General features: G+C 36.1%; 1 protein-coding gene across 4 annotated transcripts; it reads right to left on the bottom strand.

Annotated features, from left to right (window-relative positions):
- Positions 1 to 43,820: 43,820 nt before the first annotated feature.
- On the bottom strand, positions 43,821 to 70,114 carry LOC149554538 (uncharacterized). 4 transcript variants are annotated; one of them, XM_089828584.1, is made up of 8 exons: positions 69,813 to 70,114; positions 62,835 to 62,955; positions 62,628 to 62,746; positions 60,436 to 61,786; positions 45,997 to 48,411; positions 45,737 to 45,842; positions 45,448 to 45,624; positions 43,821 to 45,289 (listed from the first exon to the last, which is right to left on the bottom strand). In XM_089828584.1, the coding sequence occupies exons 3-8, from the start codon at positions 62,738 to 62,740 to the stop codon at positions 44,106 to 44,108; spliced, it is 5,346 nt and encodes a 1,781-aa protein (XP_089684710.1). In that variant the 5' UTR covers positions 62,741 to 62,746; positions 62,835 to 62,955; positions 69,813 to 70,114; the 3' UTR covers positions 43,821 to 44,105. The 4 variants fall into 4 exon arrangements, with proteins under 4 accessions (XP_089684710.1, XP_089684711.1, XP_089684708.1 ...); XM_089828585.1 differs by having other exon boundaries at positions 62,835 to 62,940; XM_089828582.1 differs by having other exon boundaries at positions 62,628 to 62,955.
- Positions 70,115 to 72,089: the final 1,975 nt, after the last annotated feature.

Raw genomic sequence — 72,089 nt, 5'->3', positions numbered from 1 at the left:
AGGTAAGAAAATATTTAAAGCCAAGTTAGTTGTAAAAGGATTTGTACAGAAAAAGGGCATTGATTTCGATGAGATATTTTCTCCTGCTATTAAGATGACGTCTATCCATACTATTTTAAGTATTGTGGCTACTAAATATTTTTATTTAGAGAAGCTTGATTTTAAAACAACCTTCCATCATGGTGATTTGGATGAAGAGATATATATGGCTCAGCCACAAGGATTTGTGGTCAAAGGTAACAAGAACTTAGTGTGCAAATTGAAGAAAAGTTTATATGGCTTGAAGCAAGCACCTCGATGATGGTATCTAAAATTTGACAGTTTTATGCATGAGCATGGATACAATAGGTGTCATTTAGATCATTGTGTTTATTTTAAGAGGTTGAATGATGACAGCTACATTATTTTATCTTTGTATGTTGATGATATGCTTGTATTTGGGTCTAACATGGATCATATTAAGGGGTTAAAACACCAGTTAGCACATGCATTTTCTATGAAGGATTTGGGGGCAGAAAACCAAATCCTTGGTATAAAGATTTGCCAAGATAGGAAGAATAGTAAATTGATGCTATCTTAGGTTGATTATGTTGAGAAGGTGTTGCAATGTTTCTCTGTGGAGAATGCTAAAGCTGTCAGAACATCTTTAATTGGTCATTTGAAGTTGACTAAGGAGATGTGTCCCAAGAGACAAAAAGAGGAGGATAAGATGTCCAAGGCACCCTATGCTTCAGCTATAGGAAGCTTGATGTATGCTATGGTATGTACCAAGCCAGATATTGCACATGCAATGGAAGTTGTTAGCAGGTATATGAGTCATCCAGGAATTGAGCATTGGAATATAGTCAAATGGATTCTCAGATATTTGAGAGGAACATCCAATAAGTGTCTACACTTTGGGAGCTCTACTACTGATTTATAGGGCTATGTTGACTCAGATTTGGCTAGATATAGATATTAGGCAGAGTACTATAGGTTATGTCTTTCCTATTGGTGGGGCAGTAGTGACCTGGGTTTCTAGGTTACAGAAGATTAATGCTCTATCCACTATAGAGGTAGAGTATGTTTTTGCTACAGAGGAAGCCAAGGAGATGATATGGCTTCAGTTCTTCTTAGAAGAATTGGGACATCCTCAAAAGGATACTTATTTTTTTATAGATAGTTAGAGTGCCATTCATCTTGCAAATAATTAATCTCTACATTCAAAGACCAAACACATACTATTGTGGTACCATTTCATTCGATCGATTTTGGAGGATGGATAGTTGAAGTTGGACAAGATACATATAGATGAAAATCTAGTAGATATGTTGACAAAGGTAGTAATAAGGGAGAAGCTAAACTCCTCTTCAACTTCGATTGGTCTTCTAGACTAAACATGAATAAAAGAACAGTAGAGTCCAGGGTGGTTTGATCCAGTGGGAGCCTCATGGAGTAGTGGCATAGCTATAGGACCAATCTCCAAGTGGGAGATTGTTAGTTTGTGGTGACTGATCAGGAAAGTATTGTACATACTTCATAAATTCTTTGGGGCTCACAAAAAAAAATTTGGGCCCTATTTTATTGGTATTTTAGGCTGACATGGAATAATTAATTATAACCCTAAAGCGATAAAAATAATTGTATAAAAGGGCTTAGGGTTAGGGATTGTTATATAGTTGTGATGCGATATTGGTTCTTGCGGTGGTGCCTAATTACCTTTTGGATGAGTGGGCTGCTACTTATCATTTTAATCTAATGCAAGAGTGTGTAGAGATGGGCCTTGGAACATACTACATGTTTGAAGACAATGCTCATATGCCCAATCTCATGAAAATAGAGGAAGCTACAAATGGATTATGGAGTATGTTCTTCAATGGCTCAAGAAACAAAAATGGTTCAGGTATTGGTGTAATGTTAGTTTCACCCAATTTGGAGAAATACTACTTTTCATATAGACTCCAATTCAGTTGTACTAATAATGTGGTGGAGTATGAAGCTTTGATCCAAGGTCTCCAACTGGCACAAAGGAGAGGTATCAAGCTCTTAAAGGTATTTGGAGACAGTGAGTTGGTTGTGAATCAAATCAGAAATCATAATGTCACAAAGAATAACCTTCTAAAATGATACAAACATAGAGTTTGGGATCTACTTGAAGGCTTTTAGGCTGCCAATATTTAGAGTGTCCCAAGAAACAAAAACAAACATGCTAACAAGCTTGCAGTCATTGTTAATCATTATGATATACCAAAGCATGTTGCTAATGAAAATAAGTAACAAATCATAACTGTTGTAAGGCCTATTGTCCCAAACAATTGTACAAATTGGCAAGTGTTTGATTCTGGTTTACAAATTATTAATTTCTTGCAAAATGAAGCAAAGTTCTCTACTAGAAATTAGTGCAAGCTACAAAATTAGTATGGGGATGAAATTATGAACCTAAACTCCAATAAATTGCCTAAAGGTCTAGTCACCTTAGAGGGCATTTTCAACTCTGATGATCAAGCAAAAGAAAAAGGTTTAAACTTGACCACAAAGAGGGATGACTACATAGCTTTCACTATTGTTGATGGGAAGACTCTTAACTTGGAAAAGGTATGCATTGATGTTGAATGAGAATTTTTCATTAACTTAATTCAGGAATTCAACGATGTTATTGCTTGGACATATGAAGACTTAAAGGGTTTTGACCCAAGTCTATTTTAGTATACCATAGATTTAAACCATGATGCTAAACCCATTAGACAAAAGTAAAGGCCAGTCAACCTAAAGATTGAACCTTTAATGAGAAAGAAGCTATCCAAACTTATAGAAGCCAACATAATCTTTCCTATTAAGAACTCTTCATTGATAGCCAATCTTGTTCCCATTAGAAAAAAGAATAGAGAAATTAGATTGTGTAGATTTTAGGCACCTTAATAAGGCTTCTCTTAAAGATCGCCATCCCCTTCCTTCTATGGAAAAAATTTTGTCCAAAGTTAGTGGCTCAGAAAAGTTTTCTTTCTTAGATGGTTGTTTAGGCTATAATTAGGTGTTAGTCCAAGAGTTAGACAGATATAAGACAACATTCACTACCAAATGAGGTACTTATGCTTATTGTAAGATGCCATTTAGACTAACCAATGCAAGTGCCATATTTTAGAAAGCAATGGAGATGGCCTTCAAGGGTGTGCTGGAAAATTTTGTGCTAATCTATCTTGATGGTATAATTGTCTTCTCAAGACATGCAATAGATCAGTTTGATCACTTGAGATAGGTATTTGAAAGATGTAGAGAGTATGGTGTGTCCTTGAATCCCAAGAAGTGTGTGTTTGCTACTGACCAAGGAAATCTCCTAGGAGATATTGTGTCAAGAAATGGGCTGAAAAATTGATCTAGAGAGAGTAGAAGAAATTTTATCTCTTCCACGTCCTAGTCATAAGAAAGGATTCCAGAGCTTTCTTGGTAGGATCAACTTCGTAAGGAGGTTCATCCTTGATCTTGCATCCATGATGAAGCCTCTCATAGCTATGTTGAAAAAGAACTTGGTTTTCAATTGGACCAGAGAAGGGAAGGATATTTTTGAAGAGATCAAGAAATTGATTACATAAGTTCCCACTCTTTTCAACCCCAAGTTTGACAGAGACTTCATCATTTATTCCCTTGGAGGAGAGTCAAGTATATCTATTGTTCTAACATAGCTAAATGATGATAATTTGGAACAACCCATTTATTTCTTTAGTGAGGGGCTTAAGAATTATAAAGGAAGATATATCTATGTAGAGAAGCAGGTCCTTGTTGTGGCAAGGGCTCTCCAAAAATTTAGACATCTTTTATCTCATAACAAGGTTCAGCTCTTGGTTCCACATGCAAGTGTGAAGGAGTTCCTGCTAAACAAGGATATCAATGAAAAAAGAGTTGGATGGATCACAAAAGTCATGGAATATGAAATTGATATTAAAATCACAAAGCTCATAAGAGGAAAAGGATTGTATGAAAAAATGGTCTCCTATTTTGAGACACCCAAGGAGGTTGCCCTCTTAGTATAGAGTGAACAATCGACAGAGAATGAAAAACAAAGTGATTGGTTGCATGACATGACTAAATTTTTGGTAGAAGGAAGGTATCCACAAGGCCTAAATAGAGCTAAGAGAAGATAATTTAGATTATAGTCTATTCATTATGTCTTAGTGGATGGAATACTATTTAGGAAGGATTCTAATGGAGTCCTATTGAGCTATATTAAAAATGGATCAGATCAACAGGCTATAAGAAGAATTCCATGATGACCTACTAGTGGTCATTTCTTAGCTAGGGTTACAACAATGAAGATAATGAGAACTAGTTATTATTGGCCAAATATTTTCAATGATTGCCACAAACATGTGAGGAAATGTGAGAAATGTGCCTTCTTCTCAAGAAAGCAAAGATTGACTACCCTTCCTCTCCATCCCATCCAAGTAGACCAACCCTTTGCTCAATGGGGTTTGGATTTTATTGGTCCAATAAACCCACCCTCTAGTGTTGGTCACAAATGGATCTTGGTAGCCACAGATTATTTCAAAAGATGGATAGAGGCAGTAGCTCTAAAAGATGCAACAAAAGCTTCATTAGTTGAGTTCCTTGATGGGATAGTAACCAAATTTGGTATTCCTTCAACTTTCATATCAAATAATGTCAAATCTTTTATCGAAAATCATATATACTCTTGGGATTTAGAATATGGAATATATTTGAGCACTTCCTCAAATTATTATCCCCAAGAGAATGGCTTGGTAGAATCCTCTAATAAGAACCTCATTCGAATAATGAAGAGGAAAATTGATGACAATCAGAAGTGTTGGCATGCTAAGTTGAAGACTTCCCTTTGGGCTGATAGAATCACACCCAAGAGAGCAATTGGGAACTCACCCTTTATGCTAGTATATAGAAGGGAAGCAAGGCTTCCTATTTCACTTGAGTTTTCTCTCTTGAAATAGCTCATCAATTCAAGCTAGTTGAAGATGATGCTATGACAGTTAGGCTAGCTGAAATAATGGAACTAGAGGAAAAAAGACAGCAAGCTATGCATACACTTGAGGTACATCAGCAGCAGGTCAAAAGAAGCTTTGACAAGAAGGCTACAGCTAGAATCTTTAAGGAAGGAGACCTTGTCCTCAAGTGGGATGCTAATAGAGCCAAGCCAGGTAGGCACTCCAAATTTGATACTATGTGGAGTAGTCCATATGTTATCACCAACTATAAAGAGGCCAATGCTTTTTAGCTATCTAGGCCTAATAGTGAAGTTCTTCCAATCCCAGTTAATGGGATTCACCTTAAACCTTGCTTTTAAAGGAGGATAAAGGTTTTATGTATATATTAGAGTAGTTTTTAGCTTTGAAAGAAGTGCACGAGCACATTTGCTCCTTTTTTTGGAGTTTTTCTAAGCTTTTTGAAGTACACCAAAGTTTTGTTTTACTAGTTATAGTTTTGTGAAGTTGTAGGTGGGATAACGTGTTATTTCTTGCTGGTGACTCTATGCCCAATGGATTTCTTAAGGCCACTAATCTATGCTTAGCAAGAAAGCATCTCATTGAGTCACCAAAAATGTTGGCCATTTATACCCTTATTTAGCCCATCATTGATAACCAATCTAAGAAATCTTCAATGGGCTAGATTCTTCAATATGGGTTAACAAGCTTTTCGATCAGATTAACATCGTGTGTTAACTTGGGTTCTTCATATGCTGAGCTAGTTCATTTCCTTCATGTGTCAAGCTAGTTCATTTCCTTCATGTGCTAGGTTGGTTCTTTTTCCTTCATGTGTTGAGTTAGTTCATTTTTCCTTCATGTGTCGAGTAGTGAGTTAATGTGTTTTTTCTATCGGGGTTAACATTGCACATTAACCATTTCTGCTATATTGAGAAGTGACTTTTCTTGCTTTTGCAAAATCACAAAAATGAATGCTACCTCTTTAACCACAGATTGGGGAATGTGCTGACAAATAGATTAGTGCCAAGTGGTGGGCCAGTTCCTTTAGTACATTTTACTCACCATCAAATTGAGGATCACCTATGCTTGTTGCTATGTCACTATGTAAAGTTGCAAGATAGTTATTTCATGCAACATAGTGAGCACTTGTCATGTGGTAGGTGGGTCCTTCTCTTTTATGGGTCGCGATGTAATGGATCTTTTTCTTGTTGGGCCCATTTTGATCTAATGGTTCTCATGTTTTCACACCCTTCTTTGTGCCTTTTACAAAAATGTGATGACCATAAGATTTAGATGCATTAGTTGGAGATTCCTTGCTTCATCCCAACCATCCATTTGAAATAAAGAAATCTTGATCGAGGGCTATGTTTTAATCAAGCATTAGAGGTTTTCTTGCAGCATCTGAGCCATCCAATTCAAATAAGGAGATCTACATCAATGGTTCATACATTTTCTGGGTAGATCAAATTCATTCCACGTGGGTCAACTCTATATTTTTGTGGTGGTTAACTTGCATGTTATCCCATCTTGTGTTTTCTTTGATAGTGGCATAAATGTATTTGTTGCAACAATAGCACATTACCAGGACTATTCATTTAATGTAAAAGAAACTCTTTGGGCCTTGTAATGTCAATGATGATCCCCTTCCTTGCCTATTTAATGGTTTTACCATAATGATGATCTTTTAGTGGCCAAATTCTTTATTTGGCCCTTCCTTGCACTTCACTACAAGTTGATTTCAAGATCGGATTTTACTCTAATATTCATTTAATGCTCTTTGCAACTTGACTCCACCTTTGGTTGGGGTTCAAAATTCATACTCAAATCTAAGTTATGCATGATCTATAAAGGTAAGTTTTAAATACTTTTTTTGGGTTCTTCTACATTTGTATTTTTGCAGCACCATTATGCTCTACAATTTTTGTCTTTCATGAACAGAAAACTTAGCTTCTACCTCATCTTGCTAGTCTAATATATTGTGCATTTTATGCCGTGTGGATTATTTCCTTGTTTATTCTTTCATGTTTTCATATCATGTGTATTATGCTATTGAATGTTGTTATGTGAATTTTTTTCCTTGCAACATTTTATTAGTTTTACCTTCATGTAAATTTTAAAAGAGTAGATTTGAGCGAAGATTTTTGTATTTAGGTGATTTATTCATGTTTTGTGAAGTTATAGGTAGAGTTATAACCAATATTTCATTCTTGGTGCGTCACCCCCCTTTTCCCTTTCAACAATCTAATTTTTGCATTCCTTCTCCCTTTTCCTCTCAAGATGTAGTTTATGTGCACCCTGATAGCAAAGGAAGCCAACCTTCTTTGGAGATTTGACCTCAAAGCACAAGTCCCACACTTGGAGGTTGTTTTCATGTTACACAAGGCTACCTAAGATGCATTCCATCAGGAAAGGGTGCAAGCTTTTGTGTCAACACTCATCAAGGATACTGCTCATAAAGAAAATTATGAGAATAAGAAAGAAGATCCAATTGTTGAGAAATTCAAGAACAGTAAGACCAAGAAGTGGGAGCCAAAGAAAAGAATGTATTTTCAAGGAGTTGAAATAGCCAAAGCCAATGTGCAAGAAAATAAGTCAAGCTCTCATGTCATCAAGCAAGTGAAGGAACCGGGTGCTCAAAAGAAAAAAATTAGAGGTAATTGTCCCAAAACTCCTACATATGATCCTATTGATATGATTTCTATGCCATCTCATAATACTGTTAAGGTCCCCTTATGTAAAATTTTTAGAATAGAAGAACACAAGAGTAAGGCCCTATCTTAGTTGAGTAGCATAGGAAGTAGTAGTGATATTTCTGATCTAGAATCATTAATGGTACAAAAAATACCAATAGTAATGAAAGATAAAAAGGACAAAGGAGTTTTGTCTCAAATACTTCAAATGTACTTAGATAACTCCTCTATATCCTACTTGCAAGATATTGATCCTTTCTTCCTCAGTTTAGTTATAAATGGTCAAACCTTAAAGAATTGTATGATTGACTTAGGGGCATGAAACACTATCATGCCTTTTAAAGTTATGGAATCCCTTGGCCTAGAAGTAGATACCAAATAGGGGAGATGTAGAGCAATAGATGCAAGAGAGGTGCCTGTCATAGGTACAATTAATTCCCTACCTTTCAAGCTAGTTTCTTACCTTGATATTGAAATGGCCATGACATTCCTTTTAGTTGATATTCCTCCCTATTATGGGATGTTACTTTCTAGAAAATGAAGTGCCACAATGGGAGGTAGCCTGCAATGTGACTTGTCATATGCCACTTTTCACATAGGAGACAAGTCTATCAAAATTGATAGAGAGAAAAGAGTCACTTACATATTTGAAGATAGTATTGATAAGGATGCTACTTGTTTTCTAGATACTAAGGTGGATGCATTTAGAGAAGAACTTATTCTCCAATAAATTGAGCAACCCCCTCCCTACCATGATTTCACAAGAGGTGACCAATTATTTGGATTCACAGAAAATATGGACCATGTTCTTTGGTTGGGAAAGTTCTAGGGAAGGATCAAGAGATAGGGTAGTATTTATGTCTCCAAAGAAAAACACTTTTAGGTATTCAGTTACCTTGAAATTTACATGTACCAATAATGTTGCAGAGTATGAAGCAATTTTGCTAGGATTAAAAGTTGCAGCTAGTCATGGGATTAAGAAGTTGTATATTATTGGTGATTCTGAATTAGTTGTGTCTCAAGTTAAGGAGACATATTCCTCCAAGAAAAAAAGATTTAAATAGTATAGGAATGATGTTTGGGATTAGATAGAAGCATTTGATGCCTTTGGCATTTCTTGGATGGATAGGAGTAACAAGAAGATGGCTGATTTTCTAGCTAATGTGGCAACCAATCCTGATGATATGCCATTTTCTAGTGTATCTACAATTGAAGTGTAGAATAGGCCTTCGATCCATGATAATGTAGATAATTGGTAAGTTTTTGAAGATGATAAAGATATGTTGAATTTTCTTCCTAATGAGGACAAATATCATGGTCAAGAATTGGATTGCAGTACTCTTATAGAAACAATAGATGGAAAACAAAGCATCTTTGATCAAGAAATCTTGCAGCTAAAATCAAACAAGTTCACTAAGGGTTTAGTGGTTCTTGAGAGTGCTTTTGATAATTAGGATAGAGCGCATATAGATATCAAATATAAGAAGCCACAAGAACTTGAAGAAATCAATTTGGGTACTATTGAATCTCCAAAAAAGGTATACGTTTGTAAAACCTTATCTCCTGCAATTAAGAAATCTATGATAGATTTGCTAAGAAGATTCAGACATGTTTTTCCATGGTCATATGATTACCTTAAAGCTTATAGAAAAGATCTTTTCTAGAATAGAATACCTCTAAAATAAAATGTCAAACCATTTAGGCAAAAATAGAGGCCTGTTAATCCCACTCTAGCCCCTAAAATGTAAGAAGAACTTATGAAGCTTAGCGATAGGGGGTTATCAAACCAATTAGATATTCCTCATGGGTATCTAATTTAGTACTAGTCAGGAAAAAGAATGGGGATATCATGTTTTGATTTTAGAAACCTAAATATTGCATCTTTAAAGGATAACTATGGGTTGCCTAATATGGAGGCCATGTTGCAACAAGTTATTGGTTTAAAATTAATGTCCATGATTGATGGATTCTCAGGATATAACTAGGTCTTGGTAGATGAAAAGGAACAATTCAAGACAATTTTCACTACACCCTAGGGAACTTATGTATATGTAAGAATGCCCTTTGGCCTAATCAATGCAAGGGAAAATTTCAAAAGAGCTATGGATGTAGCTTTTAAAGAATATATTGAAAATTTTATGGTTGTATATCAGGATGACCTGACTGCATATTCAAAGAAGGTTGAAGAAAATTTCAAGCATTTAGAAAATATTTTTATCAAAGCTTTAGAGTATGATGTCTCCTTGAAACAAAAGAAATATACCTTCAGAGTGATGGAGGGAAAGTTGCTTGGTCATATAGTATCAAAGGAAGGGGTTAAGATTGACTCTAAAAGAGTAGCAGAAATTGATAAAGTACCAAAGACCAAGAATATTAAAGGTATATAGTCTTTCTTTGGGAAAGTTAAATTTTTAAGGAGACTTGTAACCAAATTTGTTGAAATCAGCTGACCAATCTCAAAAATGCCCAAGAAGGGAGCTACTATCAATTGGGAAGATGAACCTACTATGTACTTTCAAGAAATTAAAAATACCATTAAGGATGCACCAATACTTAGGTCACATGATTATGGAAAGCCTATGCATATCTTTTCTTTTGCATCCTTTCATACCATAGCAACCGTTTTACTACAAAAAAATGAGTATGGTCATGAACAACCAATTGCATTCTTTAGAAAATCTCTTCAACCTATAGAACTTAAGTATGAAATCAATGAGAAGTAGGCATATGCACTTGTCAAAGTTCGTGAGACCTTTAGGTGCTACCTAGTTGGTGCTGATGTTATTGCATTTGTGCCTAGTGTAGCAATTAAGGATATTTTCTCTTAGCAAGAGGTGTCTGGTAGGAGGTGACAATGGATAAATAGAAATCTAAGAATTCAATATTGACATCTAGATCACTAAGCTAGTAAGTGGTCAAGGATTAGCAAATCTTATGAATCAATAAAATCTAGATGCTAATCAAATAAATGTTGTAAATGAGGACCTTAGCTTTGATACATGTGATATGGAACAATTTGATTGGTATAAAGATGTAATATAGTACATAAAGCATATAAAAGTTCCACCTCATCTGATAGAAAATAAAAAGAGGACTATAAAATTGCATTTAGTAAGATACATTATTGTCAATAGAGGTCTATGGTGGAGAAATTTTGAAGGAGTACTTTTGAAATGCATTGATCAAGATGAATCAGTAAAGGTATTGAATTAGCTGCATGTAGGGGTATGTAGTGGCCATTACATGGTGAAGAATACTACCCATAAAGTCATGAGGGTAGGATTTTGGTGGCATAGCCTATTCAAAGATGCCCACATCCTGGTTAGAAAATTGTGACTCTTGCCAAAGATTTTCTGGAAAATTAATTTTTTCTAAAAATTTTCCCTTGAAATCTGTTGGAGTCCAAGAACCTTTTCAGCAATGGGGGATGGTTTTCATAGGCAAAATATCAACTAAGTTCCCCAGTGACTACTTGTGGATACTAGTTGAACTTGATTCATTTATAAAGTGGGTTGAGATCATCCCTACAAGAAAGGCTACCAATAAGGTGGTAAATAATTTCCTATTGAATAATATCACTACAAGGTTTGTTTTCCCTGAAAAGATAGTGACTAACAATGCTACGTGCTTTAGATATGATGAATTCATAAATTTTTGTGATAAATATGGTATTACTAGGTCAATTTCATCCCCCTATCATCCATAAGAAAATGGATAGGCTGAATCCACTAACAAAAGCTTGTTGAAAATCATAAAGAGGACATTGGATGACAAAAAGAAAGCATGAGACTCTAAGTTGTAGTTAGTAGTCTAGGACGATAGACTGGTAGTAAAGAAGGCAATAGGTATTGTAACTTTTGACCTTGTATATGAAATCCAAGATATAATGCCTCAGAGAAACCTAATAGGTTTGTATACTTACATCTAGATGTATGATGAAGATATCATTGATGATATGCAAGAAAGGATGGATGCATTGGTTGGGTTGACTGAGACAAGGAAGGAGGCCTCTGCTAAAAATATAAAACTATAGTTATAGACAAAGCATATGTACGATAGGAGGGAAATGTCAAGAAAGTTTGAACTAGATGATCTTGTCCTAATGTGGAATGCAAGGATGGAGGATAAGGAAAAGCATGAAAAATTTGATCCGATCTGGCTTGGTCCCTATTTGGTTGATTCTACTTGGGGTGAGGATTCATATTCTATCAAAGAATTATTAGGAAGCTTTCTTGAATTTCTAGTTCATGGACAATTCTTGAAGAAATACTTATGTTAGAGGTATTTATCTTCCATGAATAGTAGTTAGGTTTGTATCCTTATATATTTGTGAATTCTTGTACATGTGTTTATAGCCTCTATATATGTATATATTGTTGTATAGTCTTAGAAATTTGTCTCAAGGTTGTCATGTTTGTGATCCGCTTTAACTAGATATTGTGATTTTTGTATGGACACAAGTATCCATCATCCCCAGACATAGCCACTGTTGACCTAATTTTTCACCCATCAAAAATTGTAAAATCTTGTGAAAATCAAGAAGAATCTATGTCTAGATTTCTTAGGGTTTTTTAAAATTATGTTAACACTTGAACAAACCTTAGGTCTATAGTCATGTCATATATTTTGTTGAAAATATTCATAAGTTTACATGTAATGGGGGTACATCAAAAAATCATGCTTATAGTTTATATCCCCAAGTTTTGAGCCCATTATCTTTTCATTTTTTATGCTTTTCTATATGTCTTAAGTTACAACCTTGTGAAAAGCTCTCTGATGCAACTTTTTTGCTTTTTAACTGCTAACCATGTTGATGGGTATGAAGGAGAGAAATTGTCATCTTTAGGTCTATGCATCTTCATAGTAGTTATAGAAAACTATGCAGTTTATGTTACGAAGTAGTGAACAAAGAAATTAAGGAGATCGGATGGTCACAAAGCTGATTGGATAGTTAGAATATTAAGTTGTGAAGCAGAAAAGGTAGAGAAGATGGTCAAAATGACATTTGATTGCAAAATTGCAAGTATAAGATCATGGTTAAAGCTAATAGCTGCAATGGTGCTAAAATGTTAGATTTAACTGCATCGCTCGGGCGCAACATATAATGTGTAGTCAGAAAATGAGTTGTAACCGAGCGAAAAGGCTTATAACACTTGGTTGCAGCAATTAACTAATGATCAATGAAATGAGTTTTGATGGAGTGAAACAGAGTTAGTTGCAGGGTTGCTTCAGTTAGAGTGTGGTCATGAGTTAGATCTATGAAGATGTGAGAGGCTGCCATGTGGATGAACCTAATGATGTTGCAGTTCAGTTTCAGAGTAAGTTGTTATAAGGGAAGTATCTAATTGGTCAAAGATACTAACATGGACTGAAAAGATGAAGTGTTTACTCAACTATGAAATCTTGTAGTTCTAGGGTTGCCACTCTCTTGGATTTTGAAGATGCTTGGAGTTTAATGAAAGTGGGGAAGTGAGGTAAGGACACGTATCCTGGTGGGTCCAAGTGGTGAAGGCAAAGTTGAGGTGGACCAATTAAAAGCTAACATGTGGCACACTCCAAGAGAGATGAAAAGTCAATAAAAAATGGTGGGGTCACATTTTGAAGGAGTTATAATATATGATTTAAAAAGGAACACTATATGCATTCGATATCTCTCAATCAAAGATGCAGTCAATGTTAAATTGTGAGCTTGCGGAGTGGTCAGGGTAGTTAGCATTCAAATATTTTGCATCTTTGTAGGTCAATTATGGTGGTTAAGGTTTTGAGTTGTAAGTTTGCAAGATAATGAAAATGGCAAGGAAATAGTTGGTACAACATCGCATGTCAAGTGTTGTAGTTAAGTGAATTGGCTGCAAGGTTGTAAAATAGTGTGTTTGCCCATTGTGCATGATAGTAGCAATTAGAAAGATGAAATGAAACTTGTCTGCAAAGCTACAAAGTAAAGATAAAAGAGGCGATTCATAACATTGTAGGAAAATAGTCAAACAAAGGATGTGTGAGGTGTCGAAACATTAAGGATAGCTTTGTCCACATGATCTCAACCAAGGATAGAGAGAAAGCATAAACTATAGAAAAGGTGCGAAATAGTTTGTTGGATGGGCATCTCCAGATTGCAAAAAATACTAGGTTAAGTGAAGTAGGTGCAATGGTGTGAAGTAAGAAATTGCTTGGTCGCAAGGCTTAACCCATGGTTAAGAAATGGAGTCACAAAGTTGTGAAAGATGGTTTGTCACAAGGTCACTAGAGTTAAAGTATGGTCATGAGTTAAGACTATGAAGGCACGATTGTGGTCAGTTTGCAGTGTTTCACAAGATCGTAGGTCAACATGGTCAAAAGGGAAGGAAGGCTATGATTGTATGATAAGAAGAAAGGTGGCAGATCCAACAAATTAGATGTCAACACATGGCTCTTGCTAATTAGTTAGTTGAGCTTGACCCTGACGTGGTAGAAATATTTGATTTAAAATGTAGATTTGTGAACTAGACATGAATGAAATGAAGCCAAAAGATGAACATTGAGTTAACAGCCTTAATGGAGATTGGATTTTCAGGTGGAGTAAAGCTATAGGGAAAATCAGATTTTTAGAATGGTCCATCAAAAGGAAAATAAATGTGTTGGAGGTTGATTGGAGAAATGAGGATCTTGATGGCAAAAGTAGTTGAAGATTGTGACTGCCAAGGCAACAGAGGAAGAGAAAAATTCAATGAAAGACTCCTGTAACAAATATCACCATGCGAATTTCATAGTCATTGTCCTGGTTTCATTTTAATACAAAGAATGTTAAATGCAATATCATTTATATATTTGTATATTTTTTCTTTCACTCAAAATTTTGTCAAGTGTCCTCCCATCTGTAGCTTGTTGCAATCCTTTATAAGGATTTCCAAGATGTAGAGCAGAGGTCGAAAGTTTGTAGAATTTTTCAATTTTTTGTCATTTAGAGTTTGTCTAGTTTTGTTTATTGTATGAATGCATTCAATCTTGTAAACTTGAAGATATAGTGAATATGAATGATCTAGTTGTCAATTTATGAGTTATATTTTGAGTCAATATTAGTATTGTATTCATTTTCAGAAGAAATTATTGCAAAAGGCAATTCTGCATATCTATGTATCTAATTTTGTTCTCCTTTCTTGTATATCTGTGATTTTGGGATTGAAGTGAACAATGTTCTTTTAGTTTAATGCAATTTAGATTAATTGCATGTCTCTTATTGATTGGTTTTGGTTTAAAGAATTAAGGAATTTCTTTCAATAAGTTACCATAACTAGCTATTGTAATCAGAATGTTTGTTACAAATGTAAGAAGAAATTGTGACCATTATTTGATATAAGGGACAAGCTTGAAAAAAGAAGTATAAGTGAGTGAGTTTCTAAAGAGAGAATCAAATAAACTATCACATTCATATCCCTGAGGTGCACACACCTTGGCCCTACAGAGCCTAAAGTGCAAAAAGTCTAGTGTACTCTGTTGAAGTTGGTCCAGAGATGTGACAAATCTTGCCAAGTATGGGATCTAGCTAGTCCTTAGGCTTGTTTTCATCTCTAGCATCTTGATATTGGGTTTAGAGTGCATGGTAGTCCAAAAATAACCAAAATGAGCTAGAGTAAGTGACCAGAAAATCTAGTGTTGACCAAGCATTAGTATCGACCAAGCAAGATAGTTGATGTCGATCCAAAAATATTTATAGTGACTGAGTGTTAAGTGATGATCGAGTGTCAAAACTTAGTACTTGTTGAGAAATACTATTGAAGATGAATTCGAGGAAATCATGATTCCTAGTAGACTCAATTGATTTCTTGGGAGATGTAAACCATTTTGAAGATAATATTGATGAATTGAATCATTAAATTTGAAGGAAATCGTTTGGTAAAGACCTAACATACAAATTCTAGAGAAGTTTCTAGAGGAAGATCAAGAAGATGCATAGATACAATGAATCATGTTGATCCTAATCATAAACCCTAAGATCTACTATGATTGTGGAAAATGGTAAAGCAAGAATTACCTATATAAAGAGGTACATAGCCAAATGAATGAGTGCTAGTGCTAGTGATTACACAAGTGTGTGTGAGGTCAGTATAGAAGAAGGTTGATTAGAGATGCACACGTGTGAGAGTGAATGCGAAGCTAAAGAATATTTCTTATGTAGATGTTGTTGATATTGATAAGTGAAATTTGAGCAAGAAGGCTTAAGTGTTGTTGAAGGGGAAATATTGATTGCTTGAAGGGTTTCCAAGCAAATCAAGAATGAATATGACAATGGAAAGCTTATCATTGATTCAACACCTGAAAGAAACAGAGATCTAAACTTTCAAAGTGAGTTGTCATCATACAGATCAAGACCCTACTATTTTCTTTCTAACCATTGTAAATAGTTTGTATTGAAATCCTTTCAACAGAGGTTAACCTAACAGTCATTTGAAGGACTTAATAGTCTATGTAAATCCTCTAACAGGGTGACATTCTAAATGGAATGATCAAAGTCCTCTGACAAGGCCACTCCAAAAAGGGTGATGAAAGCCTCTAACTAGGTCACATTTAATAGTGTGTATTATAACCTTTAATAGAGCTCCTAATAGAGCTCACTTTGAAAGAGTGAAAAGTGGTGACATGTTGCTAGTAGCTTTTCCCAAATTGTGTTTCCATGTAAAATCCTAGTGTCAAACTTGTGTTGAATGCTTTATATGTTTTACATTTTATATTAAAAAAAGTATGTTATATTTGGAATAATAATTTTGGTTTATCAATATAGTAGCAATCAAGAAACAATAGGATAAGTAGAACAGTAAGAGTTTTATGTGTATTGTTCAAATGGTACTTATTATAGAATTTGATGAACAAATTTCTAGATCCCTAGATATCCTGCATGCAAATAACCTAATACAAGGAAGAGAGAGAGAGAGAGAGAGAGAGAGATGCAGGAGCATCTAGAAGTATAAGGGCAATCCTGTGTCACCCAAAAAAAAATGTACTTAGACTTAGTTTCTGTTTCATGTGTTTTCATTTTTGGACACCCATTTGGGTCAAATAAAGGTTCCAACTCTCACAGTTCCACTATCAATGTGTTAGAAAATTTTTAAAAAATAGGAGCATGTAATTGGTCCATCATTTTGGTGAACTAGAAGGTTGAATTGGCTAGATGAATGTAATTGTAATTTAGAGAATTCCAGAAAAAGAATCAGGTCAAAAGGCCCCACGGTTTGAAAGTTATTGCAATTTTTCAAGTTTTGGAGACCTCCTAAGCATGCTTCAAAGTCAGGTTAGGGGCATTAAATGACCTCAAAAAGGGCCAAAAAATGAGGGACAAGCGAAGCTGGTTCATAGGGCTATAGAGAACTTCAAGAGCTTTTCAAAAATGTAAATGGTTCGTCAATCGAAGCTACGGTTCAATAGTTATGCCTCCCGAAAGTTCGGTTACCATTTCTGGATTCTTCTAGATTTGCACCGACTTCTAACGCAACTTCTGGAACCTTCTATTTGGTCGGTGGATGCCTACTAGCACTTTCTAAAATGTACTCCTAGTCCTTAACCCTCTAGGGTCTATTTAAGGAGATTTTTGGCATTGTAAAAGGCAGTTCGGAGTAGAGTTTGAGAGGAGGTACTGAAAGGAGAAATTATCTCCACATTTATGCTATTGTAAGCCCTTAGCGAATGTTTTGAAGTTTATTTTCCCTGTACTGAATGTACTAGCTTATTTTTTCAGTTAATACAATTTTCTCTTTTTTCTGTTGTGTCCATTCTGTTCTTGGGTTGTGTCCCCATGAGAGAGAGAGAGAGAGAGAGAGAGAGAGAGAGAGAGAGAGAGAGAGAGAGAGAGAGAGAAGGGTTTTCTCAATGAACAACAAGATTGTATTTACTTGTGCAAAATAGAATGAATCAATTTACAACCAATCAATCCTTATGAAGGAGATCAAAACCCTAAAAGGGAAACCCTAAGAGGTAGATATCACTTAAGAATTACTAATTAATTATTGAATAGAAATTTAAGGAGCATAAAGTGAAATCTTAAGAAGGGGGTAAAGGTAATTTAATAAATGAAATGAAATGAACCTTTTACTCTAAAACCCTTCCTTAAGATGACAAATGATGCAATTACAAATAATTCAACGAAACTAAAAAGGTAAAAGAAACAAGGGTCTCGATAATAAGGCCTAATGAGGTACGTAATCACAATCAAATATCTATGAATCAGAGAAATAGAGAAAACCCAGTGGGAAAAAACTTACTCCAACAAGAAATAGAAAAGGATGCATAAATGAAACATCTCAAGAGACTCTCTCAAGACCATAAGTACAATGAAAGCCCCCATCATAGAAGCTTGAGACTCCATGCCCCTATAGAATGGATGAACTCCCATGTCGATGAACATACCAATGTGGCTTCAATCTGAAGGAAACAAAGGTAGTGAATAAGGATGATAAAACCCATGTATGTAAGGTGTTGCTAGAAGTCCTAGTTGATGCTCAAAGGAGAAAGAATGAGAATCCTAAAATAGAATCTCCAATGGAGGTGGGATAATAGGTGTGTTGAATATGTCATCTATGAGGAGATGTGTGTCCTCTGATATATCCTCAACAACTGTAGTAGGTGCTTCGATGACTGGAGCTACAATAGTAGGAAATGTTGAAGAATAATCTAATGTGATAGATAGAATTCGAACAGGAGGTGGAGGCATAGAAGGCACACCACTAGTCTTAAGAACAATACATAAGTTCAAGAAAATTGACTTCACCTTAGTAGTCTCTCATGAAGGAGAGCGAGTCTCTGATAGTGGAGATGGTCGACCAAAATGAGAGGAGTATAGGCTAGAATAATGATCAACAATCCTTGTAGCAATAATATTGTATGTCTCACTATCTTTATTGTTTTAGAAATAGATAATATTGAGAGAGGAGAGGTGAATCAATATTCTACAAACTTTTTCCCACAATTGAATATTGTTAATTACTTTATAACTTGCATATGAAAGTAAACCAACAATATTGAATAGTAAATATAACCATACATGAAGAGAACTCATAACACCATTATTAAATGGGAAAACCCTAGCCAAGGGAAAAACCCAATGGGGATGATACCCACTGGATGATTCACTAAAAAAAAGAATCTTGTTAAGGATATTGACCCTGTTAGGAGTTTATGAAGTACATATAGTGTCTCAAGTCCTTGTTAGAGGACTACACCCTATTAAAAGCCTCAACCCTCTTGGGTGCGTCAACCTTATTAGGAGTTGGCAGATCAAATACAATGCATGCAAGAAGAGCCCACTTCCCTAACATGCAATAATCAATAAAGTTCTTCACAAGTATAGGTATACATACAATAATTTCTCACTACTGAAACTCACACTTGATATGATCATACATCAGATTTTGTGTCACATAAGGCTCGCATATCTTTCAAGATATCTTCACAATAGTTCATATGTCACACATCTTACTCTTCATTTGTGCAAGATCTTTACTTATATCTTGCAAATTAATAAATCTTTTCTTAGTTGGCCTTCATATCTTCACACACTTAACTTATTATAAAATCACTTAGGGATTAATATCTATAATGTCGGCCCATCATGACTTAGTAATTATTTTGTCACAAAAATAACTCCTTAAGTCATATAACTCATATTTCTAATATGCTCTTCTCTGTTATGTTAAGTACCCAAATTGGTAAATCAACTGTAACTTGTGTTATACACATCTGTGCACTAACCTATGTCATCACGACATTGTCATATAGCTATCATCAACTGTGCAAGAGCTAACTCAAAGTGTGTTGTCTGTACACATGACATATGTCTCTACACTTTTGCAAATTGTTTAACACTTAGAAAATTTTCTAACTCTAAATATATAAATGAAATATTGAGTACGTGTTCCCAATAAATGATAACACTAGGCATCTAACTGACCATATTGCCAACATGTTGTGCACTAAATCTTGTTCAAACTTAATTATCTTCCTTGTCCCACTATGTGTAATCTGATAAATAGAGAGAAGGTTATAGGACAAAGATGGAACACAAAGTACTTCATGAAATGTATCATCATTGATTCCAATAGAACCTTTTTTACATACATTCATAATAATGTTGTTCCCCATCAAAATGTGTGGAGTACGAGAAGCCTCAAAAAAAGAGAACAAATCCTAAGAAGATGCCATATGATGTGAAGCCCCTAAATACAAAAATCATCTAGAAGAGGGTAGAGTATCATTTGTACATAATGCATGACCTTTTCCTATATATTTACCATCTGACTGAAATGGTGATGAAGAAAAAGATCTATGAGGAGAAAAAGGAATATCAATGTTTCTCTTCTTAAGGAGAGCTATCAAATCTGAAACCTATTTGGCATAGCCATCTAACTTTTTCTCATAGTAATGTGACTCATCATGATTAGGATTATTACAATAATAACACTTAGTTCTTTATGGATTTGGTTTACCCCCCTTAGGATAGCCTTGATGAACTATGAGGGCTAGAATCAATATGAGACTCTATAAAATATAATTTTTGTGTCTTCTCCTTCATCCCAGAAGATGGTCTAGCTACCAATGCATAAGTCTGTGAGCCTGTGAGAGAATCCAACTGAGATAGCTTAGCCTTCTCTTGAGTTAAACGATAAAACAAAACCTCAAAGGATGGCATGGTAAATCTATTACCCAAAGCACTTTTGATGGAATATATGGTAGAAGAAAAAATGTGAAATTTTCCATGAAGCTTAGAAAGAATCAGGTAGATGCACTTAGTGTAATCTTAGTTTTCCCACAACCTTAAAACAGAGATCTCTATTGTTTGAACTTCATCAATAAGTCCTCAATGGATGGAAAATAATTTGGTACAAGAGAGGTAAGGTCTATCTCGATTTGAAGTGCCCTGAATGCATTCACTATACCAAACAAGCCATCAAGCTTGGCCCACATATCTAGAGGGGTATTGCACCCATCAAGATGAAATTATAGATTTTTAGATACCTATAAAGAAATCAACCCCATTGCCTCATCTATCCTATTCTTGTAAAATTTTAATATGTTGAGGTATTCTTATTGGTGTAAATCTCAATTTCAATATATCTTGATAATGCAAAATTTGAATTACATTGTGATATTGTTTATACTCTAATTTCTTGATGTTGATTGTAGAATGGGATAATCTATTTGAAGGAAGAAAAATAAAATATAATTGAAACTGATATATATAATAGTCTACGATGAGAGAGTATGATTTTCGTATTGATTGATCTACTTCCCATCGCAGAGCATGATATATATAGGTAGATAGCGAAGTGAACTATCACGATGGACAGTTATGATGAATAGTTCCAAATGCACTAATAGCCGATAGTCACAGCCGATGGGATTAAGTCATGATGGTTGGTAAATAACATCACAATCTAAGTGATTTATTATCTACTCATAACAAACCCTTACATAATTATAAGGTGTTTTCAGCTGTTGAAGTTTATATAATATAATATTACTTTATTAGATTCTCAATATAATCTTATGTATGTATGTATGTATGTATGTATGTATGTATGTATGTATGTATGTATGTATATATATATATATATATATATATAATTAATGAATCAAATATGTAATATAAAACTTGAGTATAGATCTATAGGCACAAAAAATATAGATATAATTTCACACAAGCTAACATTCTTAATAGTTCTTGTGTTGTAAGGCCTAATATTGACTTTGAAATAATGGCTTCATTGTATCTAAACAAGACCACAACCCTTTTGACTAGAGAAGTCATGTCATCAAGGTCTTCCATGTGTGATAGTTATGAGGGCTCAAAAGTTCTAGACAAGAAGAGGTCTCGATCATTGTTTTAGAAGGTGTTGCACTATTTTCTTGAAAAGGTTTTGGTTTACTAATCTAAATAATAGAAACAATAATATAAAACACCCCTCACAATACAAAAAATTGAACCCCAGCTGCTAAAAGGAATGCATAAGCAAGAAGAGAGAAAAAAATTACTTTGAAAATCATGTGTAACTTTGAGATAGAATAATGAAGATAGCATTGAGTGTAGATAGGTCTTGAGAAGATCTTTTTGAAACTTTTTTTGGTTCGAAAAATGGAGCTATAATGAATAAGTTACACCCCTTGGAAGATGGAGGACATCATCGAACTTCAAGCACAAAAAAGGTATCAAATTGATAAAAATACCAACACCATTATCTCTTTTTCCAAATCAGCTTTCTAGTGCTTCTTTTAGATTGAAAAAAGACCCTCGTATGCTCAAGTTATGGCAAAAAAAGTGACAGGGCCCCCCATATGGAAAAAAATTTGGAAATTTTCAAAAAAAATTTGAAGCAGCCTTAATATAAGCACCCGCGGCCCCCACATGACTATGGGTTGGGCTAGGAGGAGAAAAGGTGGCCCAGTGGCAGTGCTTAGGTGGAGGAGAGGCGATGATAGCCTGGGAGATGAGTAGAGGTGGCAATTAGGCGGAGCCACGACAGACAATAGTCTGAAGGCCACAATGGTCAGGCTAACCATTTGTTGTCACTGCAGTGGTTTATCAGGACTGCTAGCGATTTTGGTAACCACTGCAAATTTTTAAAAATTGTCGACAACCAAAAAAGCTGAATTTTTTTTTTTTTTTGTTATTTCCTTTTGTCTTAGAGTGCGTGCAGAGGTCATATGACAATCTTTATATGAAAATAGGGGTTTTTATACTTTATGAATCCAACTGTAAGGTTTAGTTTGGCCTTAAAGTGCTCTATTAATTAGAGACCCCATTATTTTCATAGAAAATAGCCGAAAGTAATGTTAGATATATTTTGTCAAACCCTCATTCTTCCTTTTTCTTCAAACAATAATAGACAACCGCTAGCAAGGCTTTGATACCATATAGAATTTGATGATGAACACATTTGTAGGTCCCTAGATATTGTTGATGTAAATAACCTATTACAAGGAAGTAAGAAAGGCAGAGAGAGAAGGGTTTTCTCAATAAACAAGAGGATTGTATTTTACGTGTGCAAAACTTAATGAATGAATTTACAATTGATCAATTCTTATGAATGATATCAAAACCCTAAGAGGTAAACATTTAATAATTACTAATTAATTATTAAATAGAAATGCAAGGAGCATAAAGTGAAATCTTAAAAAGGGAGTAAAGGTAATTTAATAAATTAAATTAAATTAACCTTTTACTCTAACACTTATGACCTTGAGTAACTTATTCACCCTCCCCCCCAAGTTATTCTAAACATTTCTAACATGGGCGTGTTGAATATAAATTTGATGATTCCAATCAAAGAATTGGTGTTATTTTGGATCTAAATCTTTGTGTTATTATTTATATTTTGTTGTGTGGTTAACTGTTGGGGCTAGGACATCTCCTTTGGGGATTCTCCTACCTTGCATTGCGTCAATAGGTTAATAATATTTTAGGTTCCCTAATAGGGCATTAAAATTACTAACACCTTTGACAATGTCCTTATCATATGTCAATCATACTTCTTCTCGAGAATCTCACAACTTCACACATTGAATCCACTTTGTAAGCCATCATGTGTTAGTTACTGTATGAGATTCCTTTAGATCCCAAGTGATGGTGAGCTACAAAAGTGTAAAATATTTTGGAAAGATTTGGAGAAATTAATTTTGGTTCTTGGGGCTATGGAATCTCGATACACTAGGTTGTCAAAATATTGATGAAAATCTACCCACTAGTATGATGAGGATGTTATACCTAAGACACAAACTTTTGTCGCAAGCACACAATTTTTTTAGAATTCCATTGTGGGCTTCTCTAAGCTTCTGATGACAATTTTGTGTTTGTGATACAATTTTTTGTCACTATCAATGCATATTTGTTGGAGGTTACCAATGCTATTCATTTCTTATTGAGTGGTATCTTTGTCACAACATCAACCAAAACCCAAACTTCTCCAATGAATATTCGCACCTATTTGCTAGTCAAAATTTGATGAAAAGGCCATTAACCTTTAGATGCACCTCATGTCAATAATATGACATGTGGTTGCCCCTTCAAAGCATCTAACAAAATTTGAGTGATCCTTTAATTCTCAAAGTTTCTTTGATTTACTGTTGTGATGTGGAACCTAATCAAACTCAGAGGTTAATTTTTCCCACTTTATTTAGCATGTTTTCCCCCTAGATTACTTCTATGGGGATTTGGGGGCAACACTCCCAAGATAGGGTTCAGGGGCAATGCCCTCATGAGGGTTTTCATGGGAAACACCCCTGAAAGATCAATTGACTTTATTATTGTGAAAGGTGTCTGCTGCTATTTTTCTATTAGATGACTTACTCTAGCCTTAATTTTGTAAGTGGTAAAAAGATTGTATGAAATGGCTTAGGTTGAGGTATCTCATAATGTATGATGAGATTGTAGTTTCTTACGATGGTATGATAAGAATATTGGACTTGTTGTTGGTTGATGTAGCCTAGGGTTTGGATGAACCACATTAAATATTTGTCTTGTATTCTCCTCTATGCAATTTTTTAAATTTTTTTTATATTGGTTATATTTTCATGTAATTCTTTATTTATATCTCTTTAATCCTAATAATTACCAACAATCTGGTGTTGCATGTGCGATGAACTTTCATCAAAAAATGGCTTCAATTGTGTTAGTGTAAGATTATCACTATCCCAATGCAAATTCTTTCGTGTTTATTAATCAAAATACATTGTCAATTCATTTTCCTAAGACTTATGTTAGGCTTCTAGTCACATGTGACATCTCCTTATTCCTTTACCTTGGTCAAAATGAAAATACTAATGTTTTTATTATAAAGTATTTTATTGTCTCCTTAATGATATTCATTATATCTTTTGTTCATATATATATATATATATATATATATATATATATATATATATATATATATATATATATATATATATATATATATATATATATATATATATAAACTAAGCATCTTACAAGTGTCTACAACATGGCTGAGCTATTATGCTTAGTAGCCTTTGATAATCTTAGTTTTGATAACTTTCAAACCTATCATAAATAATTTCCATATATAACTTTATTAAATCCTTGATCATGAGATTAGAGATTTCAATTATCTAGGTGGAAAAATGGTCCATATGATAAAACTTGGATTCTTATAAAGCTGTGGCACTTTGGTTTAATGGTTCAATTCTTTAATTAAAAGTTCAATATATACAATCAAATGTTGATGTGCATTAATTGGAAATCAAATCATAATAAGTATAAATTGTCATGACTACTTTACAACAATAAATATTTAGGATTTTACATTGGCAAATTTAGTATTCTGAGAATATCTTTGGCACTTGGAAAAATTCCTCACACCCTACTAAAGGTCGAGACACACATAATGAGTTTTTTTGAAAATAAAGTCTTGGAACTTTTGACAAAGATGTAATATTGGAACAAGTTATGGGCATCCATTGAGAACATAAATTGACACTATTTTTATTAACAATAGTAATTCCAAGCAAATGCATTTGACAACTGTAATGCCAAATCCTATATATAAACATATATGCATTAGATGTTGGAGTTGTCATTGCTTTGACAAACAAATTTCAAAATCTTTCCACTCACATGGTCTATTCAACATAAATCCTCTAGAAAATTTTATCTCATTATAAATCCTTCTCATTCAAAATTCTATGAAATTACAAAATTCAATTGTGTCATAATAACAACATTGAAGAATCTTCTATAATTAGTTACCATTACTTGTTATATGCTAGGAAAGTGGGATTGGGCAATTATTGATGCTCTATGTTCATGACTAGGGGTATTACTCCACCTAATCTGGTATTACAGGTTATAGAATTGATATTTCAAATGTTTTTGATATAAAAAGTGACCAAAAAAAAGGGGGTCGACCCTTACAAACAAAAAGCTCATAATCAACACATTACCAACAGTGCCCAACAGCAAATAAATAACTAATTAAAGCTTCACAAAACCATAGAACCTTATGTAAGTAATTAACCAGAAAAAAATAAGAACAACTAAACTAAAATAAAAGTCTAGAGGATCTAACAACTACAAAAGTTTAACAAAATAACTATTGGTGTATCAAGCCAACCCAAGTCATAGATACAGCTAGATACTAGCAAAACCAGAAACAACAAAATAACATAAAAGTCTTGGATCCAAGGATCCCATTAAACTACAAAACTCAATTTTCTTTTTTCTCCTTCCCCTTCGCAGCCAGCAAAATCTGCGACCAATCATCAACAAGGAATTCAAAGAGGAGCTTATGGTCCTCCATATACATCCCAGTATCTTCCTTTTCCTATGCCAGCAGCTGGAGGGTGGTGGCTGTAATGTGGGTGACTTTGAGGAAAAATTTAGAGAAGGTCAAGAAACCTTCCTCTAAAATTTTAACCTTCTTATCCAAATTGGCATACACCTCCACTTGCTCCTCGGTCTATTCCTTACTATTTGTTTCCACCTTTTTTGCTTCCTCCTTTGCTTTTTGAACTTGGATATCATCCTGCAAAACCCTTGGATTAGTAGAAATCTTAGATTTTTCCTTAGTCGGGGATGAGATAGTTATGGGGGAGGTGTCCACTTTGCTGCTCTCTTCACAGAAGGTTATGGGTTGGAGGGTGAAGCTAGCGAAAACATGGGTGATCTTTGTGGTAGCAACATTGTCAGTTGACACCTGAGTTTGAGCATTTTCAACAGAATTATCCTCTAAATTAATGCTTTTTTGCACCTCCTCCTTTCCTTCTTCTCTTTTAGAATTAGATTTGTCTTCCTCCTCCCTTTCTTCTTTATTATTTTCTAAGATTTCCTTGTCAATCTCCTCCACTCTAAATCTGTTGGATTTCTGTTTGCACCTTGCCTAGGATTGGGCGAGTCTTCTAGATCTCCTCCTAGCCTTACCCCTGGCCTCCTCCTTTAAATCCTCCTCTTCCACCTCTACAGGTTTTTCCACTTTTATCTTTTTGTTTCCCTTTTGTTTAGCAATCGTATCAGGTTTTTCCTTTTTCTTGTTTTCTTGGCTAGGGGAGGGATGGGGGGTATGAATTTTAGTGCTAGTACTGGTGCTCGGAGGTGAATTCTGGCAGTGGTGCTGGTTGTCAACCACCACCAACCTAGGGGATCACAGGACAAGGTGGAATCGGTAGAGCCAAAAATTTTGTCCTTGATGGATTATGGTAAAGTTATACCCTTTATTCCTCTTTTCCCTAACATCAACAACCATATCCTCAAGAGAATGCAGAAGAAAAAATGGGATAGAAATGAAATCCCTATTTCTAAAATGATTTAACAAAGGGAAATGGTAGTAGTAGAAAATACTGAACCTTCCCTCCAGCATTAGATATCTCATGTGAACCAGTCACACATCCTCCCATGGGGCTGGTAGCTTGTCCCTTTTAAACCCTCTATATTGAATCGGTTCCTCATCTTCCACAAAGAAATTGTTCATATTGGCCTCATCAGCAGTTTTAGTGACCTTTCTCCATTTTTCCCCTTTCATTGAAAGGCCAGTCACCATGGAAATCACTTCCTCATTCCCTTGGAAGGTGATTCCACTAATGGTGACCTTGTGATCATTCCACCCGTTAACAAACTGGAGGGCACAATTCTTGTCGTACCCCACCATCAACTGCATGTAAGGCAAAAAACCCCCTTCCTTCAACAAAAATCAGGTGGCCATCCTATCCTTGAAGTTCTCCATTTCCGTGGGCTCCAACCTGTTCAAGTCCCCATCCATATCTATTCTGCCAATATCTTGTTCCTCTTTTTCAGTGGTGCACATTTGAACTTCCTTCTTTATGAAATCTCTGCAACTACTTTCCACTTTGAGACCTTTAACAATAAGAAAAATAGTTTTATAGTCCCATGCTTGATAATTTCCAAATCCCATGCAATTTCATTATGGGAATCATGATTGTATAGAATCATAATTTTCACACCCCAAAAAATCTCTAACAGTCTAATAAATGATATCATCTGTACTTTTAATTGGGAAGTAATTTGAATTCCATGGGTAACCATAGTGGTGAAAAGACATCTCTCTTAATTTGCGTTCACTCATTTTTCTGTTTGTACAGCCACGTCTTCTATTTATTTCCAAAAAGCCTTTGTTATATTTAGCAAACTTTGAAACAAAATTGCCGAAATTGGCCCTGACTTAAAAATTTATAGTCATAATTAAATGATATTACCACCTCTTTCTTTGGTTATCAATGACTTAATGTCTTCGTTAAGATCTATCATATCCCTCCAGCACATGATTGTCGTTGATTTAAACCCCATGGTAGCTGCTGCATCGACCACCTGATTTCTTTCCCTGTAAATGTGTTGTAGGTGGACACTTTCCATTCCTTCCAAAATTTGTCTAATATCCATAATGATTGTTCGAATATTCCATCTTGGTTGGGACATTCCGTTATTAAGATCAATGATTAATTTGGAGTCCCCCTCTATTGTTATTTTCCTAATTTACATTTCACTAATCAGCTGGAGACCCCAAAACAATGCCATTTCCTTAGCTAGATTATTTATTCCATTTCCCACCTTCCTAGCATAAACTAGTAGCACATCACCATTCCTATTCCATAGCACTCTTCCTACCGCTCCTATACCTCCTCTTGCAACACCATCAAAATTCAATTTATATTGTGTAAGGGTAGGTGGTTTCCATTTCATTTTCTATCTCCTCAGCATTTTTGAGTTATCAAAGAGGAAAAAATCCTCATGACAACTCCACTTTTCAGCAATTAGTCCTTCTTGTCTATCTGGTTCTTCCTTTGGCATTTTACATTTAGCCACCCTTAGATTCTCCTTCAATAATTTCTCCATTATTCCAAAAACCACCTCCACTAGTTTATTTTCGTCTCTAAATACTCTATTATTTCTTTCTTTCCATATATGCCAGCAAACATATGGTGGAACAATTTTCCATAGAATAATCAATCTAGGGTGATAAAAGGGATAGCTCTAGTTCTCCACAATTTGACCCAGATTGTCCTTCATAACCCAATCCAACCCAAATCTCTCCCAAACCCTAGTCCATATTTCTAAGGCATACTAGCATTCTAGGAATAGGTGAGAAATACTCTCCTCCTTTTCCTTGTAGAGATAACAACAGTTTGTTATATAAAGGCCCCTTCTTTTCAAGTTGTCTAAGGTTAGAATTTTGCCATGTTGAACCGTCCACCAAAAGAAGGTAACTAATCCAAACCTTACTCCATAATGGCGGGTAGGGGTCCTTGCTAAAAAGGTGTAAGTAAGCCAATTTTATAGTGAAGCTACCACTTGGAGTTAAGTCCCAAGTTGTAATGTCCTCCTGGAATAGAACTCGGGGTCTCTATTCTCCTATTAGCTCTTCCAACTCCTTCAGAAGCTAAATATCCTCTTGGGAGTAAGTTACCGTACAAAGTTTCTTCCACTTCCTCCCCTAATCAATATAGTCTCCAACTTTTCTTCCCACATCTTCTTTAAGAAACTCCATTAATCTTCCAAATTTGCTGAAAACTAGCAGTTTTCCTCCCATCCACTTATCTTCCCAAAATCTGATACTATGAAAATTCCCCACAATCCACCTTGTCCCTTCCCCTAATAGTCCTCTACTCCTGACAATATTCATCTAGATTTTAGACCCTCCTAGGAGGTCATTATTAAATAGATTCCGATTGAAAGGGGAATTTGACAAATATTTAGTGTTCATAATATTGCCCCAATCTGTATTGTCTTCTCCCAACCTCCAGCCAATCTTCATAAGGAGAGCCTTGTTAAGGTCTTGAACTCTTCTAACTCCCAACCCCCCCTTAACCTTTGGCTTACACACCTCCTCCCAATTGACTAAACTCAATTTGTTTCTCTCTTCTGTTCCTGACTAGAGGAAATTCTTTTGTATTCTTTCAATCCTCTCTGCCATGTTTTGGTTAATTTTGAAGAGGGAAAGGAGGTAAATGGGAATACCCTGGAGAGCAACAGAGAGCAATTGCAGTTTTCCAGCATTTCTTAACATCTTCCCTTTCCATCCTGCAAGTTTCCTTTGAATTCTCTCCACTATCATATTCCAGAAGTCATTACTCACTTCTTTAGTGGTTAGTGGTAGTCCAAGATAAGTATCTAGGAGGTTAATAGATTGACATTCTAGGATATTCCTTACCCTCCTTTGTAATGAGGCATCAGTATTAAAGAAATAAATCTTACTCTTATGATAATTAACTTGTTGTCCTAAACATTCTTCATAATTGTGTAGTATAGTCTTCTAAGCTTCCGCCTCTATAACTGAAGATTCTCCAAATAGGAATGTGTCATCAACAAATTATTGCAATACTTTAGTATGAGCGGTCATAGCAGGCTTTACCCCTTTGACATAACTAGTATTCACAAGTTTATAGAAAGACCTCCCTAAGGCTTCATCAACCATAATGAAGAGGTAGGGAGAAAGTGGGTCACCCTGTCTTAAGCCTTTCTCCACTCCAAAATTGCCCAAGGGAGAACCATTCAAGAGAAAATAATATTGAATTGAGCCAATCATCATCCTGATCAGATTTATAACCTTGTTATTAAATCCCACTCTTTCAAGCACCTCATAGAGGAAATCCCACTTAACCTTATCATAAGCCTTGGAGATATCCAATTTGAATGCCATCCTCAATTTTTTGCATTTTTCCATTGGGCGAATAACCTCATGTGTGGTTATGGCCACATCTAAAATTTGTCTTCCTGGAACAAATCCTTTTTGAAAGATGCCAATTATTCTACCCAGAAAAGGCTTTATTCTGTTCACCAAGACTTTAGCAAATATCTTGTAAATAGTATTACATAAACCTATAGGTTTGAAATCAAGTAGGCTCAATGGTGTGGGGATTTTAGGAACTAAAGCAATAAAGGTCTTATTGATCGTCTTTAGCATCTTCCCAGTTCTTAAAAAATCCCTAGTAGCCCAAACCAATTTAGATTTAATAACCTCCCATAAATGCTGGAAGAACGTGGGAAGGAACCCATCTAGAACCGGAGCTTTACAAGCTTTCATAGAGAACACCACACATTTCACCTCCTCCTCCATAATATTGCCAAGAATGTGATTGTTTTCCTCCATACCTAGTATTTGTGTGATCGTATTAATCAAGCTTCTTCTAATCACCGGATTCCCAGCTTTATTGTCCTTTACATAAGCCTTGCTAAAGTATTCCACCGCATGTCTTCCCATCTCCTCTTGATCCGTAAAGATCCTCCCCCCTTCACCATCCAGCCTATTGATAGTGTTTCTTCTTTTATGGTTAGAGGTTGACTTGTGAAAGAGAGTAGTGTTCCTATCCCCTTCCTTAAGCCATTGAACTCTTGATCTTTGTTTCCAAAAAGTTTCCTCCCTCAAGAGAATATCCTTGCACTTTTTTCTGTACTCCTCTTCCTGAGTTGCACTGTCTAGGTTAATCCCTTCAGCAATTTCCCCTTGGAGTTTTTTAAGCTTTTCCTCCACATCACCTTTGATTTTGAACAAGTTTCCAAAAGAACTCTTAGCCCAACCCTTTACATTCCTCCTTATGTTATCCCATTTTTGGGTTAGTCTATACATAGTAGTACCATCTATCCTTATATTCCACCAATCTTGAACTCTCTCTTTGAATTTTGGGTGAGACTGCCACATTATTTCATATCTGAAGGGTTTCAGCCCACTTTTGAAACCATTCTCCCACTGCAAAATAATAGGGGAATGATCTAAAGTAGTTCTAGTGAGGTTCTCTAGATGGGAATTCCCAAGACTATTCTAGCTCCTTGTTACCAATAACTTGTCCAGTCTAACCTGGATAAGGTCCTTCCCCTTTCTATTGTTAGTCCAAGTATATAGGTTCCCTCTTAGTTCCACATCAATAAAGTCCATTCTGCTCATAAAGTCATTAAGGTCTTGCAAACTTTTTGGGTAGTTCCTGTTGCCTCCCAATTTCTCCGAATGGTATAGGGGGGTATTAAAATCTCCCATACACATCAGTTTCTTAGCCTTCATTGTTTCAGTAATCCTGGCTAGTTTATCATATGTATCCTTCCTCCCCAATTTGTTATTAGAAGCATAGATATTGATCAACCCCCAACAATGAATACTAGAATGGAAATAAGCAATTATAAAAAAATTATCCTTCCAAACCTCAGCTCCCATCATAGAGTTCAGATTCCACACAGTAGCAATACCCCCTGAGGCACCATCAGCATCCATATGTAAATACTTAGCACCTGGCCAAATATGACTAACTATTTTGTCAAAACTAGCACTAGACATTTTAGTTTCTTGTATTAAAACACAGTCTACTTTTTCCTGAAATATGCATTGCTTCAGAGCATAGTGCTTCTGAGGGCTGTTTTCCCCCCTCAAATTCCAAGAAAGGAATTTCATTTCTTACCTCTAGTAACTATCTCCAGTGTAAGTTGCTTACCATTGGCCACATCCCTTGCTACTTGTTTTGTCCTGGTTGCTCTACTTGATAGTCTTCCAGTTGTCCCACTAGCACCAACATCTAGTCCCCCCCCCCCCTCCCCTCGCCCCCCTCTTCTTCTTTTTTTGAACCTCCCATTCCACATTATCCCCATCTTGTGGTGAGGTAGGGCCAAGCTCCTTTTCAGCCTTATCAATGCTTGCCATTACTTTTGCTGCAATCTTCGCTAAGGAGGCATTAACCATCTTTAATGGGGTATAAACTCTCTCCTGAGTATCACATCCTATGGCCATAATTTCCTGTTGGTAGTCACCACCCAGATTTGTTGGGGAGCCAGAAAGAGGGTGGCACACCTCTATTTCACCTTCCTCCACCAACTCACCATCCTTAGCCCCCCCCCCCCCCAGGTGGACTCAATAGTTCCCTTAAATCTCTTCTAAAGGGGTATTCATCCATTTTCATCTTATCCTCCATAGCTTCCCCATCCCCAGGGACCTTATTTTTGTCTAGCATGGAAAGCACTGAGGGAATCTCCATAGTTTGAATAACAACAGACTCCACCACCTTTTTCGAGGCTTCTAAAGATTATCCCAATGTTTCCATAACAATCCCTAGAGAACCCTCCTTTTGTTTGTCCTTTCACATTTGGGCCTTGTAGTCCACAATAAGGTGTTCAAATCGACTACATTTTTGGCAGAACAGGCCTGCATTTTCATATTCTATAGGCTAGACTTTCTCTCCCCATTTGGTCTTTAGTGTAACTATTGTCACTTAGGTTTGCACTCTTGTCCAAAGCCTATGCATGAGGACAACCTAGTGAAACATGGAAACAACCTCCAAGCTGTGGGACTTGAACTGTGAGGTTGAGTCTTCGGAGAAGGCCGGCTTTCTCTTACTATCAGGATGCACCTAACTACTCTTGGAGAGGAAAAGGGAAAAGGAGAGCATAAAAGAAAATCTACCTATTCTAATCTAAAAAGGTGATGCACCAAAATAGAGTGTTCGGACCAAACTCTGCCCATATATGCACTATTGAACCAGAATGAAACTAAGGATATACACATTCAGACTTGCTTTAATCTAATAACCACATGCAGATCAGAAGACCAAGATGAATGACACAAGGAAAGAGAGATTCACTTATATTACCATTCATAGGCCAAGGAGATACAGTCATGCAGATCATAGATCTCTACAAAACACCAGTAAGAGGCAAAGAGTTCTTGCACTTTCATACCAATGGCTGAAAGAGATAAGATAGAAAATCATGTAGTTCAGAGGCACATGGGAATTTACACTGAGAATCTATAGAGCAGTAACAGAGAAAATAGAGAAAGGTCGACGACCCTTACAAAATTCACAAAAATTGCCTTTATAGTTCAAGCATAACTAAGAATTTCCCTTCAAAACTATCCTGCAACCACCGCCATCAAGGCTCTGCCAAGAACAATCATGGGGATCTGAAGAAATCTGATCTAAGTATAGCTTTAGGTACCACGAAATCTGACTGTTAACTAAAATAAGGCCTTGAGAAGACAGAGGCGACGCTATAATTGTGCTTTGACCAAGTAGATAGATTAGATCGGGGTGGTAGAGTGTCTCTACATGCTTCCAATTCACTTCTGGTGGTTGGAATTGATCATGAAGATCAGATTCATGTAAAACCTCGATTTCTTATCATTTTTGGTGCATGAATCAATAGAGTCAGAGAATCAACCGAACACTGTAAGCAAAACAGGCCACGTGGACCAATCGATTCATTTCTCTTTGCCACCCACAAGGTCTTCCCAAGGTTGACCAATCTTTCTTTACTAACTGCGCCACCTTGCAACCCTGACTGCGACAGTCACATTAACTGTCGGCCGCTAACCGTTACTGCCTCCACCGGACCCACTGGGACACGTGTCACCGAGGCGCTATGTCGCTATGCATATCCTCCGAGCAATTTCCCATAGCGAGATAGTGCCCACCGTGGATTTAGATTGATTTGACGATCGTGAAGACTCGCCATATTACTTCATTTTGCCCTTAAAACTTTTGGGCCCACGTACCAACTCAACCCACTTGGCATCCAAATCGGCTCGAACTGGTACCATCCCTGCGGTTTCATAACACTCGACCCCACCCTACCACGCGTCACCGAGACATTATGTCGCTATGGGTAATATCCTCACAGCTTTCTATAGCGAGATAGCGCCCACCGTTGACTTTTCGAGATCTGGTGGCAAGCAAGATGGATCCGACCTATCAGTATACCAACCAATAAGAAATTGGCCATGTGCCAACCTATCTGACAAGTCCTCGTAGTTTCATCTCACAGGAAAGCACTGATAGTTGATCTCCACGAGATCAACGATCGTGGAAGATCCTCATAATATTGTGCTTGCCTCCTCAAAATTTTGAGCCCATGAAACACTTGGCAACCACCTGGCACAACCTGGCATCTTCATCTTGGCGTGACCTGGCCCCACCGATCCACGTGGCACAATGGCGCTATGTCACCATGGGTAACATCCTCACAGCTTTCCATAGTGAGATAGCGCCCACCGTTGATCCAGATTGATCCAAGGGTGAAGAAATCTTTGTGCATTTGAAAGGTGCGTGGGTCTAGGCTACTGCTAACATCAAAAGATCTACATAGCTGGCGACGAATCAAAATCTCGTTCCAAGCACAGTCATCCTTCCACGTTGCCTGAGGTCCCATCGTGTGTGCCACATTTCATCACTGATATCCGACGGGGCATCCTTGGGACCCACCTTCCTTCTGATGTCACCACAATATCACTTTTCGTTTGGGCACTATGTCGCTAACAGTGAGGAACACAAATTTTTTGATAGCACCATAGCGCCCTCCGAGGATCCATCAAAACTCAGCGTCCGAGAAACAACAAGGAAAGGGAGCACCCACCTGACATGCAGCCAAAAAGTGCTATGTCGCTATGGGTAAATAACGTGCAACTTCCCATAGCGAGATAACGCCAACCGTAGATATCTCTTGATCTGATGATGGGGACTTGCGGGCCCGCAAAAACATTAAAATATGTAGGGAAAGAAATATTATAAGGTTAAGCGTAAAGTCTTTTTATGCCCCTTTTGAATATTTGAATATTTAAAACTTGTGAATGTTACTACGTCAAATTCAAATGTGGTGATTCTGGCGGGAAGGCAAAAATGACCAGCAGTAACCACTGTTGGGAGTGCACGATTCAAGGCGGCATTCACACAGAACCTTGCGTAGACCAGCCGTATTTTTTGCATAGTCACCTTGTCCGCTGTGATAGAATGACCAAAAGAATTCTCCACCCACCTTAGAATCTTATCATCCCAAAATTCAAAGGGCAATCTAGGTAATCTAAACCAGACTAGGGCAAGTTTATTCAACTCTACACTAGCATCAAAGCTCAGATGCCATTTTGTTAAGGCAAGACAGTGCTTCCCATAATGCCAAGTACCAAAGAGAATGAGGTTAATATCCTCCTCTGTGGTGAACTTAAAATAAAAGAGGTCACTAGGCATTGCAGAAACACCAACGCTACCCCTGACCTTCCATTTTTGACTCACCCATTTGCGCACCATCTCGATAGTGGGTCTAAATGCCACAAATCTGCCCACAACACAAAGTTTGAGGCTAGGTGTCACATTTTCCACCAAACTATCAGGGAGGGAGATCACCGAACCATCTTGGCCATGGACAATCTTGGGATCCACCGTAGGGACCATTGAGGAGCCCACAAGTGCATTGTTCCAACCCGTCAGGGTTCCATCTGCTCACAATTTGACTACTCTCCAAAGGACAACCAACAAGGCCTCCATTATCCAATGCAACTGTGTCAACAATCTTCCCATTAGCCCTTATGGACCCACAACCATCCAACTTGACCTCCAAGTCCCTACGCACCACAAGCACGAGTTGCAAGTCTGTGCAAGGTGGTGGATCTGGAGGCTTAGGGCCCTCCATCCTTCAAAATCAAAATTCAAATTCAAAAATGGGCGATAAGTTGTAGAGCATTTTCAAATGTTAAGAAAATCCAATGAGAACATATTTCAACTTTTGGTTTTGATTGTGTATTCTTTATTCTCATCAAAATCTCAAACGCATACTCTATGAACCATATTGTATGATTCATCATTAGGATGGATAAAATATGGAGAAGAAAAATGACAAATTACTGACCAAGTGCTTTATAAATAGAAAATCAATTTATCACTTCCCTTTTTTAGTATTGCAAAGAGACATGCACCAATTTACATATTTATCAATTTGCAGAAGTTTGTGCGATAAGTCAAATAATGGTAAGAAGACTTTGAAGCTTTCTAAAGAAGCATGTCACTATATTCTTTAATGCTAGAAAACTAGTAGATATTTGATTAGTTTTAAATTAGTTGAACAAACCAGTTATGCACATATGCAATGAGCATTACTACTAGTGTAATTACCTTAATCAATTTAAGGATATTTGTTTCTAATAAAATTCCTAATAGAAATAATGATATTTTTTGTGAAATACTATATGCCTTGGTTGTTGAACTATACATATGTTTGGATAGGCACAATGAACATCATCCCCTTTCAAACCGTTGTAATGGATATTGTAATGGAATGCATGCCAATTATGAAAAGCCTCACTTATTATCATTTATCTATATTTCTATACAATTTAAGTGCTCAAGAATCTACTTAGATTTTGATGAAATTATAAATGTATTGTTGAGTTCTGTGTCATTGTGCTCTTAATTTATTGTATTATATTGTTATGTTTAATGTGTGTATTTTAACCTCCCAAACGTTTTCCCCTTGGGCTAGGAACATCTCATGCATAAGATCAAAGGACTTCGCATCTGCAATAGTTAGAGCACATTTGTTTTTTATTCCACTTTATTCTTTGACATAGAGGAATTCTATGTGGTGCCTAGGATGAACTTATCCAGAGGTTCCCCACGTTTGTTCTTTTATCTTTCTTTTTTGTACTTTCGAAGTACACGATGCCCACAAAATGTCAATCACGTGGTGTTAATCCTCTAAATCACAAGGAAATTACTAACCCAATAGCAAATATCATGTAATTATAAATTTTACAATAGTTTCATTCACGTTCAAAGTATTTCAGAGTATCGTAAACATAATGGCCACTCACATTGAGAAAATTACTTGTATTTGTCCAAGTTTTGGGAAAGGGGAAGATAGGGGCATAAAAGGTAGGGGAAGAGAAACAATATATAGATAGATAGATAAAAATTTAACGTCCACGAGGCCAAAAATAGCCAATGGGACAGCAAGACAACTCAAGCAGACTTAAGTAGCGATGTTCGCCTCTTGTGTAGACTAATGATGAGCCCCCCCCAATTGCTCAATGTACTCTTCGTTGAACAGGTTATGCCAAGAACTGTCACATATAGTATCCGCAAACTTATCCCTGCTATCCTTGTAGGCCTCACATTCTAGAATAAAGTGTTGTTCAGTTTCCACTTTCCCAGAATTGCAAAATCTGCAAATTCTCTCTTCCCAAGCCTCCTTTGGCCTCTTCCAACGCTCGGTCTCACAACGAAGTTGGTGAGAGTTGGTTCTCAGCTGAGCAATAAGAATTTTAGCTCTCCAAGAAATGTTGGCTCCTATGTACACTTTTTCGAGTTGATCACAAGTGGGGTTGAACTCATTTATATAATATAGTTTCTTCCTCCCAATCTCGCTTCCCCAATTTCTCTTGTAGAATTTCTCCATAACAAAGACCTTTATTTCTTTATTATTTGTGGGGCACATATTGAAATGAATATTCCATTTACTCATCCACTTGATGTTTTGTTGCATCCATGTCCTTTTTCGCTTACATAGTGTGTCCCTAAAGACAACTTTAGACCATCTATCCTCTTCCATTTTTTCGATTCTTTTTAGATAGCTTAAAAGGCGAACCATAGCAAGTGCCTCGATAGGCGCAGCCCCCATTTCACTTAGCATGATGTTATATGGAACAGTGCTTTTAATTTTAAACTTGCTTGTAATCAAGCGCTTTTGGATTCCTTCGATTTGTTTCCATTGTGCTATAGTAGTGCTGCTGGCCCATAATTCACACCCATAAAGAACAACTGGTAGCACAAGAAGACCGAACAAGGTTTGAATAGTTTTCCAATCCCACAACTCCGCTTCACGGCACCTATTCTAAAGAGCGTAGAAAGCCTTCCATCCACCTAATGTCCTTTTATACCTGCAGCTAGACCAGCTTAGTTTTTTGTTGAAATCGATGCCAAGGTATTTATATTCCGCAACTTCTTCGAGAACACTTCCATTGTAATAAAGTTCATGTTGATGCTGTTTTTTATTATTAGAGAAAATCATAACCTTGGTTTTGCTGATATTGACCTGCATCCCCACCATTCTACAAAAGCGCTCAAGAGAAGATAGATGGTCTTGCAAACCACAAGCAGATTTGGCAATTAAAATGAGGTCGTCCGCATATAGGAGTAGCTTTATAACAAATTCCCCTAGCTGAATGCCTTCACGCTCTTGCGTGTTTAACCACTCTTCCAGTTTGTCAATATATAAACCAAATAAAGTAGGGGATAAAGGGCAGCCCTGTTTGACCCCGATATCGCTACTAAAACATTCTGAAATGCCATTTGAAGTTCTGATTTTGACTTTCACCTCTTCGTACATCCTATGAGCAGCATCTCTGAGATGCCTAGGAATCCCCAATTCTTCCATCCTCAACCAAAGCTTGTCTCTCGGAACGGTATCAAAAGCCTTTTTGAAGTCAACAAAGCAACAAAAAACATCTTCCTTTTTCTCCCACTCTTTTTCAATAATGTGTCTTAGAGTGACACAGTGATCCACTGTCGAGTGCTTTGGCCTAAAACCAGCTTGCCCTTTAGCACGTTTATGATTTTCTTCTGCCCATTTGCTGATCCTAGTTTCTATCATACTGCCAAAAAGTTTAGCAAAGAGGGGATTGATCATTATAGTCCTGTAGTTGGAGGGATTGTTAACATCACCACTCTTAAAAAGTGGTATTGCAAGGCTGATTGTCCAATCTTTCGGAAACCCTTCCTGGCAGATTTTGTTGAAAATTTCAGTGATGTGCGGTGCAAGAGTTTTCATACCCCACTTCAAATATTCAGCTTGAAGCGCAACAAGGTCTTTTACTTTGCCTCCACCCAACTTCTTAATCCCTGTCTCTATCTCTTGCACAGTAAAAATATTTGTGGTATCATTGACCAAAGGTGGCTATCCCACTCCACCCTCTTGTTCATAAAGTTTCTTAGCATAATCAAACCATTGGGTGACAGTAATATTATTTTCAGTTTGCTTCCTCCTTGGTTGGAGTTCTTTCCAAAAACGTTTGGGGTTATTTCTGCCCAAGAAAATTAGCTCCTCTCTCCTTGTGGACATAAAATCGATTTTTTTCTTCTTTAGGATCTGTTTGTAGGTCTTAATGTCAAGGTTAGTTTTATTTGACTCCCTTAGATTTCTCCTAGCCCTCTTGCATTCCTTATCAAACCATGCATTGGCTGGAAAACAATTAGTTTCAGATTTTCTATTTTTTGCTCTCTTGCATTTTGAAAGAGCCTTGTGAATCAGATTTGATAAATCATTACTATTAACACCATGCTTATACATAGGGTGTCCCATACAAAGTTCCTCAAGAGTAGCCCTGAAAGTATTACTATTTTCTGAAGTTAACAAAATTCTGCCCTGAGAAGGTGGGTGTTGAGGGCCTTGGATTTTTGCCCCAATCCGTCTATCCTTTGCCCAATACAAATTTACGTACAGTGGTCTATGATCTGATTTGAGATCCCAAATGTGCTCTCCAATTTCAACTTCTTCAATATTGTTATACAAATGCTGCGAACAAATTACATAATCTACCACACTTGCCCCGTTGTATGTGTTGCAAGTGAAATTGCCCGACTTAGCCCATCTAGCCAAACCATTACAGATTATTAGATCAAATGTGCCACACAAAGTGATCAATTCTTCCCCAAAATGATTGCAGCCTTTAGCATCTTCGGATATTCTATCCCATGGATGATTTCTCTCTTCTGTGAGCCAAATAGGGTTATCATTTACTTCGGAGCTGAAAATACTTGCTTGCCAATTTGCTGTCCTAGCATTGAAATCTCCAACGAGAAGGACATCCCCACGTTGTGAAAAAACAACAACATCTTTCTTTAACGTAGCATAAGGGTCATTGTGATCTAAACCACACTTTTCATAAATTTTAGATACTTGTGGAGCAAAGTAACAAGCTGCAATCCTAAGAAGAGTGTTATTTTCCACGATTTTGAGCCATATAAATTGTTTATTAGAATCAGTCTTTTCCAGCTGAATGACACGACCTTCTTTTTCTTTTACTAGAACCATTATACCTCCATAACCTTTACCATTTCCCGCTGCCTCATTCCACACTGCCATCTTCCAGTAGCCTTCAAACAATGGGGTCTTACATCCCTCATGCTCATGTGTCTCTATGAGACAAATAATGTCTTTGCCTTCCGCAATAGGCCCTAACCCAGGCCCACGTCTCCACGGATAACCTCTGCAATTCCAACAAACTAAACTTAAGGACGCCTGGGTTAAGCTTGATTGCTATTTATTTTGATGCGAAAGACTCAAAGTTGAGTTATTATCGCTAGGTGTGATTATGGATCTTGTTGTATCGCTGCCTGTTAAGGTGTTTGTTGTTGCACCTTTGTTGCCTTCTTGCTGCCCTTCATTGTAGCGGTGGCCAAAATGAGCAATAACTGCTTTTCCCTTGAACATCCAAGCTCTTTTGCCTTCATTTCTAACTGTTCTGATTTTTCCCATTTCCATCCTTCTTTCTACTTGCTGTCTCATAGTTAAATCCTCCTCTAAAACGAAGCGAGAACCCCACAAGAGCTGTTTTTTGTTAAGTAGATTTTGTTTGTCGCTAATGCTGAGCATGACTACCTTGATTGGCCTATTTCTCTCAGCGTGTGGTTTGCCAACCCTCTAAGCTTGGCAGATTTGTCCTTGCCACAACAGCACATCTTGTAGGAAATCCCTCGTTAGGTCAAAGGTATGTTCGCCTTCCCCATAGTCTTTTATCCCCTTGATAATTATATTGGATGCCCTAAGCTACCTTTCCTTGACCTCTTTGTCTTGCGTGTTCACACGAATCTTTGCCTCTTCTCTTGCCATATCAGGGTGTTTGCTGTTTTTGTCCCAAGTTTTGGTGACTTCTGCAAAACTCCTTCTCTTCTCTTCACCATCTGCCTTTCCTGGCAAACTAGTGTGGAGAATCGTTTTCTCCTTATTATGAGATGACTCGGTATTTGCTGTGACCTTGTTTGTTTCCAATGTCACATTCAGGTTTTTCCATTCATCCTTCATATTCTGCCATTCAAGCTTCCCGGCTAAAAGTGTTTCTTGCAGCATTGAGATTTGAGCTTTTAAAGTGTTGCTATCATCTGCAAGAGTTTTATTTGCTGCAATTAGCACCTGTATATTGCGGTAACTTTCTTGCTCCTTAGCCTCTAGGAGCTCCAACCTCCTCTTGGCCCTCAAAAGTTCTTGCACATAAAGATCTGGGCACCAAGCGAGAGGTGTGGAGGTAGGGCTGTAACTGACAGACTCACCGAAGTTATTGCTACCATAGAGATGACTGTCACCACTTAAGTGTGGAGGAGGGCACATTTTGACTTGTTTATGCAATCTCTGCCCGTGTTTCTGCTTTTCATGTGACCCTTTCATACGAGCAAGTCTACGTTTTAAAATGCCCTTGAACTGTTTAACACTGACCCAGATATATTTTCCTGTCTTGCCAAGTGAAGCCATTTTGACTTGCCCTAAATGGTTAGTTTCAAAGTGTACCATAATTTCTTGACCGTTTTTTACCAATGAGATGGTTTGTTTTTCCATGGTTTGCATATCCACCGTTTGTTTTCTCATTTGTGTATCCTCAATTTGTTTTTCCATTGATCAAAAGAAAGAAGGGCGAAACAAAAGCTAACAAAAGCAAATATATAAAACAAAACTGGAAAGTGCACCTTGAAACCCCTGGCTTAAGGCCTGCCACTATCTTGCAGTGGGCTGGGCCCTAGTCTTCGTTTTACCCTTGGAAACGGGCCTACCTAGGATCTGAACCCTGTCTGGTATTGTGTCTGCTGCCCTGGTCCCACTGTTTCTTACAGAAGCGTCCACGCAGTTTCTTGTTATTTCCTTTTAAACTTTTCTCATTCAACCTCGAAGCTCCAGTTGCAGCAATTGCTTATCCGTAGTTTCAAAAACACCTACGCCCCAGATCTTCCGCGGCATCTACAGCAAATGGGGGTTTTCCCGCACCAAGGAACTTCAATGCGAAGATGAAGTCTGTAACAAAGAACTGTGATTTTTACCCGCTGACTATTTGGTGCGAGAATCAAAAGCTGAGCACCATCTGACTGTGTGTCCTACTACTAATTGTGAAAATCATGCCCATATTTTTCCAAATCGCGCCCATTTTCCTGTAGCGCATGCAGCCCAAATGTAGGGATGGAAACTCCAAGAAACTAGCAAGAAACTCCATAAGCATATATTGGGCTCGCCATAGTTAACAGTTAAACTCCCACTCATATTCGGCATTCACTTTTCACTAATGAAGATTTCATTTTGAAATCTCCTAATCAAATCCTAAGCCCACTATTTATCGATCCAAACTATAGTGGATCCAAACTTTTATATAAGATTTAAAAGTACCATAAAAGGAACAATCCATACGAGGTTTAAAAGTAATTTTGTGATTTTTGGGGAAAAAACCTTAAAAGTGCATTGTTGATAGCTTTAGTCGTATAAATAATCATTATTAAGTATTATATTAAAATTAAACTAGAGTTATTCGATTCCTCCAGTTAGCACTAGGGTCTTGATAATCCAAGTGACAGATATGAATATCTTATTATCACATATCTGATTAACATTTTTATAAATTAAAATTAGATAAAGTAAAACAGTAAAAATAAATGTCATATAATAGATAAAATCAAATAATCAGGGTTCGTAACAGAATCTTCAGTATGTCAGTGAAGTTATATGTTTCTAAATGTGTTGGGATTGTGTGATTTTGGCAGAATATATACCTCTCGATCTTGTGTTGGGATTGTGGGATTTTGGCAGAATGTATGCTTCTTGATCTTGTGTTGCTAAGCCAAAAGAGGTTGATCATTAGTACACCTGTGAATTGCTAAATGATTCAATATATTTATCATCTCAACAAACCAAAAGAAAAAAGCAAAATTCCACTTCTAGCTATGTGTGTAGAGCATCATGCTCAATTATCCAAGTCATCAGAAAATGTATGTCCATCTGGAATGAGATTCAGTACCTGTTCATCACTGCCAAACTCCAAATCAGCTAGTTCTGAACCAAAGGCCAACCAAACTTTGCTGAATGCTCTCATCATTTTTTCCGTCTCATTATTTCTGAGTTTTTCTTTTTAAAATGTTCTTTTTACATTTTTTAAAACAGATATATGTTGAGAACACTTCAATATTCCCAAAAAGGAAAGAAGCATGCAACATCCCATGCGTTGTTCTCAGAGGGGCTGAAACACCCCAAGGTACATCAGCGAAGTAGAAAAATAGATGATGCATGGTGCAAGATAGCATGGACACTTCCTCGTGGGGTCGTGTGGATAGATTTGATGATTTTCAAGTCATATAAGCAATTCCAAGACATTTTTCTTCAGATAAATCCAAGTGCCTCCAGGCAATGTGAGCTTAGTGATTCCCAACCTTTCTGCAACAAATAAGGGGCTATGTCGTCATTCTAGGGACAAAAGTAAAATGTTAGATCCCTGCAGGATTGTTGCAGTTGCTCAAGCAATAGCTTTATACTTTATTATCTTTTGGGCTAATACAAGCTATGTAATTAATTAAAAAATAAAATCTTCAACTGTATCATCATACAGAGCCCATTTGTATGAATCATTAGTTTTGATGTTAGTTTAGCATTTTACAAAGTAATAAAATACATAAAAATGAAGGAGGGATTCTATCCATCTCCCTGCAATCATTCAGAAATTGATCTACTCGTACAGAAAAATATTATACAAGTGATCAAACTGCAACATCTTTCCCCTGTGGATTTTGGTATAAATCACAACTGTTTCACCCGATCACTTCCGTGTTGAATGGACAAAGTGAGCTCTAGTGAACTATCCTTGCATACACTTGTAAGAATAGAACCTTCTTTATCACTAGCTCTAGCTGAAACTTCCTTGCCCCCAATTGTGGGTCTTAAAAAACAGTTTATACCTGCTCTGCCATAAAGACTTTTTGAAACATCTGTTTTCGCATTTTCTTGAGTTGAAGAAACAAATGCAGTTTCTGAAGCATTAGAAATATTGCAGTGTGTTCTTGTTTCCATCTGAAATGACTTATCTGATGTCCTTATTAATCCACCATACTGATCTGAATACGATTTTAGCCCATTTTGGAAGTATTTTCCCCCTGCAGACTCTGAAATTGAAGGAAAAGTGGAATAGATTGGTATATGTTGCTTTGTCCTCTGCACTGGTATATTCAAGCAATTCATATGACCTGGAGCCAATTTCAAACGCTTCTGTGGTGTTGGCATAGGAGATGTATGAGTTTGCGAAGTTAGAACTCCCTTGGCATTGTCATGCATCGAATTAATTAAATGTTTTGAAATATCTGCCTCCCATGTTCTTGTTTCCATCAAATCTGTCACATTGCCAGTCACTATTGGTCGTTTTCTCCTAAACTTTTGATCCTTAACCATGTTTGGAGCCAAACATAACGTAAGGTCATTCACATCTACTGAACTCTCTAGTTCCACATACTCACTTTGCATGGTTTGCTTAGATGCAAAATCCTTGATTTTGGCAACAGAACCAGTTTTAGTAAGAGGAATACTCGTAGTTTGCACATTCTGGTTAGCTTGAGGGACCTGTCTGGCATTTGTTAATATGTTTATATAAGATATCTTCTCAATCCTCTGATTGGTTTCAACTTTTCCATGGCTAGTCATTGTCCCCACCAAGCTATGTTTTACCGGATCTGAATCTAATGCCTCAAATCCTGTTATTGTCCTTGCAGAACTAGACCCAAGCATGTTCTTGGTAATTGTTTGATGATGTCCTGAATGCTTCCTAGGAGTAGTATCCATTGTAACTGATGCATTTTGTTTACAAACCTCATATCCAGAGCCCCAATTGGTTGTGTGTGCATTGATCCTGTCCTGAATATGTAAGTTGGGATTGTAGTTACTATGCCAACAGGTTTCTTGAGACAATTTAGTAGGGATATTAACCTGGTTTCCTACAAAACAAACGTGTCATGTAAAACAAACATTTAGATTCATTACTACCACTTGTCTACTAAAAGTTAGAATGCTACAAATCTATGCATGAAGATTGAGGATTTTGAAAATCCTCTATTCTTGCTCAAATGATTATTTGCTTGTATATGAATTTTACCTCGGGCAAAGCCAAACACAGCAGAGTGATTTGAGGATGAGCACTTGTTGAATTCAGGTGCAGATTCGGTGGAAGAAGTAACCAACTCCAAGTTAACATGTCGGAGAAGAGAACCTAAGGAATTGCAAGAGCCACTGCTGTTTGGCATATCTCGAGATATTCTTGACCCTAAGAAACCTGTCAAATTGTCTTAATTAATTTCAAATGTTAAGAACTTACGAGCAGTGCTCTTGTTTTGATCTTTATTTAAGCAGCCTACCTTTCTCAAAATGTGCAATAAACAGCATACCTTTTGCAGGAAGGCATGTTGCATTTGATGATGACTGCTTTTCAAAACCATTTGAGAATGCGTTGCCATGAGATTGCACCAAACTGTTGTCATGTTCAGGAGCATTCTGAAAATGAATCGCATCATGTGTTAAACTACATTTATTTTAATGTCTACCACTAAGAAAAACTTATCCATATATTCTAAAAATATCTCATTAGTTAATAGTCATGAAGCATCTTTGCATGTTCAAACAAATCTAAGCCTCCTTATTTTCTTACGTGACTTTTAAAGACCAGTCTTGCATCTGCATTTTGAATCAAGGACTTTTGGCCTATGGGTTGCACAGGGCTATCCACACTTGCATGCCATGGTTCTCTTTCCAGTTCATTAATGCTCACTAGTTTTAATCCAGGAGTTCTTGTATTCACATTTTCGTCCTTCTTTTTAAAGCTTTCTGCCTCAAAGGTCCTACAACTCATCTTACTTGAATCAGCTACAATTCCTTCTGAGCTCACTGTCAGCTGTACAGAATCATCAATTATAATCACCTCTTCTGTATTTTTGGATGGGGGATTAACAGTAGGTTGTATTAATGTTTGTTGTGGAGTAAAACCTTTACAGTTAACTGCTTTTGCAGCTTCTGGAGGTATATATTTGCAAGTTCCCGAATTAAGATTTCTGTGAGAGCGAGGACCATTGTCTCTGATAACAGTACCTGCAAAATGGGGCTTTCTGGCATTCCCATTGGAAAATGCAGCATTCAAAGCAGCATTAGTTTCCTCAATTATTGACATCTGACGACCTTCAGGTTTTGCAAGATCCTTACGCTCTTTTATAGAAATTTTTCCAGTTGACTTTTTTCTTTGAGACTTAGAAGATCCTTCATCATTTCGTTTACTCATTGAAACACGGCAAGCAGCTTTGGATTTCCGAACTGTTTTATTCTCTCCCATCTGTATAGGAATATCCGAAGAATCTCCTGAATGAAAAATAATCCCATCTCCTATCTTAGAACATGTCACATCATCTCCTCTAGCCATAACAGTATTCTCTTGCATTAAACAAACTTCATTTGAATTCATCTCTTGACTTTCCTCTGCTATTGGATCTTTTTGACCATCCCCTGAGCCAAATCCAGCAAGATTGTGGTTAAGGGTAACCTGTGTTCTTGTGGCTTGGTTTGGGGACAAATTTCTTCCATTAATGTGCTTCTTGGTTCCTGGATTTTTCCTTTTAAAGATAGATGATCCTTTGCCTTTTTTCATTGCAATTGAGCTGGCAGGCTGACATCTAAGAACAATGCTTTCTTTGTCAGTTGTGGGAATTGTATCTAAACCTGAAGCAGAAACTGGTTTACACTGAGAAGCAGATGATCCTTTTTTCTTTGTTCCCGTCGTTGAAAGAAAGTTCACATTCTTTCTTCTGTGACTTGAATTTTTTACAGGGGGCCATTTCCTATCACCAGAACTATCATTTGATTCAGAAAAAGCCTCATTCCCTGTAGAATTATCACTTACTTCTGTAGCTTGTCCGGACACAATCAAACCCTGTGACACAAGAAAACTTCCAACTTGGTCTTGTTGATGGCATGCTCCTTCTGATTTCAAATGCATATGATCTTCACTAGGAGCTTCTGCAGCTATAATATGTGTAGAAGTGTTCTGTTGTCCTGTTAAGTCATGGTTTGAATTTAATTTCAATTTCCTTAAGGACTTCTGAGTAGCTGATCCTACTCTCTTAGAAGCACAATACCTTTTGTTGTTTCCCCCCTTCCTTGTTACAAAGCTTGCACACTTGACTCTATGGCCTGTCATCATTCCCTTAGTCTGTTTTGACACTATTGACTTCTCTTGCATGTAAGAGTCCAGTAACTGATTCTGTTGACATTTGCTTTCTGCTGATGAATACAGATGACTATACTCTGGAATAGCCTGAGAAGGAACGCTTCCATTGCCATGCTTTGGAGACATACTTGGTTTCTTCAATTCACAAGCCACTGAATTTTTCCTTTGTGAGGTAGAGTATCCTTCACAACTTTCTTTTGCTAACATAATAGAAGCATCAGATTTTCCTTCTTGGTGCAGTTTCTTTTCACAGACCTTTCCTGTACAGTTGGAATTATTTTTCGAAACTAACACTTTTCTATCCCTTTTAGCAATTTTTATACTTTCTTTTTTACCTTGACTTGAAATAATCAGTTCTTCCGGCACAACAGAATCATTGACTTGAACAAGTTGTTCATTTTCTTGTTCCACTACTATACATGGTTGAGCCTTCTCTGATGCAGCTTGATCAGGACTGTTTCTAAGAGCATCTTGTCCTATAAATAAACCTTCTGTAAAAGGCAAATTTGGTTCAAGTTGAACTTTTTCACTCAACTCTTCCTCCTTATGTCCCAGAACATGATTGTGTTTGTTCTGAGCTGGAATTTTCTGGAAATATCTTAAGTGCTTATGGTTTGGAAGACCAGAGCTTGGAAAAGATGAGATTCGTTCCAGTTGTTTTTGGGCCAAGAATCCTGCCAGATCCATCAGGTCATCATCACTTTCTACAGCTGCTTTTGTTTCTTGCATTTCATCTGAGATAGGTTTTTGAACCAGGTATCCTTCTTTCAAACCCATTGCTAGGTCATCCATCTGAAGTCTCTGTAAAGAATTTGTCACAAGTCCCTCTTCATCTGAACTGCTTGTTTCCTGATAGAAAAACAGAAATGTTAAAAAAGATGTACTTATTTGTCTATCTAATATTTTAGAATTACTAAAAGACTTACTGATATCACACTCAAAATGTTTCATTCTTTTAGCAGAAAAAAAATCTTACATAAGATAATATCTTGTATTGAACATTGAACACCTAAAATTCTATTCAAATAAATCTTGATGAAAACTTATATTCTAGTGGCATATTATGTGAAATATCGACTTATATCATTTTGTTGACAAGGAATAAACTAATAATTAGTGACTCTTGAAAAGGAATTTAAAACTCTAGTTTAAAATGCGGCTCTAAAACCCATAGTACAATTGAACAAATGTAACAAACTCTGCAATTAATAAGATTTTGACTCAGCACAAGACTCAGCTTCAGGTAAGTGCACGACTTTCTTCATATCAATGTAAACATTCTTACAGTTAATCTCCTGATAAAAAAGGTCCGTTTATATTTTAATATTATATATAATGGTAAAAATCTGACACTTTGGTGTGCTATTCCACCTACAATGCATCTGAATTTATATTTCACTTAAGCATTAGAAAAACATCAATATCATTACTTAAACTATCCATTAAGTATATCAGGAAATCAACTGGACAGGTTGTACAGAAAAATGGTAATATGAGGAGCACTTGAAAGAATATTATCTTGTAAACCGCATATAACATGCACATTGTTACCACACAGATTCAAAAGCAGAAACATACTACAAGCCGTTGACAAATTCAATAAACATGCCAATTCTTGTACAATCTAAAGCTCATTGAAGAAAGTATGGTTGCTGTGTGACTCGGCTGCCACATTCCATTCATTATGACCAATGGTTTAAGGAAATATTTGTTACTGCAAATTTATGCTCTAATAAAAATAGTGCTCGTAATGGTGATCGTCGAGTATTTCACTACATGTCTCTTTAGCTGTCAAAAGATTACAATGAATCACACATCATTATGTATGTAGTGTGGTGCCTTTTCTTGTGCGCCGGACTTAGTATTGAAAAACGGAGACATACATGTTCGTAGTAATTTTTTGAATTGGTTCTGGTTTTCAGAATTAACACAATCTCTCAGTATGCAGTTTAGATTTATCATTTTTATTGGAAAATGTATTCAGTGGCTTACCATCTTCTCTAACATGCTTTGACCTCTTGTTGTGGCTTTGGCGTATTATGCAAATGAAAGAGATTTAATATTTACTGGCATGGTATTTTGTGGGGTTTGACTTGTGTTATTGCTAGTAGCTGCAGTATAGGGGTGAAGTCTAAATTTCTAATTGTCATTCCAATTTTTTTGTCTCATTCTTGATGGTTGTAATTTTCAGTAAAAGTATGAATGTGATTTAGGTACAGCTGTTATCAAGTCGTTTGGCCTCTGCAATTCTGAGCACAACATTATCATTGCCGATTCATGGTTATGAAGTATAACAGCTGGTCAATATTACAATAATAGATAGTTTCTATTATCTCTGTTTAGTATCTAATGGTTATCTATTGTAAGCTTTTGTAAATATTAGAATGATTCTAATATTTAGTTTTATGTTTCTACTATAAAATGTTTCTATTGTTTATGATTGTTTCTTAAGAAAACATCATTCAGTCTCTTGTATAAATTGATCTCTTGATCACTGTTAATAATAAGCAAATATTTTCCAATTGCTTCGAAATATGGTATCAGCACCAATGCTCTAAAAAATTTCAAAAATAATTATAATTTCTTGGTTGAAAATTGAAATTATCTGCCTTTTATTTCAAAATTATTTACATGCATATTAGCTTCCAACTCTCTCTATAATCCGACTTGGGTTTTCATTTTAAGAGATCTGAATCTGCCGACTTCTAGTTCGGTTCTGCAACCCAGTTTCTGTCCAGATCCATCTGTTTTGGCTGCACATTTCTGCCATTTTCTGCAGCAAGCTGTTTTGGTCAAAACCCTAATTTTCGAGTTCGGAAAAATTTTCTGATTCCAAATTCTTAGTGGGATTTTCAAGAGCTCAATTAAATTGTCATCAGATTTTTTCTAGGTGCCTCGATTTTCGACCCAGCCAATCTAGAAACCGACAACATAATCTATTGAGTTTTTTAAGCTCTCTTCTAGGTCACCCTTCAAATTTTTTGGGTTTCTACTTTTCGAGGGTTGCATGTACTTGCATATTTGTTTGATGTACTTGCATGTTGCCTACATGTGCTGCTTTACCATGCAAAGTCTCGTGTTTCACCTCCCTTAAATTTTTGGTGGGTTTTCATAATTTTTTTCCTCTAATTTGTTTTTCTTAGTTTCTATAAATTTTCTGTTAAAAATTCCTGATTATATAATTTGCAAAGTTGGGTGGGATTCTTTTCTAGGTTTATTATTTTTTCCTCAAAAATCATGTTAAGTTTTGATTGATTTTTCACCTCAAAAATCATGCCAGATTTTGATTTATTTTTCACCACAAAAATCATGTTGCATTTTGATTGATTTTTCACCTCAAAAATCATGGCTTTTTGCAGTTTGTTTGGAGCATTATGCTCATCTACAAAGTTTTGGAACATTATCCAAAGTACCATCAGCAGACATCCTCGATGTTTGCTCTAGATTTAGAAGGCTCCTGGAAGAAGAACATTCAATGAAACTATTGCCACAAGTTTGGTCACATGAAGGTTGAATGTCAAAAGCACTTAGCTGCCCAATCTAAGCAATCAGGTTCGCAGGCCAAAGCAAACAGTGAGGAGCCCCTTGAGCAGGCAAAATCTGCCTTTTATGCTTTTTGATAGCTCGTGCCCTAGATGGATTAACCATTAAGGGAGGGTATTACGATAATAGATAGTTTCTATTATCTCTGTTTAGTATCTAATGGTTATCTATTGTAATCTTTTGTAAATATTAGAATATTTCTAATATTTAGTTTTATGTTTCTATAATAGAATGCTTCTATTCTTCACTATTGTTTCTTAAGGAAACGTCGTTCAGTCTATTGTATAAATTGATCTCTTGATCACTGTTAATAATAAGCAAATATTTTCTACTTACTTCGCAATAGTCAATGCTCCTAAATATCATATATTCTTCTACAGTTCAGTTTATGCATTAAAAATAAAGTATTACAAAGTTACAGAAGAATGGATGTTATAAAATCCATCTAAATGCTTATTTAGATAACTATGATGATTCTTTGAGTGCCGTGGTAGAAATTCAGATTGGAAAAGTATCTATGACAAGATGTAGCTATTGGCAATGAATTGCATGGGAAAACTAGACTACAAAGAGGATGCAATGGGATGAAGAGAGGTTATGCTGATTGTACAAGGATGTTGCTTACTGAAGTGATGATACATATTTACATTTGGATATGAGACTCAGGTTCACAAGGAGATTTTCAGCCTCAAAGGGAGGTTATGTCAACTATCTTATTGTGGTGATATTCTAGTAATTATGAGTTCTTATTCATGTAAAAATTAATAAAGTTGCAAGGACAGCTGTGATAACTCATTCACTTATAGTGAACATCATGGAGAGAGAGTCCATGATGGCATCACATTGAGAGATTCTGTGGTGAGAGTTGGATGTCATGTTGAGAGCTTCCATGAAAAACATCATGTTGAGAGAGAATCTGTGATGTAAATTGGTTTTGATACTTGCAAGCATGTCATGTTGAGAGATTCCATGTATCATCATGTTGAAAGAGTTTGTGATGTAAGTTTGTTCTGATCCTTGCAAGTCTATCATGTTGAGTGATTCCAAAATTTAGAACATTTATAAGTCACTTGTTCTTTTATTGTAATGTTGAGAGAGTCCATGACTGATAAATTTAGTAAATTTCAGATTTGCTAGGAGGGAAAGCCCTTGGACCACCCTCTACGAGTAGGCATGGTCTTGACTTTAGTTTTATGTGCTTATAAAGTAACTATGGTGAATTATGTTATGTTGAGAACACGAGAATCAGTGTGACCGATATACTAAAGATCTCTCTCTTGCTAAGAGGGAGTGCTGAAGATTGTGGCTGCTATAGAGATCTTCATCTTTGTTTTTAAAGAAATATGATTGTTATAACCATTATAGTCATCTTTAGCTGGCGAAGACATTTGTGATAACAATTGAGATAATATTAAATACAGACATATGTCATTTGCCATGCGTCATTTATAGAGGCATACATTTGAAATATGAAGAGACTTGTTTTGAGAAATCAAAGAGACCTCTGGTTGTGATGTGAAGAGTCTCTCAAACTCTATATATTTGTATGATTACTTTGTGTATGGGTGTATTGCATCAAGTGAAAAACATTGTACTTGAACATTTTTATTATCAATAAAAGAGATCTTTTGTGTTGTGGTTGGGCTATAAATGTTTTGCATCTTTGCTCTTATTTTTGGGCAGTCCATTAACAAATTAGACGATGACCATTATGGAGGGTATTAGAATATTATAATGTTTTATTATTAGTCATTTTAGTTAGTCTTTAGTTTATTAAGTAGTTTTATTTTCCTCTTTAGTTCACAATTGTTTCTTTTAGAAACATCGTCTTTGTAAATCTATATAAGGAGCTTACATCTCCCTTGTTTGATACAACTACATCAACATTGATTTAGCATAACATATATCATAATTGCTCATCATAGGACAATGTCTTTCAAGACTAGATAGGAAAACACAATATAAAAGAATAGTTGACCACAAAACAATACACAGTGTAATATATCGACAAAGAAAAAATCAATTGCTGAAGGATATAGCTATGCTGCAACTTCATGTGTAATACTTACTTGATGTCTCATTTTCCATAAATAGCAAATGGCGGCACACTGCCGATTCACTGTTATGACAAAGATAATAGAAGACTGATGGAAATTATAATGGACAATTAAACCATCACACTTCAAATATCTTCAAGTTCAGAATCAATTATATGGAGATGTTAAAGGCAGCAATGTTGACTAAGACAAGCGAATATATATATTCTTTACAACCAACAAAAGCAGCAATTAGAATAGTTTCCATTAAACATAAAGCAATCACCCAAATTAGAATAAAGCACCATTTGGATTTTTTTTATCAGAGACCTGATTTGTTTGATTGTTAAGAAGATAATGGAGTGTGATTTTTTTAGTAAAGAAAAATGATTATCTAAGAGATGTAACCTTTTGAAAGGTTATCTATTAATCAAGTCACCCTTCTTGATGGGTTTATAAAAATGGATTGTGATAGGTAAATTGTAAAAAGAGTAGAGTGTGTAGAGCAATGAAGATATTTCGACTCTGAACAAAAATAAGAAGTAGATAACTTTTAATCATTAGAATAATTTAAGAGGAAGATTTATTGAGGAAGAGATACACTTTTTGTAACTGAAGAGATGCATTAATATTCAAAGGATACAATTATTATTATGAATAAAATATGGAACTAACAAACGAGAAAACGTCTCTCTTCGATGAAATAACTATTCGAAAAGGCATGATTCTTGATGTGAAGGCATAAAAAGAGATTGGGAATTATAGTGAAGGTTTGTGCAGCACTTAAGACAAATTGGTCACACCAGCAGAAGTAGAGTTTGTAAATATGGATCTAAAGAGGTATGTGGAGTAAACGAAATAGCTTACATCAAACTTGTGAGAAAGGCTTGTGCAAAGAGAAAAATAGAAGCAGCAAAAGAAGAATATCATATAAATTGTCTATCATCTGTTGATGGAGCAACATAGAAGGTGGTACTTTGCTTTGGAAGTTGTTCCTTCCTAAAGGAGATATTAGTTCTCTCTAGTAGGTTGATGCCTACAAATTTAGAAGTGAGAATTGGTGCTTCTAGTGGGTTGGTGCTCCTAGTAGGTTGGTGCCTGCTGACTTTGTAAAGGAAGAATTATACAAAAGCATTGATTTATTGTGGTTTTCTCCTATTAGAGTTTCCACATAACAAAAATGTTATTGTGTTTATATGTGTCTATTGTTAGAATTTAGTAAATAATTCTATTATGGTTGATAAAGTCTAAATTGGTAAAAATTGTTATTATACTCATACACCCGTGCTCTCAATATAACCGTGTGGTGTTCAATATATGCATACCTAATTTGAATTTGTTACAAGCATAGTAATGAGATTCGCCACAAGTCACGCGAGTCAACCAAGGCGACGAGTTGGGTAACCCCTACTGGGTCAAAATGACCTGGATCCTGACCTGCCAAGTCATCAAATATTTAATATTTCTCTAAGGTATTTCCATTAATTCAACCTGTTGAGTCATGACTGAGTACGAGCTGGGTCACAAGTTGGATTACCCTTGCCAAGTCAAAGTCGAGTCCAAGTCTTGTTACTTTGGTTACAAGCTAGGATTGTCGTTGCACTAAAAGATTGATTTGTCAATGCCTGATACAACCACTAGACTTATAGAACTCAAAGAGGTGGTTAAGCCATGTCACGAATTTCGGAGGGGAATGTTGGCAGTTAGTCATTCAATTATGGATTCTCATAATCATTCAATTTCTAGATTTTTAACTTTCAAATATCTGAATTAGATAACTTATGCGTTTAAGGTTTCGTAGGAAACATACAGGTTGTGTCCAAGCAAGCAGTAGCGGCCGAAGAGCAAAAGGCCAGATAAAAAAATTTGTGGTACCACTCCAAGATCCACAAAGTCTCGCAAGCAATGAAGGAACCAAACCAAATCGAAAATGGTACCAACTCTGAAAGGATGGGACCCAAACTTCGCAAGAACAATGTTGTGTGGGGTATACTGACTACATCTGATATTACATCAAAGAAGAAGAGTCTTGATCCACTACATGAAAGCCAACTCTGACTCCAATAAAAATGACCCCCAAACCACAAAACTGTAGAGCAAGGTGGGTCTGAACGAAGTGTCCAAAGAGTCATCTTGGACCTGACGTTGTGGAAGTGGTGCATCTTGCTGAGTCAGAGTCAGGTCCGAGTCTCATTACTTTGGTTACAAGCTAGGATTGTTGTTGTACTAAAAGATTGATTTGTTAATGCCTGATACAACCACTAGACTTATAGAACACAAGCGGCGGTTAAGCCATGTCACAAATTCCGGAGGGGAATGTTGGCAGTTAGTCATTCAATTTCTGGATTCTCATAATCATTCAATTTCTAGATTTTTAACTTTCAAATATCTGAATTAGATAACTTATGCCTTTAAGGTTTCGCAGGAAACATATAGGTTATGTCCAAGCAAGCAATAGTGGCCGAAGAGCAAAAGGCTAGATAAAAATATTTGTGGCACCACTCCGAGATCCACAAACTCTTGCAAGAAATGAAGGAACCAAACCAAATTGAAAATGGTACCAAGTCTGAAAGGATGGGACCCAAACTTTGCAAGAACAATGTTGTGTGTGGTATACTGACTACATCTGATAATACACCAAAGAAGAGTCTTGATCCGCTCCATGAAAGCCACCTCTGACTCCAATAAAGACGACCCCCAAACCACAAAACTGTAGAGTGGGTCTGAACGAATTGTCCAAAGAGTCGTCTTGGACCTGATGTCGTGAAAGTGGTGCATGAAGCACTGTCTCTCAATAAGGGTAAGAGAACCATACCCCTTGTTGATACGAGGTTGAACTGTCAATCGCAAAATAAAGTGAGGGCCTAAAAACCTGACCCCCAAATAACTATATTAGGAAACAATCTTGATCTCCTCACCCTAGAACAGAAAGCAGAGGTAAGAGGTCTTGAGACAATCAAAGACCATCACCTTGGTCTTGCTCAAGTTCACTGTCAACCATCCTAGCTTGCAAAAAGAATTAAGGCTCTCAAGAAGTCTTTGTGGGCCTTTGGGAGAGGAGGCCATAAGGACCACATCATCCGCAAGGAGCAAGATAGAAATAAATACCTTGTGTAAATAGAAGTCATCATCCAGGAGGGGTGCATCTTAAAAAACTCCTCCAGCTCATCAATGCAGAGTCCAAATAAAGTGGGAGATAAAGGGCAACCTTGCAGAAATCCACAAAGAAGCAAGATGATTCCCCTCCTCAATAATAGCTCTAAGAGTCAAGATGTGGTCTATAGTCTGAAAATCTGGTCGAAAACTACCTAACCCCTAGCACAAACACATCTTCAATCAAGCTCGCGGGAGAGAATGTCATGCAAAATAATTGCACACAATATAGAGAAAGTATGCCCTACCATAATGGTCGTGTAGTTGTTGGCGGTTTGAAACCGACCCAACTTTATGGATCGAATGGATGATATGATGTGACCAAGAGGGGGGAACCCAGTGCAAATGACACAATTAAGCAAATCCGTGAGAAAAGGGCCTATAACCGTGATGCCAAGCTTGAAGTGTTTGACCTGGAACCCTTCCACATCTGCCACTTTGTTGTTGTTCATGGATCTAATTGTGTTGTAGATGTTGGACAAGGTGAAAAAGTGGAAGTTGGGGGCAAGAGTGGTAGTCAATGAGGGCTGCCTAGGAATATCTTAGCACGTTGAGGATTGGGAAACTAAAAAGATGTGGTCTAAGGCTATGACAAGGGAGGATCTGCAAGGGAAGAGGGTCTGCCAAAAGGCCTTGGGGTGCTGAAGAAGCAATATAACAAGTGTAGGCATCCAAATATGAGTCACCACCTTCTCATTCATTCTTCTACATATCTCAAAATAAATTTTAATTTTTCCAGGCAAATTTCATACTTCTATATACTTCTAAAATGAAATTTAGTCATTACCATATGAGCCCCACTCATAGGTTATCACTATAGGAGTTTGATTTCACATAAACAAGAATTTTGACACCAAAAAGGATCCAATTAACTCTAGAAAACATTTTGATTAAATCAATTAATCTCGTTATGCATATAAAAGCCAACTAATTTATCATGTTAATAGTTTATTAATTTCCTCTTTGCATTCACACCTCATTTTATCTTTTCACCTCATCTATCCATGTGCACTACACATACCACCCTCCACTATTAAATAATTTTCAATCTTATTTGTTAAGACACTTTTCTAAAAAAATCTAAATTCAAATAATTAATTTAATTTTCTGCTTTAAAAAAATTAAGCTAATATTTTATTTATTGCCCCTGTGCATTTACACCTCATGTTTTCCTTCCACCTTATCAATCCATGTTATATATCCTACCCTCTCTCTACATTACTCAATTGTTGATCTAGATGTTTAATCCCCACCATTGATCAAATGTATGAGGCATGTAAATCAGACGTTTACCCTATCATTTTCTATTTTAGCACTTTTGAGCATGGTTTAAGAGTTCTACAAGTACTCTCCAGACTCGCCAAACTCGTGAGTCCCATTACTGGATGAGTCTTGGGAAATATATGCCCTAGTTTTCCCTTGTACTCTCTATGTCCCAAACCAAACCACCTAAGTTCTGGGTACAGATTCTCAGGTCTGTCTGAGCATGTTAAAACAGCAGAAAGAAAAAAAGACTTCATATTTTGGCTCAACTTGGGCAAAGATCATTAAAACTAAGCAAAGATCACTATAATTCTTCATATTTTAGCTCAACTCCAGAAGCATTTCATTGATAAGTTATAACTAATAGCTTGATATTGGTCATGCTCAACAAACTTACCCTGATCTTTGTCTTTGAATGGGTGTAGGCTGTAGCCCTACATACAACAGAACCATCAGTTTTGATGCCCTTAAAACCTCACCAACAAGTGAAAATTTACATGGAAGCTCAAGCATTTCAACCACCACAATTGTTCTTTAACCTTAGAGTTTGCAGCTTTCTAACAATGTGTACACATTTGTATCATCATATTTCATTAACATTGACATAACTAATGGAAGATTGGTAACCATACATCTCTCAAGATCGTATACTGTGTACAAAATGCACTGATTTATACTGTCATTTGTTCTAGTTCTGATATCTTTCTTACGTGTTATTCTCTAATTGTTATTCAGCATCTTCGGTGTATTGTTAGAATTGCTTCTGCACTTATAATATGTCCAAATGCACATTGTTTAAAGTGTTGTACCGTAATACTACTTGGAGTCCAAATCAATGTGGAAGATGCTTCGGGTAGCAAGAGTTGTTGTGCCTGGTCTCTACTGACAAGAATGAGTCATTTGATTAAAGAAAACTCGCTCAATTGATGTGATGAAGCAAAATGAATAGTTGGTGTCTGTTTCAAAGATCTCAAGTTTTGTATCTAAGGGATATCTGATCCACATAAGGCTTGTGATCACCTTAAAGCCCTCTTCAACAAAACTAGTAAAATTTGTGTTCATCAAGTAGAGAATCCATCAAATCACCTTTTTGCAGTTTTTTTGAAAGGATTGATAGATGCCTCACCAAAGTAAAGCAAATAAGTACCCAACTCAATGTATGCAGCATTACAAAAGAAACTAATTCAAATAGTGCAGTACATAAATGTAATCGGGCTATTCTTTCAAATGAATCTTGATGACAATATTATAAAGCTATAATTATCTTGCATTTTTACCTAATAGAAGCTATATAATTTAATTTATTCTTGCCAACTTGACAAGAGCTTATTGATGATTTATGTATCAAGATTGGTTATAGATGTTTTCAGTGGCAAATAAAGAGGAATCATTGGTTTGTCCATTTCAAAAGTTGTCACATATAATATTAAAGTTAATTGAAATCCAACCAAGAATTGGAACTTAAGCCTTATCTGGCCAAGCCAACAATGTTTCTACCATCAAACTGTTTGTTAATTCCAAAGTACTTTGGGTGGATAGAAGACTACCTCATTGAGGCAAATTGATAGAGAAGCTAAGTCATGGAATGTACCATTACAAAGGATGACAGTCAAATCAAGTATGTTTTCCTTTCTAGTCTTGAAAGACATTGTCTTACTTTTATCCTACTTTTCATTCCATTTGAGCAGCTTTTTGTGATAACTATATTACACTTACAAATGATGAAACAGAAGACGTCATTTGGGATGAATTTCAAAATGAAAAGAAAGGTGAAATAGAATTTGTGAATTTTTAAATCAGAATGCTATTCTAGAAGTGGTAAGACCCAATCAATTTGGAATTAAATCACAAGTTAATTTAAAATAAATTGGTTTATTAAATTCTTCATATAGATATTTTTTCAAAACTTCCCTATCTTTACACTGTAGATTTAGGTTTCCACAGGATGTATAGGCACATCAAAGTATCGAACATGTATTTTGTTGTTATAAAACATTTGAAAGATTAGGGCACAAACTAGTGTACTCGTTATACTTCTGCAGTCATTTGTTTGATTCTAACTAAAGGTACACCCTAGAGCACTCATAGTTGTGTGATGTGCCCAAGTGTACTTATGAAATGAAAATCAAACTTATCATGCACACACAAAAATTGTATCACTTTCAAACCAGATGTAGGTTTCTTGTCCTCTTAAGAGTAATAATAGAATTCTTGTCTCTTATATTCTTGGATGTCATGCTAGTGGGTTTTAATTAGTGCCATTGGATAGACAATGAAACATATTTTCCAACATATCAGACGATGGAAATCGAAGCTTTGACCTAAGATCAATATTTGTGTAACACATGGAAAAGTGGCGCACATGACTCGAGTGAACCAATATTGCCAAAATTGTCAAAATGATTTAAGTACCAACGAATAGAAAAGATTTCAAAAAGGAGTCACTACTTCCAAATTTTCCTACACACTATTTAAAATGGTATAGAAAAAGTTTCCATCAGAAGAGTGTCATACATCCACCTTCAAGAATCAAACAATGATACAGCAAGGTGCACTTTAAACAGTTCAATGTACTGGAGGAAATAGCTATCATAATGTTATGATACATCTCAAAGATAGCTGCCAAACCAACAGAGGGCTTACTCGATCGGAAGCAATAGTTGACGAGAAGCTGTTCATATCAGATGCTGTGTATCACAATTAGATTATTGCCATGTATAATAATTGCTGATTAGTATACTTTAAAGTGATAAGGAAACAACAGTGTTTCTATCAAAAATATTAAATATCCATTCACATAAGGAATTGTGTCATATTTTTTGTTTATTAAACTGCCGAAATCAGATGTCAGGTTTCGAGATTAAGACGAATACCATACCTGTCTGAACTCCTTAGAAGATGAAGATTTAGCTCCCATTCCTAACTGTTGACATTTCCTTATCATCTCAAGTGATTCTAAGTGTGGTTTCTCTGGCCCAAAACTTGTTAGCATAGAAGAAGGTACTTCACGTATGACTTCCTTCCAACCATGCATTCCAGTTTTGAAACTTTTCTGGCTCCTTATAGACTTCTTATTCCAGGTTCCAAATCTTGCCTTTCTTGGTGAGTTTTCGGATGCCTGATTCTGGTTTTCGCCATCCCGTTTAATCTGTGGAGATGGAGCAGTTGCAATAAGATCTGCTAGCAAGCGCTTCTTTTGTGTTTTCCCATTTTCTTTTAGTGGTTTACAATCAGGTTTTTTAACCTTTTGCATTGACTCCTCATTGCCTATAATAGCTGACAATTGGTTTGGACAGTCATCCATGTTATCATTGCATCCAGCAACTGATGTGCACAGATAGTCATCCTTGTCAATGTTGCATCCAGCAATTAATTTGCATGACACTCTATCCAGGTTATCATTTATGAAGTGCTGCATCTCAGTTTTTGTGTTTCTGTCAACCTCATCCTCATGATCAGACCTGTTGACTGTTCTATATTTTTCCACAGAATCCATTGTAGTAGAAGCATGTGGAAATACCTCAGCCTTCTCTGTAACATTTAAGTGTTGCATATATTCCTCTGCTGTCCTCTCACTAGCAACTTCATCAGCAAGGGCATTGCTGTTCTCAAAAACATTCCGACATCCTGAGGGAATCAGCTCTGAGTCTGTAGGACTAGAAGCTGAATTATAAAAGAGAGTCATACATTCTGAGTATGATTGGTGAAGTGCATCTGCATTCAAACTTATTAATATTTCATTTCCTGTCAACTGTAATGTTTTAGTCTCTTCAGCTCCTCCATCTCTCGAATGAAAAGTGTTTTTGCTGCATACAAAAGAAGCTTTCCCTGAGTCTATATCTTCTGATACATGGTTTTTTGCCTTCTCTTCATCTGCTTTACCGTACTCTAAAATGCTGTGTGACTTGGCTTCTAGAACACTGGTTTTGATATAATCAGAGATATGCTCTTCTTTTTCAAGTTGTTTGGTACAAAGGTTTCCAAAATTTTGTATGAGAACATCAGAATGTAGGCCATCAAACTGCTTGTGAGCATTTCTTTCCTGATTTGAATCATCGGACGTAACAGCATTCTCTACACACTCTGCACATTGCCAATATCTACATGTAGGAACTACAAGTGGTGGAAGTATATTGTTGACGCCTTTCTGCAATTTTGTTTCCAAAAACTGTGGAGAAAAAGGCCAACATTTTTTGATGTCAACTTTACGAACACCTGCTACATAATTACTGCAGTGAAAGAAAACAAGTGTATTAGTTACTATATGAACTGTTATGGAATTCCTGTATATAAATCAACACAGCATGAATTTATTTGGGTAACATGAAAAGAGGGAAAAATACTTGGATTAAAGGTTTTCAACATTCACCACAGGTTGGGCAAATGCAACAGAAATTTTCTACCAAAATATTTTTAATAAATATTAATGTGCAAAAGCCACCAAAACTTGCATCTTTGCCAAGAAATAAATTTTGAACAACTATCTATAAACCGACATATAAATTCACAGAGAAATGTTTCAATCTCAGCCACCCTTGGTAATTTGATAGCATAAGAGAAAATTTAATATGTTTCCTCTGGCTTAACACTGAAGAGTTAGAAAAATGTCGATGACTCAAGATAATTTCTCAACTAAGGCTCTAACACACCAGAAGAGTGCGAAATAAAACAAAGACTGGAATGCATCACTTTTATAGTCCACAATTCTAAATTTCAAAGTATATTGCCTCAAAGGGCAGGAGTATATCAGTAGTTGAGAATAGCATTGATGAAATTTTAATGAAATTGGAATAAATGGGAATAGAATTTACATTTAGTTTGTAGTACAAATGATGTTGAATTAATTGTGTTGCTTATGTCAGATTTGAAAAGTTACATCACAGAGAATGATTTCTCATAGCTTTCTTTATTTTTTAACATATTCTTGTCACTATACTGAATAGCCATTTAATTTTACAAACAAGTTTCCTTTAACCATCCCTCTAATGCAGTACATGATTGAAAAAAGAAATCTTAAATCAAACAATATCAAAACAAAAATCTGATGAAAGATATTTAGTTGAAGCTTACCGAATAGAAAAGGCCCCACATGGTAAGCTGCTGAGAGACACCTTGTTTGCTTCTTCCAATTCATCATCATCATTTTCCTCTAATGAGAGCAGATTCAACTCCAACTTCTCCATAAATAGCTATAAATTTACAGCCAAGCAGAGATGAGCTTATTTTCCAATATGAGACACTTCCCACAACCTATATATATGTATATAATATGTTCACCTCCGTAGCCAGCTTTTTCCAAACCCTATTCCATCTTTGAAAAAGAGCAACTGACCATTGGACTTGAGGCAGATTACATCAGTTGAATGTTCTGACTCACATATACCTGGTAATCAGCAATCTTAATCAAACACTTTGTCAGACTTAAGGATTTCTTTAAGCAGTACATCTATATATTTAAAAAATCATTTTCAAAACAAATAAATGCACTTAGTCAGGCCTAGATAACATTGGTATGACTCTAAACAACATAGAGATTGTTCAACATAACAATGGCATGAAAATATATAAAGAAGGAAATAAGGTGTGAGAACTCAGATGCTCAAGCATCATGCAGTGACGGTATAAGACCCTTAATGAGTATAGTAAGTTGCCTACAATTGTTATAAAATGGAGTAGGTCAAATTATGCTGGAAACAGGCCCCCAGGTAACACTACATTAATTACTACCTCTCTCCAAGACTGACAGAATTCACAGAGGAAAGAAGCACGCACAGAATATAATGAATCCGAAACAAGAGCCAACTGAAGACACCCAAAACTATTAACGAATGCCTAAGAGATATACCCACATGCCCTATTATCACAAATACTTATTCATTTCTGAGTTGAAGGTATGATTCAAACTATATGTTCAAAAAACAACAAACAACTCAACGTAGGTCAGTCTTGCATTTCTATAACTGCCCCATGACTTTTCAGATTTGACTTTTGCCCATCCATAAGCATGTTATACACTACCAAATTTTGGTCATAACTACAATTAACGTCAACCACCATCTAGTTTTTCCGATACATTGATATCCCACCACAACAGTATTCTGATATATGCATTCACAACTGCATAGCCAAAAAAGTGACACCATATTTCAGAGATTTATAAAACTCTTAAATCTTGTGTCAAAAGAAAACACTGGACAATCAACTCAATCCAAGCAAGCCTTGAAATGTCTAGCTTCTCAAGGGAAGTAGCATGTGCATGTCAATCATCTTCAGCCTCATGTCACATGGGAACCTAAGGTTCAGCCATTTACTGTTGTCACTAGCTTAGACAAAAAAAAGAACATACAGACATCACATCAAGGGTAAAATGCCATACAAATATAATCAAAAGGCACTCATTCGGTTATATGTTAGGTAGGCTTAAAGGATTGCATAATTCCCAAGACTCAAACAAAGTTTATGCTCCAAAATGGCAATATTAAATGCTACAACCTATGAAGAAATTATATTCTAGAGTAATGAAAAATTACCCATTACAGAAACAAGGAATCGTTCTTAAATTTTAATAAAACAGATCATGCCATCTATGATGTGTCCAGGGAAACTTACAAAGTGATGCACAACAAAAGCAAGAGAAACTTACAAACCATGCGAAATCTAGAGTCTATTGTTGCAAAACAGGAGCTGATTACACCCTAAAACTCTAAGGGTTGAGTTGGATACAATGAACACTAAAATTGCTGGAGGACACGCAATTGTGGGTGGGGAGGAGGATTGTCATGTCCCCACCAATCTAAATGAAGTCACAGCTTTATACTTCATACATACAAATCACAAGAAATAAAATTGTAGCAGATAGGGCTGACATTTTTTCCCTGAGTGGTGGTGTCAAAATTAGCCTGTGTGGGCCAACCTTACCTTGTTTTTCACTCCATTTGGTGAAGTAAAAATATTTTAAAATTATTTAATGTAACATGGGCTGACCCATGTCCTATTAAGCTGGCCGACCCAAACTTGTTGGTATTTAATTGTATTTATAAACTTCTAAAGAAACAAAATCCCTAAACCAAGCAGGGCTCTTTCAAGTTGTCTCCTAACCCTTGGAAAAGTGTAGCTTTGAGTTGTGTTCTTAACTTCTTTGCCTTGAACTCCTGAACCACAGTCTTGAATTATTAAACAATGATCCCTAAGATATGCGACAAACCTCTATCATTGTCTACTGACCGTGAAAGGGTACAACTTTCGATCATATACTTTGAACCTTACTAGACAATAATCCATATTGAGCTCAACACTAAATCCTAAACGTATCTCCAAAATAAAACTTCACAAGATATGCATTCTTTAAATTTGTCAGCATCACAAAACAAATCACAGAAAACATAAACCAAAAATGCCAAAATCACCTCTCATGCAGAACACCATCTCAAATGATGGAATTTACTTCATCGTCCAATGCTACCAGCCTCCAAACATGAAGACTCACAATACAAGTTTGTGATTTAGGGGCTCATCAACATTTGTTTCATCACTTAATGGATCCTCATCCTCAATAGTAATCATGGGACCATCCACATAGTAACTCGTATGATCATTTTGTGTTGCATTGTCTCTTATAAAGAGACTTACCTCCAACATCTCACTAATAGGTAATGCAAGACAGTGACCCTGTAACCATTTGTGAGACCTCACATGCACCAAATAAATGATTGTTGCACTCTTGAATCTCGATTAAAACATATTGTCCAACAAACATACCCTTATCTACATGGAGAAGCGAAATTGATATCTTGTACTGCCTTCTCACAGTGACTTCATTAGTAAATGGACTAATGTAGAGTATCCCACACCAATTCATGTCTCCATTAACTACAACAATGTCGACCTCCAAGTAGGCTATCATGTGGTCTAGCTTGTCCAACACAAAATACAAATGGTGTGTGTTGAAAGTGGAATGTTGAGTACCCAAAACTGCATACAATAATAACTCGAAACAGAAAAAACTGAATGCTTTATCAATATTCACTATCAAACAAATTCCATCCATGCCAAACACCTAAAATTTGTAAATTTCAAGACAAGACTCCTATATATCTAAAACCCTATGATCTTGCCGCATGCTATACTGATTCAGTATGCAGTAGTTTGAAACCATACTACTAATAAATATAGCACAAGTAACCTGTCATACGGCTTCATAAACAACCTGCTGTCACTATAGCTAGAAACACATCAACATAATTTCATTGGTTTGAATTCTTCGCCCATCTCTCAGCAAGCTACTAACTAGAGCATTTTGTTCTAGACTCAAATAACTGACAATTCTCTTTGCTGTAAGATGGTATAGTCAGAAAAAGAAAGAGATATGAAACTCGGTAGAAAGAGAAGATTTAGCAATGAAACCAATACATGTCAAATAAGTGTTAGGATCCTAGATCTTATTCCTAAAGAGAAGGAACCAATTCTCTAGATCATTTTATACCTGCAGGCTAAAACTTTAAACTAATTACTAAGTTAATTGTGGAAAGGATACAAAGCAGGGTCAATAAATTAATTTTTGAGTAAGGTGAATTTGTTGCTTGTAGGCAGATTTTGGAAGGGAAAGTTGTTGTAACAAAAACTATGTGATTTCTAAGGAGAACGGGATGTTCATTAAGTTAGATAAAACCAATGCTTATGACCCTATTAAATGGGTTTTCCTTCACAAAGATCTTCTGGCTTTTGAGTTTAGCAATGATTAATTAATTGGGTTATGATTTGTGCCACCTCATCTTCTTTCTTAGTCCTTACTAATGGTGATCCATCTTCGATGTCTGGTGCCTTTAGGGTCCTTTGACAAGGTAACTTAAGTGTAAGCCCATTACATAGGAGGTTTGGTAGAATGTGTTGCATAAGTTTTGCAAGTGAGGTAGTCATTGTACTTGCAAGTGGCTTTTGACTACTAGGAGAGTGGTGTTATTAAACTTGAGCTCTCCCCATTTATAGATGCTTTGTGCAAATCGCTCCTTCATAATTTATTAGGAAATTTGATGCTCTATCTTGACAATTCTTATGGTTTGATAATCTACTCTCGACAGGACGAGAGGTTTTGCAAGCCAAAGTTGGAGGGTGCTCTAAGTCTTCAACAAGCTCGTCTAACAAGACAATTTCTAGTTGCCAAGCTCTTTTGGAGGCAATGCATTAATCAAAGTAAAGATTAATTTAGACTCACTACTAAGTACCTAAAGGAGGTGGACAACAAAGATGTTCCTAGATTCACTCTTATACATAGGGGCTCTATGATATGGGATACTCACAAAAGTGTGCTAAGTTAACTAGCCATGGTTTATTTTGGATTTGTAATAGGGGCTCTAAGACATTTTTTCAATATGATTTGTGGGACTATCACACTCCTATTGAATATCAATGTGTCCACATTTGCAATCCCTTTCTAGATAGTTTTCTGAATGCTAGATGGAGTAAAGTGGACGGCTTTAAAGCATTCCAAGACTTGGGCCAACTAGAGGTTTACAAATGCAAAGAGCCTCAACAATGGTCACTATGGGGGTTTGAGGAGCTCCCTTGGGAGTTTACTAGGATTCTAGCTGATAAAGCACGGAATTCTTTGTAGGGGAGGAATGTTCTTGCTTGGGGCCTTTATCTAGAAGTCAAGTTCTCAATTGCCTTGACATACCTAGAATAAAACAAGTAGACTTGTAAGAGGAATCATGTTCCTTGGTCAAGAAAGGTTTAAAGTAAGCTTGCTTGGCCCAAATACACATTTTTCATGTTGTTGGTTGTGCGAACTAAATATCTTACTTGGGGAAATATCCAAAAGAGAAAATTTTGGGGTCCTGTGTGTGTTCTTTGTAATAGTAGTGAGGAGTTTGCCTCACATTTGTTCATTTGATGTTCCTTCTCCAAGAAGATTTGGCACTTTCAATGTGGGCTTAGAAGTAGACTTTTGTTTATACATCTTCTCTAATTGATTTTTGGGGTCATCCAAGGAAGTCCCCAACAACGACTTCCTTTCTTCATATAGCATGGAATGTTGATTCCACTTTCATAATTTAGTAATTTTGGTTAAAAGGAAATTGCAACATTTTTCAGAAATATAAAAATAACGTTTTATCAATTATGACACAAGCTCGTTGGAATTCTTCAAGAGACTCTACCTATAGGGTATGATCTCTTTGTTACTATGGCCCTTGTGATTTGGCTCTAATTAAGAATTTGAACGTAAATATTTGCAAAATAGATTGCTATTTGTCGAGGATGTGTCGGTGTGCCAAAAGGAAGGTCTAGAGAGAAGTTCGATGGTCCCCCATACCTCAAGTTTTGAGGATAAAAGTTGATGGTTCTTCCAAGGGAAATTCTTAGCAGCCTAGGATTGGAGGTATTGTTAAAGATAATTTGGGGATTGTCTTGACTTTTTTTTCTATGTATAAATAATAGAAAATTCATATGTTCATGGCAGCTCTTATATTCTCTTCAATTTGGGAAGAGCTTGTACACTTGGTTGGTAAAAGATCATATGTGAACTAGATTCTCATGTGGTGATATACATGCTAAATGAACACAAGTTGGAGGGAGATTCCACATCTTTTTTCACACTCCTTGGGAATGGAGCTGGGTGGCAAATTGCTTGGCTAAATGGGCTTCTCGGTGAATGGGAGGCACATTATTGGTGATTGGGTACACTTGAACCCAAAGTGTTCTTGAATTGTTGAGAAGTTAATTATGAAGACACGGTTACCTGGAGGCCCTTTTTGGGGCTTCTTTAGTTGGTAAGTCCTCTTGTTTTGATGGTGGCTCGTTGTTTCAGTTTGTTGTGCTTGTTGCTTACTGTTGATTCTCTGAAACAATACATTTTTGCCCCTTTCTCTCAAAACAAGATTATAATTAAGGGTAATACATCAATTAAAATAGTAGTAAATCCTTCAATGGCATTGGCTAACCATGGACGAATCTTGAAATTTGGGATTGACTCCTGCCTAATATGGGACCACAAATGCTACAGCTGTCTCAACCACTTGTAATAACTACAATATTGAGAAATCTATAACGGCTAAAATAGGAGTAGCCTAAGATAGCGTCAGGTATAATCATGTACGAAAATGAATATTTAAAACTACTACCTACTACCCAATTGATAACAAAAAATTACTGACTATCTGAATCACCCATGAGGATTGTAACTGAGGGAAGCACATACGAGCTGAAATGTCAGTAGGTCTTTCATTAGTAACAAGAACTCATACATGATGTGCGAATTGTGTATATTTGAGTTTGGACTTGATATTAAGTGAAAAATACACAAGACGCAGAGAAATATGCTATAATATTATAAATAAATACTACTAAGTAGTACCATAAACATTGGAGCTCTCACAACTACCCATAAAGACTAAAATCCAGAAAAAAATGTTTCATTTGCGTGAAGTTTACTTCTTACTCTAATTTTCGTGTGATCCGTCAGGTTATAGCAGGTAGAAAAGTAGGCCATTTGATGTGGAATGTGCACAACGGTAGAGGACCAGCTAGATTTCAGTTACTCGGTGTGCCTAATAAGATGAGACCAAGAATAGGCCACTGTAATTTCAGTGTCTATAGGTATGATAAATGGCCTACCAAGCGCCGCAGTTCCAACTGTAATTGCCGAATGTAATGCCATATTCGAAAAGGAAATCCATTATGTAATATCGCGAAAGCAATTCCATCATTTCATCTCTAATTTGCAGAATGTAATGTAACATCACGAAAGTAATTCAATTCTCATATTGCAGTTGCCGAAGATAAAATAACGTCTCAAAAGCGATACCAGTAGAAGAAAATACAAAATAACTCTAAATAATAGACCATCAATAAGAAACAATATTGATGTACAAGCGTTTGATAACTTACAGAAGACGATAAATCAACAATACGCTGAAGCTCACAGAACATATAATTAGACAATATCACCGTAATGTGATAATACTCGCAGAAGATATAATTAGTCTTGTCGTGGTAAACTAGCTATCGCACATAACTTTAACATCCACGATAAAAAAAATATTGGCAAAAATAGTTGGCCCGCCGTCCTAAAATAACTGTACTACCAGCGATTTATAATCGCACGATATCAAAAGCGTACGGGACAAACTTCCCAAAGCAGAAATTACATGACCGAATTTAAGCACGACATGAAGACGAATATAGCAAACCAGTAATCCAGACAGAAAGCTCTTTACTTGACAAAAAAATATAACGCATATACAAATAAAAATAACTTACCTTCAGATCGAGCAATCGACGAAGAAAGCTTCCACTGCAAATGCTCAACATTTTCTTTCCTCTACTTACGTCTTCGAACCCTAGATCGCAGCCTTGGCTCCATTACAACGAGATTTTTGTGCACCGGCGGAATAAACAAGTTCAAATACATACTGGACTTAACAAAGTCAAGAAAATTGATAGATTTCCTATAAAGGCAGGATTTTGGGCCCAAAATTTTCACGGCAAATAACACGGAAAATCTGCGGCGGCGATGCAGCTCAGATCTGCGTCTCGTAGACTCTATTTTCCGCCACAGCCGTCTTGCAGAAATGAGAGGGTTGCATTATATATACACCCACATTCTCAAAGAGGCAAGACAGAAAATAATAAAAATTGACGGGAAACGTAGATTTTTTTGGGTTTGGGTTTTCCGTTGGAAATTTGGAAATTTGGGGTAGAAAGATTATAAGCATGCGTTGTGCATCATACGCTGATTGACACGTGTCACTTGCCGGGAACGGGGCTGCCGGAAGATGCTTTTGTTGGTAATTAGAGGGCCGTTGAAATTCCTCTTGTTAAGATAAATCGGTACGGCCGTCTTAGTTGCCGGCGCCGTTTGACAATTACGCGTTTTTCATTCGTTCGGGTTACGACATTTTCGTGAAAAAAATAATAATTTGGAAATCGGAACTAACGATTTATTAATTAAACTCAACTTTAAAGGTTCTCGTCTTACTTGATATTTATTGTTTTTAGATCAAGTTTCTATGCAGTCCTTTTTTTATTGTATTTCAGCGATTATGACTATATGTGTTCCTGTCTTCTTAATTTATTTTAAATTAGTTTTGGTAATATACTTACAGATCTGATGGTGAAATTAATACATAATAGGTTGGAAGTCAATTATTTTTATAATAATATTTTTATATTTAAATTAAAAGGTAGGCAAGCTATATTAATATTAATAATAATTGATTTTTTTAAATCAAGTGGTCATAAATGGGAGCTCTCATTTCTCACATGAAAGGATTGGATGAATATTTTATTGATCAAATTTGTAAGTTCAAAAAACAATGTACAAAGCTTACTCATAGTTTGGAGCATGATATCAAAAATTTGAACATAGTGGATTGGTGAGGCACAAATTTCGAGATAAATAATTTAAATCTTGGTAGATATACCACTAAAGTTATAACTATGAGTTCTATTTTTGTAATTTGATTTCATATTTTGAATTTTATTGTTGTAAAAAAAATCACTAATAAGGTGAAATTTAATTGGACGAGATAATAATATGTTGAATTAAATTATAGACCATGATACGTACCCATTTAAAATAAAATGGGATCTACACCTACTTCCAACATTGGAAGTCGCGTTGGGAAAAGCTTGGTGAGCCCAACAAACCTTTGCTTTGGACCACAACTTCAAGAACATGTCACTCACACTAAATTTATGAACTTATGCATATCTTTGATGTCTTTTCTTGCTAACCCACTATAGATTTTAATACATACAAAACTTAAAACTATAATTTTTTCAAGATTAGATTAGGCTTATTATTTTTGGTTCAGTTATTAATCAAACCACTTCAAAGCTTCAAATATCAAATTTCCTATTTTTTAATAATATTTTTACACTTTTTGTAAAACAAATTAGATATAGTCTATACAAACACAATTCTTTTCAAGATGATAAATTTTTAATGATAAGTTTAGATCAAGTTATGATAGTCGTGCACTAGAATTTTTTTTAATAAAAATATTCAAAAGTAATACAATAATAAATATCTAATGGCTTATACACCCCTTTTCCCAAAAGGGTTTACGGATAAATGTTTGCTTTATATTGACATATGGAAATCATAATCCTCCTACTTATCAATCATAAACTTGCATTATAGGGTCCTAAAACATGTATGTTTTAGATCAACCTAGATTTGGTCAGAAAGGAAGATTACTCTAATATTGACAAACCTATATGTCTACATAATAGTCACGTTTGGTTTAAGATACAAAGGAAACGTAAATCAGAAATATTTCTTTATAAAACTATTCATCCCACAAAGTCCATTTTAATGTCTAACAAAATGGTTCATTAGTTTCAAATCATTCATGTTACTATTACATTTAGAACATAAAACTTGCAACAAATCCTATTTTATAAATATGTGAGAAAAAACAACACCCATACATGTAATGTTACTTATTTTCTAATTAAATTTAACATAAAAAATCATTTCTAAATTATTATTTCAATGTAATATTGAAGAAACTAATAAATATTTATGATTAA

The sequence above is a fragment of the Cupressus sempervirens genome, chromosome 5 (genome assembly GCF_028749045.1).
Source record: "Cupressus sempervirens isolate cs-2001-9-10 chromosome 5, ASM2874904v1, whole genome shotgun sequence".
In the NCBI taxonomy this organism is placed as follows: Eukaryota; Viridiplantae; Streptophyta; class Pinopsida; order Cupressales; family Cupressaceae; genus Cupressus; species Cupressus sempervirens.
The sequence above is the reverse complement of the archived record's forward strand: the minus strand, read 5'-3'. Positions and strand labels throughout refer to the sequence as shown.

What these genes read in the sequence shown, in the direction of transcription:
- LOC149554538 (XM_089828582.1), bottom strand. Translation starts at nt 62,740, where the DNA reads ATGGAGAAGTTGGAGTTGAATCTGCTCTCATTAGAGGAAAATGATGAT. An exon ending in TGTGGGGCCTTTTCTATTCG is followed by an intron (nt 61,787 to 62,627) that starts GTAAGCTTCAAC and finishes CTTTCACTGCAG; the next exon opens with TAATTATGTAGCAGGTGTTC. An exon ending in CTTCTAAGGAGTTCAGACAG is followed by an intron (nt 48,412 to 60,435) that starts GTATGGTATTCG and finishes TTTTTCTATCAG; the next exon opens with GAAACAAGCAGTTCAGATGA.